A 72089-nucleotide genomic window follows, 5' to 3' on the forward strand; every position below is an offset into this window, starting at 1 on the left:
GAATGGAGGGGGGAATTAATGTGACAGGCGACTGGAAGCTCGGGGTCACGCTCACGGACTGAACAGAGGTTTCCCGCAAAGCGGTCACCCAATCTACGCTTGGTCTCCCCAATGTAGAGGAGACCACATTGTGAGCAGCGAATACAGTATACTAAATTGAAAGAAATACAAGTAAATTGCTGTTTCACCTGGAAGGACTATTTGGGGCCCTGGATAGTGGTAAGGGAGGCGGTCAAAGGGAAGGTGTTGCATCTCCTGTGCTTGCACAGAAAGGTGCCATGGGAAGGGGAGGATGTGCTGGGGGTGACTGCGGAATGGACCAGGGTGTCACGGAGGGTGCGGTCCCTTCCGAATGCTGAGGTTGGGTGGCGGAGGGGACGGTGGGAGGGGAAGATGTGATTGGTAGTGGGATCACACGGGAGGTGGTGGAAATGGCAGAGGATGATCTGTTGAACGTGGAGGCAGGTGGGCTGAAAAGTGAGGACAAGGGGAAGCCTGTCATGGTGATGAGGGGGATGGGAAGGGGTGAGAGCAGAGCTGCAGGAAATAGAATGGACACGGTCGAGGGCCATGTTAACCACGGTGAAGGGGAATCATCAGTTGAGGAAAAAGGAAGACATGTCAGAGGCACTAGTGTAGAAGGTGGCGTTGTCAGAGCAGATGCGACTGAGATGGAGAAACTGGGGAGTGAAATGGAGTCCTTACAGGATGCGGGGTGGGAGGAATTGTAGTACAGGCAGCTGTGGGAGTCAGTGGGCTTATAGTGAATGTTTGTCAATAGCCTGTCCCCAGAAATGACAACAGAGAAGTCGAGGAAGGGAAAGGGTAGAGTCGGAGATGGACCATGTGAAGGTGAGAGAAGGGTGGAAATTGGATGCAAAGAGAATTACATTTTCTAGTTGAGGACGAGAGCAGGAAACGGCACCAATACAGTCATCAATGTACTGGAAAAAGCGGTGAGGGAGGGGATCCGAGTAGGACTGAAACAAAGAATGTTCCACATATCCCACGAAAAGGTAGGCATAGCCAGGACCCATGCAGGTTCTCATAGCAACACCTTTAATTTGGAGAAAGGTGAATGGAGTTAAAGGAGAAGTTGTTCAATGTGAAAACAAGTTCAGCCAGGCGGGGGGTGGTGGTGATGGATGCGGACTGGTTGGGCTCCTGCTCGAGAAAGAACGGAGCGCCCTCTGGTCATCCTGGTGGGGGATGGAAGTGTAGAGGGATTGGACGTTCATGGTGAAAAGAATACGTTGGGGCCAGGAAACTGGAAACTGTTAAAATACTGGAGGCCGTCGGAGGAGTCACGGATGTTGGTGGGAAGAGAGTGGACAAGGGGAGAAAAAAGAGTTGTGATAGGAAGAAATAAGTTCTGTGGGGCAAGAACAGGCTGAAACGATTGGTCTACCGGGCCAGTCCTGTTTATGGATCTTGGGAAGGAGGTAGAAGCGGGCTATGTGGGGTTGGGGAACCATGAGGTTGGTGGCTATGGAGGAAAGATCTCCAGAGGAGATGAGGTCAGTGACAGTCTGGGAAATTATGGCTTGATGTTCAGTAGTGGGGTCATGGTCCAGGGGGAGGTATCAGAGGAGGTATCAGAGAGTTGGAGATCAGCTTCTACAAGGTAGAGGTCGGTTCGCCAAACAACAACACCACCACACTTGTCAGCAGGTTTGATGACAAGGTTGGGGTTGGATCTGAGAGAGCGGAGTGTTGCAAATTCAGAGGGAGGTAGGTTGAAGTGAGTAAGGGGAGGAGAGAAATTGAGACAGCCGATGTCCCGTCAGTAGCTCATAATGAAGAGATCTAGAGAGGATAAGAGGCCAGAGGAAGGGGTCCAGGTGAGGTGAGAATTCTGAAAATGGGAGAAAGGATTAGCTCCTGACTGAAGAAGTGGGCACAGAGGCGAAGGTGGCATGCAGCTACACAAGTGAAGGCGCTGGAGTCGGGATGGAGATTTCACCAGATGTCCATCAAGTCGAAGGACTCGACCAGGTCCCTCAACTTCTCCATCTCCTCGAGGGTGCAGCTAAAATCTCACCCGAGGACAATGCAGCCGCCGATGGAGCCTAAAAGAGTGGACACCTTTTCGAAGAAGCGCACTTGCTGTGGACCGGGCTGAGAGGCGTACACCTTTACTAAGTGGAGCGGTACGTCCTCCAAGCGAACAATGACATGGAGCAAGCGGCCTGGCAAAGGCTCCTTGACCCCCAAGATCTCCGGCTGAAAATGTGGGGCTAGCAAAATAGCTCACTGGGAACAAAGGTGGGACATTGGAAATAACAATCCTCTGCGAGGTGGCCTCGAGAGGATCCACCAGCAGGAAGGTTCGCCCACCGTGAGCCCCTTATTAAGGGCCAGGGACACCGCCCGCTCCGACCCCAGGAAGAACACAGCCTTCCCGTACATCTTGGAGGTGATGACAATGACCGAGGGGCCGACAACCTCAGCTATTGCCCTCACACACTCCTCAATGGTCATGGTGGGGTGAGTGTAGTTCTTTATCCCATGTTTCTTGGTTAGTCATTTAAAAAATGATGGAACAACAGCAGCTGCCGTGGCTTTTGCTGCCTCGCATGCATAGGTCTGGGCTGGCCCCGCCACCAGCGAAAATGGACTCACTATAACAGGGTCCCTTTAAGGGCTACACTCACCCCAAGTCTCAGGCCTCAAGTTCTTAATGGCCTCGTTAGGTGAGCAGAGGGAGCTTTTAAAATGAGGCACACCTCTCCCTGTATTTTAACATCTTGTAATAGTACAAACAGTAACCATGTAGGATACATGACATCACTCTCCCCAAGTTTTTAGTGCAAATCGCTTTTGCACTGACTGTGCTCTGGGCTTAGCTCTATCTGATTGACCCTTAGAGGGTTGTTTCCATCTTGGGTGAGTAGGTGGTGTTTCGTTGGCATTGGAGTTGCTGGTGCATCCATGACCATTCCATTCTCTCTCCCCGCCCCGCCTCCCGCCACCCCCACACATACAGATTGTGTCGTTGGCTCATTACATTCATATACATTCAAGTCAAAAAAAAAATGCATTTACCATATTGCATTCGTTGTTCCATGGTGAGGTACATACTTGGAGTCAGTGCTGGGTTTAGCACCGGTGTGTGAGGACAAACTAGTGCCAGAGCTGCTGGGTGGTGTCCAGGTAGTCTGGTGGTGGCGCGGTCCCCAGTGCTGGCAGTGGGAACCCGGTTGGCTCAAGTTGCCTGCTCTCGGGGCTTTTGCCGTTGCTTCTAGCGTCGGGCAGGTTCACAGATGCCTGTGACCTCCCTGTCCTCTCCTTGCGCCCCGGGTCACTGCTGCTCCCTGAGGAGCAGTCGTCTAGCAGTGCACAGGGAACTGCTGACTCGCTTGCCTGGGCGTTATTTGATTTGGCATCCTGGCTGGTCCCAGTCCCATTTGGGAGAACCGTTGCGGGTGACTCTTCGTTCCCGGGTATAGCCTTGGTAGCGATAGGGTCTGGGGGCTGTGCCTTAGCGCAGTTTGCTCTTTCAGGCTCATGGCGGTTGGTGCCATTGGGTGCCTGAGAGGTGGAGCTGATTGGGGGCCAGGGTATCAATACCGTTGCAGTTGCCCTCCTGAGATCGCTTGCTCTGCAGCTTGTACATATTAGCTGCTTCTGGCCACACTCTGTGGTGCATCACTATGGTCCCAGCGTCGCAGGCTACAGCGTTGGGTAGCTGTGTGCTCCCAATGACTGTATGCAGTTGAAATCCTACGTCGCCCAACGTTTCATTACTTATTGTGAATAACTTGATGTAATCGCGTGACTTTTCCTTGCTTATTGCATGTACACAACTCTGATCATCAATTACCCATTTTACATCTAACTCACAGTTGCTGTTACATTGATTGAGAGTGTGGAACTGTCCCTTTAAGTGTGGTGAGTTGGAGGCCTCCTTTAAGAGAGCCTTGCTATCTTTACCTCAGTCCTCTTCTTCGCTTGGTGCCAGCACTATACCTCGTGGTCTGGCCGCCGCCATCTTTTTCTTCAGCGCCTCACCTCATGGTTTGGGTGCCACCTTTCTTCCATCCATGATGTCGATTGCTGTGATCCTCTCCCCACCGGGTTCCACCACCGAAGCTGGGAAACTGGCCTCTGGGTCCGATTTTCTTCCTCCGGATTCCTGCCACTGGAGCCTGGAAGGTGCATTCGGGTTGTCTCAGCTGGATCATCTCCACGCAGTCGTGCTGAGCTGTCTGTGCCTCGGGTGCTGTGCTGGCCTGCTCTCTGGTGCCGGACCCAACCTCAGGTGGGGATTTGCTTTGCCTCTGAGCGCGGGGGACATCGATCGCTGGAAGGATGAAATCTTCTCAGCTCCAATGGATCTTCTCCATCCACCTTCTTCCGAGTAGCGTCAGTCCATCACCTGCAACAATCTACAGAGGTAACTTGTGCACTGCGCCATCATGGAGTAACTTTACATCCACACTACCAACGACTGGGATAAGTTCATTGGCGTAGGTGCGCAGCTTTGCCTGAACTGGGACCAACTTGGGTCGTTCAGCCTGATTTGTCCCATAGCCTCTCAAAGGCTTCTTGATTCATTACTGACTGACTCGTCCCCATGTCCACCTCCGTGAAGACTGGAACACCATTTATCTCAACTTCCATCCTCAACGGGGAACACTCGGTGGTGCAGGTAAATATGCTATATACCACATCATGGGGCTGAGCTGCCTCTCTGACTATCGCTTCATAATCCATGCTGGAGTCATGGCCACCTGCAGACTCTTCATCAGCACAGTGAGTCATATTTCTTTTACACATTCACTGGAGGTGGCCCTTTGTGCTGCAGCCTTTACATACATAGTCTTTAAAACGGCACTGGTGAGCCCTGTGATTCCCTCTGCAATGCCAGCATGGTGCTACTCGATTAGTCCCCCTTGGCAGACTCTGAGTTAAGGGACTCGGGGGCCTGGTCTCTCTCCCGTGAGAGGATTCACGTTCTACAGTCCAGCCTCTAAAAGGTGACACTCTGTGCACAGTACTTGCCGGTCTTGAGTCCTGAGGATAAGTCATCTGCCTAGAGGTCGAGGTCATGAATGCTTGGCTCACGGAGATGGCCTTCTGCAGTGTGACTGTGGTATCCGCAGATAGTAGCTTATGAAGAAGGCCCTCATGGCCGATTCCGATGACAAAGATATCTCACAGCGCTTCGGTGAGGTGGTCGCCAAAATCACACTGTGCCGCCAGCCTCCTGAGGTCTGCAGCATGTTTCGCGATTTCCTGGCCTTTGGGCCGTCGGTGTGTGGCTGTGAGGATGCTCTCTTTGGGCTTGAGTTGTTCTTGGATCAGCGTTACAAGCTCCTCGTACGTCTTGGTCATTGTCTTCGCTGGTGCCAGCAAGTCCGACAAGGTCATAGATGGTGGGCCCTCAACTGGTCAGCAGGATAGCTCTGCGCTTATCAGCCAGTGTGGCCGATTATCACATGCCAGGTCATTTGCTGTGAAGAAACATAGAAACATAGAAAATAGGTGCAGGAGTAGGCCATTCGGCCCTTCGAGCCTGCACCACCATTCAATAAGATCATGGCTGATCATTCACCTCAGTATCCCTTTCCTGCTGTCTCTCCATACCCCTTGATCCCTTTAGCAGTCAGGGCCAGATCTAACTCCCTCTTGAATATATCTAATGAACTGGCATCAATAACTCTCTGCGGTAGAGAATTCCACTGGTTAACAACTCTCTGAGTGAAGAAGTTTCTCCTCATCTCGGTCCTAACTGGCTTAACCCTTAACCTTAGACTGTGACCCCTGGTTCTGGACTTCCCCAACATCGGGAACATTCTTCCTGCATCTAACCTGTCTAATCCCGTCAGAATTTTATGTTTCTATGAGATCCCCTCTCATTCTTCTCAACTCCAGTTAATACAGGCCCAGTCGATCTAGTCTCTCCTCATATGTCAGTCCTGCCATCCCGGGAATCAGTCTGGTGAACCTTCGCTGCATTCCCTCAATAGCAAGAACGTCCTTCCTCAGATTAGGAGACCAAAACTGAACACAATATTCCAGGTGAGGCCTCAGCAAGGCCCTGTACAACTGCATCAAGACCTCCCTGCTCCTATACTCAAATCCCCTAGCTATGAAGGCCAACATGCCATTTGCCGCCTTCACCGCCTGCTGTACCTGAATGCCAACTTTCAATGACTGATATACCATGACACCAGGTCACGTTGCACCTCCCCTTTTCCTAATGTGCCGCCATTCAGATAGTATTCTGCCTTCATGTTTTTGCCACCAAAGTGGATAACCTCACATTTATCCACATTATACTGCATCTGCCATGCATTTGCCCACTCACCTAACCTGTCTAAGTCACACTGCAGCCTCTTAGCATCCTCCTCACAGCTCACACAGTCACCCAGCTTAGTGTCATCTGCAAACTTGGAGATATTACACTCAATTCCTTCATCTAAATCATTGATGTATATTGTAAATAGCTGGGTTCCCAGCACTGAGCCCTGCAGCACCCCACTAGTCACTGCTTGCCATTCTGAAAAGGACCTGTTTATTCCGATTCTCTGCTTCCTGTCTGCCAACCAGTTCTCTATCCACGTCAATACATTACCCCCAATACCATGTACTTAAATTTTGCACACCAATCTCTTGTGTGGGACCTTGTCAAAATCCTTTTGAAAGTCCAAATACACCACATCCACTGGTTCTCCCTTGTCCACTCTACTAGTTACATCCTCAAAAAATTCTAGAAGATTTGCCAAGCATGATTTCCCTTTCATAAATCCATGCTGACTTGGACCGCTCCTGTCACTGCTTTCCAAATGCGCTGCTATTTCATCTTTAATAATTGATTCCAACATTTTCCCCACTACCGATGTCAGGCTAACCGGTCTATAATTCCCCATTTTCTCTCCCTCCTTTTTTAAAAAGTGGTGTTACATTAGCTACCCTCCAGTCCATAGGAACTGATCCAGAGTCGATAGACCGTTGGAAAATGATCATCAGTGCATCCACTATTTCTAGGGCCACTTCCTTAAGTACTCTGGGTGCAGACTATCAGGCCTTGGTGATTTATCAGCCTTCAATCCCATCAATTTCCCTAACACAATTTCCTGACTAATAAGGTTTTCCTTCAATTCCTCCTTCTTGCTAGACCCTCGGTCCTCTAGTATTTCCGGAAGGTTATATGTGTCTTCCTTCGTGAAGATAGAACCAAAGTATTTGTTCAATTGGTCTGCCATTTCCTTGTTCCCCATTATAAATTCACCTGATTCTGACTGCAAGGGACCTACATTTGTCTTCACTAATCTTTTTCTCTTCACATATCTATAGAAGCTTTTGCAGTCAGTTTTTATGTTCCCTGCAAGCTTCCTCTCTACTTCCCCCCTCATAATTAAACCCTTTGTCCTCCTCTGCTGAATTTTAAATTTCTTCCAGTCCTCAGGTTTGCTGCTTTTTCTGGCCAATTTATATGCCTCTTCCTTGGATTTAACACTATCCCTAATTTCCCTTGTTAACCACAGTTGAGCCACCTTCCCAGTTTTATTTTTACTCCAGACAGGGATGTACAATTGTTGAAGTTCACCCATGTGATCCTTAAAGGTTTACATTGCCTATCCATCGTCAACCCTTTATGTATCGTTCGCCACTCTATTTTAGCTAAATCACGTCTCATACCATCGAAGTTACCTTTCCTTAAGTTCAGGACCCTAGTCTCTGAATTAACTGTGTCACTCTCCATCTTAATAAAGAATTCTACCATATTATGGTCACTCTTCCCCAAGGGGCCTCGCATAACATGATTGCTAATTGGCCCTTTCTCATTACACATCACCCAGTCTAGAATGGCCAGCCCTCTGGTTGGTTCCTCGACATATTGGTCTAGAAAACCATCCCTAATACACTCCAGGAAATCCTCCGCCACCGTATTGCTACCAGTTTGGTTAGCCCAATCTATATGTAGATTAAAGTCGCCCATGATAACTGCTGTACCTTTATTGCACACATCCCTAATTTTTTGTTTGATGCTGTCCCCAACCTCCCTACTACTGTTTGGTGGTCTGTACACAACTCCCACTAGCGTTTTCTGCCCTTTGGTATTCCGCAGCCCTACCTATACAGATTCCACATTATCCAAGCTAATGTCCTTCCTTACTATTGCTTTAATTTCCTCTTTAACCAGCAATGCTACCCCACCTCCTTTTCCTTTCTGTCTATCCTTCCTGAATGTTGAATACCCCTGGATGTTGAGTTCCCAGCCTTGGTCACCCTGGAGCCATATCTCCGTAATCCCAATTACATCATATTCGTTAATAGCTGCCTACGCAGTTAATTCGTCCACCTTATTACGAATACGACCTCACATTGAGGCACAGAGCCTTCAGGGTTGTCTTTTTAACACACTTTGTCCCTTTAGAATTTTTCTGTAATGTGGCCCTTTTTGATTTTTGCCTTGGATTTCTCTGCACTCCACTTTTACCTTTCTTCTTTCTATCTTTTGCTTCTGCCCCCATTTTACTTCCCCTTGTTTCCCTGCATAGGTTCCCATCTCCCTGCCATATTAGTTTAACCTCTCCCCAACAGCACTAGCAAACACTCCCCCAGGACATTGGTTCCAGTCCTGCCCAGGTGCAGACCATCAGGTTTGTACTGGTCCCACCTCCCCCAGAACCGGTTCCAATGTCCCATGGAATTTGAATCCCTCCCTGCTACACCACCCCTCAAGTCACGTATTCATCTTAGCTATCCTGCAATCCCTACTCTGACTACCACGTGGCACTGGTAGCAATCCTGAGATTACTACCTTTGAGGTCCTATTCTTTAATTTAACTCCTAGCTCCCTAAACTCAGCTTGTAGGATCTCATCCCGTTTTTTACCTATATCGTTGGTACCTATATGTACCACGACAGCTGGCTGTTCACCCTCCCCCTCCAGAATGCGCTGCAGGTGCTCCGAGACATCCTTGACCCTTGCACCAGGGAGGCAACATACCATCCTGGAGTCTCGATTACGGCCCCAGAAACGCCTATCTATTTCCCTTACAATAGAATCCGCCATCACTATAGCTCTCCCACTCTTTTTCCTGCCCGCTTGTGCAGCAGAGCCACCCATGGTGCCATGAACTTGGCTGCTGCTGCCTTCCCCTGATGAGTCATCTCCCCCAACAGTATCCAAAACGGTGTATCTGTTTTGGAGGGAGGTGACCGCAGGGGACCCCTGCACTACTTTCCTTCCAGTGCTCTTCCTGATGGTCACCCATTCCTTATCTGCCTGTGTAACCTTTGCCTGCGGTGTGACTAACTCACTAAACGTGCTATTCATGACATCCTCAGCATCGTGGATGCTCCAGAGTGAATCCATGCGCAGCTCCAGTGCCGCAATGCGATCTGTCAGGAGCTGCAGCAGGATGCACTTCCTGCACATGTAGTCATCAGGGACACTGGAAGCTTCCCTGTCTTCCCACAGAGCACAGGAGGAGCATGACATGGGTCTGGGCTCTCCTGCCATGACTTAACCCTTAAATTACTTAATTTGGCAACAATGACAAGGCTTCTTACTGCTAAGAACAAGAAAAAGGATAAAGAGAAAGAAAAAGAAAACTACTCACCACTCAACCAGCCAATCACTTACCCTCTTGGCTGTGACGTCACACTTTAATTAATTTTTACTTCACTCTTACTTTTGAGCCCGCTGCTGTCGCTTCCCTCACAGGTCCGCCCGCTCCTGCTGCTGCTCCCGACTAGCTCGGACTGGGCCTCGAGCCTCGGGCTTTATTGCCGCGCTCCGCTACTGCCGCTTCCCTCACAGGTCCGCCCGCTCCCGCTGCTGCTCCCGACTAGAAATGGTCGAGCCTCTCCACAAAGGCTTCCCAATCATCACCATCGGCAAACTGCTGCAACGTACAAAGGTTGGCCATTTTCGCGTGATGGTCAGTAATCTCGTCGCCAATTGTTATGTCTTCAGATGCTCTAATAATGACTCCACGGGACAATGTGTTGTGCTTCAACTGTAGTGACCTTAGTCCATTTAATGTAACTCCAGCCTTTTATAATTGGGCTTGGCACACCTGTACAGGTAACCTACAAGTCTCCCACTGCAGTGCCCTCTGGTGGCACACCTTGTAATAGTATAAGCAGTAACCATGTCGGAAACATGATAGAGAGAAAGGGGGGAGGGTGGAGAGGAAGAGGGGGGAGAGAGAGGAAGAGGAAGGGAAGAGAGAAGAGGGAGAAAGGGGAAGAGGAAGGAGAGAGGAAGGGAGAAAAGAGGAAGTGGGGAAAGAGGAAGTTGGGGTAGAGAGGGAGGGGGAAGTGTGGAAGGGGGAAAGGAAAAAGGGGGGAGAAGATGAGGGAGAAGGGGGGAGAGGAAGAAAGGAAGGGGGGAGAGAGGAAGGGGTGAGAGAAGAGGGAGTAAGAGAGGAAGAAGGGGAAGAGAGGAAGTGGAAGAGACTAAGAGGGGAAGAGAGAGAAGAGGAAGGGGAGAGGAAGTGGGGGGAAGAGAAAGGGGGAGCAGAAGGGTGGAAGAGGAAGGGGAACTTGGACAGATCGTGTCACTGCTTTCCAAATACGCTGCTATTTAATAATTGATTCCAACATTTTCCCCACTACTGATGTCAGGCTAACCGGTCTATAATTACCCGTTTTCTCTCTCCCTCCTTTTCTAAAAATTGGTGTTACATTATCTACCCTCCAGTCCATAGGAACTGATCCAGATAGACTGTTGGAAAATGATCATCAATGCATTCACTATTTCTAGGGCCACTTCCTTAAGTACTCTGGGATGCAGACTATCAAGCCCTGGGGATTTATCGGCCTTCAATCCCATCAATTTCACGAACACAATTTCCTGACTAATAAGGATTTCCTTCAGTTCCTCCTTCTTACTAGACCCTCGGTCCCCTAGTATTTCCGGAAGGTTATTTGTGTCTTCCTTCGTGAAGACAAAACCAAAGTATTTGTTCAATTGGTCTGCCATTTCTTTGTTCCCCATTACAAATTCACCTGATTCTGACTGCAAGGGACCTACATTTGTCTTCACTAATCTTTTTCTCTTCACATATCTATAGAAGCTTTTGCAGTCAGTTTTTATGTTCCCAACAAGCTTCCTCTCATACTCTATCTTTCCCCTCCTAATTAAACCTTTTGTCCTCCTCTGTTGAATTCTAAATGTCTCCCAGTCCTCAGGTTTGCTGCTTTTTCTGGCCAATTTATATGCCTCTTCCTTGGATTTAACACTATCCTTAATTTCTCTCGTTAGCCATGGTTAAGCCACCTTCCCCGTTTTTTTTAACTCCAGGCAGGGATGTACAATTGTTGAAGTTCATCCATGTGATCTTTAAATGTTTGCCATTGCCTATCCACTGTCAACCCTTTAAGTATCATTCACCAGTCTATTCTAGCCAATTCATGTCTCATACCATCGAAGTTACCTTTCCTTAAGATCAGGACCCTCTGAATTAACTGTGTCACTCTCCATCTTAATAAAGAATTCGACCATATTATGGTCACTCTTCTTCAAAGGAGCCTCGAACAACAAAATTGCTAATTAGCCCTTTCTCATTACACATCACCCAGTCTAGGATGGCCAGCCCTCTAGTTAGTTCCTCGACATATTGGTCTAGAAAACCATCCCTAATATACTCCAGGAAATCCTCCTCCACCATATTGCTACCAGTTTGGTTAGCCCAATCTATATGTAGATTAAAGTCGCCCACGATAACTACTTATTGCACACATCCCTAATTTCTTGTTTGATGCTGTCCCCAACCTCACTACTACTGTTTCGTGGTCTATACACAACTCCCACTAGCGTTTTCTGCCCTTTGGTATTCCGCTGCTCTACCCTTACAGATTCTACATTATCCAAGCTAATGTCCATCCTTACTATTGCGTTAATTTCCTCTTTAACCAGCAATGCTACCTCACCTTTTCCTTTCTGTCTATCCTTCCTGAATGTTGAATACCCCTGGATGTTGAGTTTCCAGCCTTGGTCACCCTGGAGCCATGTCTCCGTAATCTTCGTCCTGTCTTTGAGTCCCTTGAGCTCCAGGAGCAGGAACAGGATGACAGCAGCCTCCTGCCATGTGAGTCAGCAGAACCTCGGCGTCGGCCTCCGAATTCCTGGGGTTTGGAATGGACTCCACACTGGCAAGCTCTACCAAGCGCAGAGGCCGTGGCGCGAAGGCAAGCAAGTTGCCAGAACCCACCAGGAGCGAGTAACCACCTGAGGATCCACCAGGGCTCTCTGCAATTCTGGTGATGGTCCAGCTATCACAGACAAGTGTGCAGATAGGTCGCGATATGCTCCAGACCATGGCTGGGATAACTGACAGCATGGCCACCTTCACCAAGCAGCACGATGACAAGATGGACCGGCTCATCACTGTGCTGGAGCGCACAACCGAGACCGTTGAGGCGATGAGGCAAGAGATGGCTTCTGGACGCACAGTTCAAGCCCCCGAGCCCACAACCTCCAAGGCAGCCAGATCTGGAGGAGCAGGAGATCCTGGCACTTTCGGTCGTGCCTCCTGCCTTCTCACTACGACGCACATGTCTGCAGACATCCCGCTGCCCTCCTGCACAACCTCGTCAACCAGAGGCAGTGAGAGGCACGCCGTGGTGTAGGCGGGGCGAGGAACAGGGGCTTGGGCATGGCTTCATGAGGGGGAAGAGAGGTGGTGGTGCCAGGTAGAGGGGTGGGTGTTGGTGTAAATGTTTGTAAATGCAATAATGTTATGTAACCCTTGTTATTGAGCACTTGTAAATACACTCACATTGTTGATGAGTGTCTGATTTTAATATCATGTGTGGTGCCCTAAGAGAAACACACATCTGTCCCTCAGGTCATCTGCTTTATCAGGAATATCTTCCCATTCACATAGGACTGCACTGTATAATGGGTACGGTCATCAGGCCAATGCAACATGTTTTATGTGCTGTGAGGATTATTCGATGTGTCAGATTAATTACATCTCTCTGAACAGACTTATGTCCGTCATCACAACAAGGCACGCTGGGTACAGGTCTTTTGTGATGAATCAGAACAGATTTTATGAAGTAGTTTCCTTGCAGTACAAAGAAAGATACATTAACGAGGCGATAGTGACAGTCTAGTCTTTGAAACTTCATTGGTAGGCCAATGAGTCATGGCGACGCTTGTCTCTTGCTGTGTTCTATTGACTGTAGTCCTTCCTCAGTTTGGTCTGTAATCACGCTGCCCCTAAAGCTGTAACTTTATACCCTTTTCCTCCCATACAAATGTTGTCAGAGTCTGCAGCGGTCTCAGGCTTACAGTAGATCATTCTAACCCTAACCCTCTCACCCTCTGTGTGATATGTAGTGCTTCCCTGAGAACTTCTTGAAGGACTGTGTCACAGAATTAATCAGCTTGGATGGACAAAATGTGACTTTTCACTTAATCATAATTATTTTACCTTTGCCATTGGGCTTCTCAATGAAGGTCTGTCAGCAAGATCAAAGAAAAAAGTTTCCATCAGCTTAGACACATTTCAGTCGCTTTTATCACATTCAAATTAAACATGACCATCAGCAATAAAGTAAAGCAACAGCCACCTAACATTTTTCCAGCAGTCCCACTCATAATGGTCCATCAATCTGCACTATAGCCGCGATGTGCAGCGCTGCAGCACTCGGAGCCCTTCTCCCTGACACCCGACTCACGGCCAGCTCAGACCGGCTTTTTGCCAGCGGTCCTTCTGGTGGGCGGCAGGTCAATCTGAGGCCACCATCCCTGACCAAAATGGCCAATTTGTAGCATCCAGTATGGGAGGCGGCATGATGTCACGCCGGCAGATCCCTCCATGACCAATCTCGCGCCGGGCGGAACCTGGACAGCAGATGGGGCTCGACAAGATGGATGCAGAGAGGAATCGCCCAGAAAACACACATTTCCAGCGGATCCTCGGCGGCTGCGGCCACAACCTGCACCAAATTTGGCCCCTTAATGTTTGAGACCTGGGTAAAGATGCCAGACAGTGAGTAATATTAGTGACGTAATGAACACAAAAATTAAACCATTTCTCCTTTCCTGCCTCTCTCGACTCAACATGTTTAGTTTTGTTCTGTGACCACACCCATCACTGAAAAGCAGGAAGAGGAAGTAAGAGATAATCTTGGGGGATTTCCAAACCCGACAGTTTGTTTATTTCTCGCAAGGTTTACAACTGCACTGTGAATCCGGTCATGGGAGACGGTAAGCTTGCAACTTTACACTGCTACTCTGATCCCAGTCTTGTATTTAAAAAAAATATATCATTGAATGCTTTCAACTTTCATTTCAGGTTATTCGAAGCAGAACGCCATTCACTCTCCAAATGTCGACGGACGGTAAGCTGTCTTGATCAGGAAGTCTGTTTCCGGACAGACACACCGGTATGTAAAGGATTGTTTTCTAAAAACAAATTTCACCTTGAGATCTAACTCTTTCCTCCCTTCCTGTTCTTTGGCAGTGCCCTGAGATCTCTGAGGAACTACCTCTTAGACTACAACCCTCCCAGAGGCCACATGGACCATATAAACATCTTGCTCTTCGGCATGTGTGAGGCTGGTAAATCAGCCACCATTAATACAATCCTCTCAGCTCTGGATCAAGAAAGAAGAACAATAAATTGTGTCACAACTGGGATTAATCCCGATTCACTCACACTCAAGGTACCTTCTACCTGTCTTTTTTCTTAAAATTCATTCTTGGGATGTGGGCGTCACTGGCAAGGCTGGTATTTATTGCCCATCCCTAGTTGCCCTGAGAAAGTGATGGTGGACCATCTTCTTGAAACACTGGTCGCAGATTTGATACAACGGAGTGGCTTGCTAGGCCACTTCTGAGGGCAGTTAAGAATCAACCAAACCAGTGTGGGACTGGAGTCAGTTATAGGCTCAGACCGGGTAAAGACAGCAGGTTTCCTTCTCCGTATTTAAGGAGGGATATAGTTGCATTGGAGGTTGTTCAGAGAAGGTTCATTAGGTTGATTCCCAAGATGAGGAGGTTGACTTATGAGGATATGGAGTTATGGGGAGCGGGCGGGGAAGTGGAGTGAGTCCATGATCATGATCTTACTGAATGGTGGAGCAGGCTCGAGGGGCTGAATGGCCGACTTCTGCTCCTGTTCTTATGTTCTCTAAATAGTGAGTCAGTTGGGTTTTTGGGACAATCTGACAGATTCATGGTCACTTTAACTTGGGTATATACAGTGTTTTTAATTAACAGCTCGAATTCTACAGTTCAAACTCATTAAGGTTTTGGGATTCGTCTGGTTGGAATACGCCGAAGGATGCAGCTCAGAAAAAGAAATTGTTAACGATGATCTTGGAAGGAAGGGTGCCAGCACAAACCAACGTGAGTTTCCTCAACTATTTTACAATTTTAAAATGTACCATTTTAGAGAGTCTCAATAAACTGAAAAAACCCTTTGGAGTAAAAATGGAGCAAGATTTACTGGAAAAATCTTCCTATACTTCAGCTGTGGTTCAGTACCACCCCTCCGACAGTGCGGCGCTCCCTCAGTACCGTCCCTCCGACAGTGCAGCGCTCCCTCAGTACCGCCCCTCCGACAGTGCGGCACTCCCTCAGTACTGCCCCTCCGACAGTGCGGCGCTCCCTCAGTACTGCCCCTCCGACAGTGCAGCGCTCCCTCAGTACTGCCCCTCTGACAGTGTGGGGCTCCGTCAGTACTGACCCTCTGACAATGCGGCGCTCTCTCAGTACTGCCCCTCCGATAGTGTGCCGCTCTCTCAGTACTGCCCCTCCAAAAGTGCACGCTCCCTCAATACTGCCCTTCTGACAGTGCAACGCTCCCTCAGTACTGTCCCTCTGACAGTGTGGGGCTCCGTCAGTACTGACCCTCTGACAATGCAGTGCTCTCTCAGTACTGCCCGTCCGACACTGCGGCACTCCCTCAATACTGCCCTCCAACAGTGTAGTGCTCACTCAGTACCGCCCCTCCGACAGTGCGCCTCTCTCTCAGTACTGACCCTCCAATTGTGCAGTGCTCCCTTAGTACTGCTCCTCCGACAGTGCGGTGCTCCCTCACTACTGCCACGCCGACAATGCGGCACTCCTCAATACTGCCCCGACAGTGCGGCACTCCCTCAGTACTGCTTCTTCAAAAGTGCTGCGCTCCCACTCTCCTGCCCCATCAACAGTGCGGCACTCCCTCAGTATTGCTCCTTTGAAAGTGCAGTGCTCCTGCAGTACTGCCCCTCTGACAGTGCAGCACTCCCTCACTACTGCCTCGACAGTACGGCACTCCCTCAAGACTGCTCCTTTGAAAGTGTGGCGCTCCCACAGTACTCTCCGACATTGCGGTGCTCCCTCAGTATTGCCCCTCTGACACTGCGGCGCTCCCTCAGTACTGCCCTCTAGCAGTGTAGTGCTCACTCAGTACCGCCCCTCCGACATTGCAACACTCCCTCAGTAATGCTCCTCTGACAATGCAGTGCTCCCTCAGTACTGCCCCTCCGACAGTGCACCTCTCCCTCAGTACTGCCCTCCGACAGGGCGACATCCCTTCTGTACTGCCCCTTCGACAGTGCGCCTCTCCCTCAGTACTGCCCCTCCGACAGTGCAGCACTCCCTCAGTACTGCCTCTCCCACAGTGCGGCGCTCCCTCAGTCCTGCCCCTCTGGCAGTGTGGCGCTCCCTCAATACTCCCCCTCCGACAGTGCGGTGCTCCCTCACTCCTGCCACTCCGACAGTGCGGGACTTTCTCAGTACCGCCACTCCGACATAGCAGAGCTCCCTCAGTATCACCCCTTGGTCATTGCGCCTCTCCCTCAGTACTGCCCCTCCGAAAGCACGGCGCTCCTTCAGTACTGCCCTTCAGATATTGTGGCGCTCCCTCACTATTGCCATGCCGACAGTACGGCGTTCCTTCCGTTTTGCCCCACAGACAGTGCAGTCCTCCTTCAGGGAGCAGCAGCAGCCAAGTTCATGGCACCGTGGGTGGATCTGCTGCAAGGTGGGCAGGAAAAAAAGTGGGAGAGCTATAGTGATAGGGAATTCTATTGTAAGGGGAATAGATGGGCGTTTCTGCGGCCGCAACCGAGACTGCAGGATGGTATGTTGCCTCCCTGGTGCAAGGGTCAAGGATGTCTCGGAGTGGCTGCAGGGTATTCTGAAAAGAGAGGGTGAACAGCCAGTTGTCGTGGTGCATATAGGTACCGACGATATATGTAAGAAACAGGATGAGGTCCTCCGAGACGAATTTAGGGAGCTAGGAGCTAAATTAAAAAGTAGGACCTCAAAAGTAGTAATCTCAGGATTGCTACCAGTGCCACATGCTAGTCAGAGTAGGAATCGCAGGATAGCTCAGATGAAAACGTGGCTTGAGGACTGGTGCAAGAGGGAAGGATTCAAATTCCTGGGACATTGGAACCGGTTCTGCGGGAGGTGGGACCAGTACAAATCGGACGGTCTGCAGCTGGGCAGGACCGGAACCAATGTCCTAGGGGGAGTGTTTGCTCGTGCTGTTGGGGAGGAGTTAAACTAACATGGCAGGAGAATGGGAACCTATGCAGGGAGACAGAGGGAAATAAAATGCAGGCAGAAGCAAAAGATAGAAAGGAGAATAGTAAAAGTGGAGGGCAGAGAAACCCAAGGCAAAAAACAAAAAGGGCCACATTACAGAAAAATTCTAAAGGGGCAAAGTGTGTTAAAAAGACAAGTCTGAAGGTTCTGTGCCTCAATGCGAGGAGCATTCGGAATAAGGTGGACGAAATAACTGCGCAGACAGCAGTTAACGGATATGGTGTAATTGGCATCACGGAGACATGGCTCCAGGGTGACCAAGGCTGGGAACTCAACATCCAGGGGTATTCAACATTTCGGAAGGATAGACAGAGAGGAAAAGGAGGCGGGGTGGCATTGCTGGTTACAGAGGAAATTAATGCAATAGTAAGGAGGTTCATTAGCCTGGATGATGTGGAATCGGTATGGGTGGAGCTGCGGAATTCCAAAGGGCAGAAAACGTTAGTGGGAGTTGTGTACAGACCACCAAACAGTAGTAGTGAGGTTGGGGACAGCATCAAACAAGAAATAAGGGATGTGTGCAATAAAGGTACAGCAGTTATCATGGGCGACTTATTCTACATATAGATTAGGCTAACCAAACTGGTAGCAATGTGGTGGAGGAGGAGTTCCTGGAGTCTATTAGGGATGGTTTTCTAGACCAATATGTCGAGGAACCAACTAGAGAGCTGACCATCCTAGACTGGGTGATGTGTAATGAGAAGGGGCTAATTAACAATCGTGTTGTGCGAGGCCCTTTGGGGAAGAGTGACCATAATGTGGTAGAATTCTTTATTAAGATGGAGAGTGACAAAGTTAATTCGGAAACTAGGGTCCTGAACTTAAGGAAAGGTAACTTCGACGTTGTGAGGCGTGATTTGGCTAGAATACACTGGCAAAGGATACTTAAAGAGTTGATGATGGATAAGCAATGGCAAACATTTAAAGATCACATGGATGAACTTCAGCAATTGTACATCCCTGTCTGGAGTAAGAATAGAACGGGGAAGGTGGCTCAACCGTGGCTAACTAGGGAAAGCATTCTCTCAGTAACGCCCCTCCGACAGTGCGGCACTCCCTCAGTGTAGCCCCTCAAACAGTGCAGCGCTCCCTCAGTACTGACCCTCCGACAGTGCAGCGCTCCCTCAGTACTGCCCCTCAGACAATGCGGTGCTTCCTTAGTACTGCCCCTCCGACAGTGCAACGTTCGCTCAGTACTGGCCCTCCGATACAGCAGTGCTTCCTCAGTACTGAGCCTCCGACGGTGCGGTGCTCTCTCAGTACTGCCCCTCTGACAATGCGGCGCTCTCTCAGTACTGCTCCTCCGACAGTTCAGTGCCTCCTCAGTACTGCCCCTCCGACAGTGTGGTGTTTCCTCAGTACTGCCCCCTCCGACAGTGCAACGCTTGCTCAGTACTGGCCCTCTGATACAGCAGCGCTTCCTCAGTACTGAGCCTCCGACAGTGCGGCACTTTCTCAGTATCGCCCCTCCGACGCTGCAGTGCTCCCTCAGTACTGTCCTTCCGAAAGTGCGGCACTCCTGACAGTGCGGCGTTCACCCAGTACTACCCTCTGATACTGTGTCACTCTCTCAATACTGCCGCTCCGACAGTGCAGCGCTCCCTCAGTACTGCCCCTCCAACAGTACGGTGCTCTCTCACTACAGCCGCTCCGACAGTGTGGTGCTCCCTCAATACTCCACCTCCTACAGTGCGGCGCTCGCACAGTCCTGCCCCTCTGACAGTGCAGCACTCCTCAATACTGCTCCGACAGTGCGACACTCCCTCAGTACTGCTGCTTCGAAAGTGCGGCACTCCTGCAGTACAGCCCCTCCGACAGTGCAGCGCTCCCTCAGTTCTGGCCCTTCGATAGTGCAGTGCTCCTTCAGTACTGCCCCTCCAACAGTGCGGTGCTTCCTCAGTACTGCCCCTCCGACAGTGCAACCCACGCTCAGTACTGGCCCTCTGATACAGCAGTGCTTCCTCAGTACTGAGCCTCTGACGATGCGGCGTTCTCTCAGTACTGCCCCTCCGACACTGCAGCGCTCCCTCAGTACTGCCGCTCCGACAGTGCAGACCTCCTTCAGGACTGCCCCTCCGACAGTGCGGCGCTCCCCCAATACTGCCACTCCGATATTGCGGGGCTCCCTCAATACTGCCCCTCCGACATTGCGGCGCTCCCTCAGCACTGCCCCTCCGACAGTGCAGCGCTCCCTCAGTACTGCCCCTCTGACAGTGTGGCATTTCGTCAGTATTGACCCTCCGACAGTGCGGCATTCCCTCAATGCAGCCCCTCAAACAGTGCCGCACTCCCTCAGTACTGACCCTCCGACAGTGCAGTGCTCCCTCAGTACTGCCGCTCCGACAGTGCGGCGTCCCTTCTATACTGCTCCTCCGACAGTGCAGCGCTCCCTCAGCACAGCCCTTCCGACAGTGCGCCTCTCCCTCAGTACTACCCCTCCGACATTGCAGTGCTGCCTCAGTACTGCCCCTCCGACAGTGTGGCGCCCACTCACCACTGCGCCTCTGACAGTGCGACACTCCCTCTGTATTGCCCCTCCAACAGTGCAGCTCTCTCTAAATACTGCCCCTCCGACTGCAGCCCTCCCTCAGTACTGCCCCTCCGACACTGCGGTGCTCCCTCAGTTACTGCCCCTCCGATATTACAGCAATCCCTCAGTACTGGCCCTCCGATAGAGCAGTGCTCCCTCAGGACTGCCCCTCCGACATTGCGGCAATACCTCTGTACTGCCTCGACAGTGCGACACTCCCTCAGTACTGCCCTCCCGACATTGCGGTGCTCACTCAGTACTACCCCTCCGACAGTGCGGCACTCCCTCAGTACTGCCCCTCCAACAGTGCGACGCTCCTTCAGTACTGCGCTCCCTCAGTACTGCCCCTCCAACAGTGCAGCCCTCCTTCGGTCCTGCCCCTCCGATAGTGCAGCACTCCCAACAGTGCGGCACTCCCTCACTACTGCCCCTCCAACATTTCGGCGCCCCATCAGTACTCCCCCTCCGTTAGTGCTGCGCTCCCTCAGTACTGCCGCTCCGACAGTGTGGCGCTCCCTCAGTACTGCCCCTCCGGCAGTGCAGCCCTCCCTCGGTATTGCCCCTCCAACAGTGCAGCCCTCCCTCAGTACTGCCCCTCCGACATTGCAACACTCACTGGGTACTGCCCCGACAGTGCGGCACTCCCTCAGTACTGCTCCTCCGACACTGCAGCCCTCCTTCAGTACTGCCCTCCAACATTGCAGCACTCCCTCAGTACTGCCTCGACAGTGCGGCACTCCCTCAATACTGCTCCTTCGAAAGTGTGGCACTCCTACAGTATTGCCCCTCCGACAGTGCGGCGCTCCTTCAGTACTGCCCCTCCGACAGTGCGGCACTCCCTCAGTACTGCCCCTCCGACAGTGCGGCACTCCCTCACTACTGCCCCTCTGACAGTGCTGCACTCTCTCAGTAACACCCCTCCGACATTGCACGCCCCCTTAGTACTGACCCTCCGACAGTGCAGCACTCGCTCAATGTTTCCCCTCCGACAGTGCAGCGCTCCCTCAGTACTGCCCCTCCGACAGTGCGGCGCTCCCTCTGTACTGCCCCTCTGACAGTGCGCCGCTCCCTCAATACAGCCACATCGACAGTGCGGCGCTCCCTCAGTACCTGCCCCTCCGACAGTACGGCGCTCCCTCAGTACTGCCCCTCCGACAGTACGGCGCTCCCTCAGTACTGCCCTTCTGACAGTATGGCACTCCCTCTGTACTGCCCCTCCGACAGTGCGGCGCTCCCTCAATACAGCCACACCGACAGTGCGGTGCTCCCTCAGTACTGCCCCTCCGACAGTGCGGCACTCCCTCACTACTGCCCCTCTGACAGTGCTGCACTCTCTCAGTAACACCCCTCCGACATTGCACGCCCCCTTAGTACTGACCCTCCGACAGTGCAGCACTCGCTCAATGTTTCCTCTCCAACAGTGCAGCGCTCCCTCAGTACTGCCCCTCCGACAGTGCAGCGCTCCCTCAGTACTGCCCCTCCGACAGTACGGCGCTCCCTCAGTACTGCCCTTCTGACAGTATGGCACTCCCTCTGTACTGCCCCTCCTACAGTGCGGCGCTCCCTCAATACTGCCCCTCCGACAGTGCGGCATTTCGTCAGTATTGACCCTCCGACAGTGCGGCACTACCTCAGTAACGCCTCTCCGACAGTGCAGCACTCCCTTAGTGCAGCCCCTCAAACAGTGCAATGCTCCCTCAGTACTGCCCCTCTGACAGTGTGCCTCTCCCTCAGTACTGCCCCTCCGACAGTGCAGCGCTCCCTCAGTACTGCCCCTCCGACAGTACGGCGCTCCCTCAGTACTGCCCTTCTGACAGTATGGCACTCCCTCTGTACTGCCCCTCCTACAGTGCGGCGCTTCCTCAATACTGCCCCTCCGACAGTGCGGCATTTCGTCAGTATTGACGCTCCGACAGTGCGGCACTACCTCAGTAACGCCTCTCCGACAGTGCAGCACTCCCTTAGTGCAGCCCCTCAAACAGTGCAGTGCTCCCTCAGTACTGCCCCTCTGACAGTGTGCCTCTCCCTCAGTACTGCCCCTCCGACAGGGCAGCACTCCCTCAATACCGCCTCTCCCACAGTGCGGCACTCCCCAAGTACAGCCCCTCCAACATTCCGCCTCTCTCTCAGTACTGCCCCTCCAACAGTGCGCCTCTCCCTCAGGACTGACCCTCTGACAGTGCAGTGCTCCCTCAGTACTGCCACTCTAACAGTGAGGTGATCCTTCAGTACCGCCCCTCCGACAGTGCGGCGCTCCCCCAGTATTGCCCTCTGATACTGCGTCACTCCTTCAATACTGCCACTCCGACAGTGCAGCCCTCCCTCAGTACTGCCCCTCGGACATTGCGGAGCTCCCACAGAACCACCCCTTTGACAGTGCAGTGTGTCCTCAGTTTTGACCCTCCGACAGTGCGGCTCTCTCGGTACTGTCCTCTGACTGTGCAGCCTCCCCTCAGTATTGCCCCTCCGACATTGCAGGGTTACCTCAGTACTGCCCCTCAGACATTGCAGCGCTTCTTCAGTACTGCCCCTGCGACAGTGCAGTGCTCCCTCAGTACTGTCCCTCCAATAGTGCAGCGCTCCCGCAGTTCTGCCCCTCCGACAGTGCGGCACTCCCTCAGTATTGTCCCTCCGACAGTGCAGCTCTCATTCAGTACTGCCCCTCCGAAACTGCGGCGCTCCCTCAGTACTGCCCCTTCAATTGTGCAGCGCTCCCTCAGTATTGCCCCTCCGACAGTGCAGTCCTCATTCAGTACTGCCCCTCCGAAACTGTGGCGCTCACTCAGTGCTGCTCCTCCAACAGTGCGGCGCTCCCCAAGTACTGCCCCTCCAAAGGTGCAGCATTCCCTCAATACAGCCTCTCCAACATAGCAGCGCTCTCTCAGTACTGCCCCTCGGACAGTGCGGCGCTTCCTCAGTACTGCTCCTCCAACAGAACGGCAATCTTTCAATACCGCCCCTCCGACAATGCGCCGTTCCCTCAGTACTGCCCCTCTGATACGGCAGCTCTTCCACAGTACTGCCCCTCCAAAAGTGCGGTGCTCCCTCAGTACTGCCCCTCCAATAGTGCACCTCTCCCTCTGTGCTGCCCCTCCAACAGTGCAGCGCTCCCTCAGTACTGCCCCTCCAACAGTGCAACGCTCCGTCAGTTCTGCCCCTACGACAGTGCAGCCCTCCTTCAGTACTGGCCCTCCGAAACTGCGGCGGTCCCTCAGTACTGCCCCTCCGACATTGCAGCACTCCCTCGGTACTGGCCCTCAGACAGTGCGCCGCTCCCTCAGTACTGGCCCTCCGACATTGCAGCGCTACCTCAGTACTGCCCCTCCGACAGTGCGGCGCTCGCTCAGTACTGCCCCTCCAACAGTGCGATGCTCCCTCAGTACTGCCCCTCCGACAGTGCAGCCCTCCCTCAGTACTGCCCCTCTGACAGTGCAGCCCTCCCTCAGTACTGCCCCTCCAACATTGCGGCGCTCCCTCTGTACTCCCCTCCGACAGTCTGGCGCTCCCTCAGTACTGTACTGGAGTCTCAGCCTGGATATTGCTTATGTTTGGGCTCATGTCTCTGGAGTGAGACTATGAACTCACAACCTTCTGACTCAGAGTTGAGAGTGCTACCCGTTAGGAGCGAGTTGTTATGATCTGGTCTGCGCTGCTGAAAGGGCGGTGGAAGGTGATTCAATAATAACTATCAAAAGGGAATTAGGTCGCTGCCTAAAAAAGGAAACTTTGTACATCTGTTGGGAGAGAGTAGGGGAGTGGGACTAATTGGAAAGCTCTCAGGGAGCTGGCACGGGCATGATAAGTTGAATGGTCTTTTTTTTTATTCGTTCACGGGATGTGGGCGTCGCTGGCAAGGCCGGCATTTATTGCCCTTCCCTAATTGCCCCTTGAGAAGGTGGTGGTGAGCCGCCTTCTTGAATCGCTTCAGTCCGTGTGGTGATGGTACTCCCACAGTGCTGTTAGGGAGGGACCTCCTTCTGTGCTGCATGTTTCCAGAAGGAAACAGCCCACACCTGTTTCTATGTTCCTATTCGCAGGAAACAAAATAGTGCAAATACGTATAATGGAGGCCGCTACTAAACAAACTAATACAGGGAAATAAATGCAACCAAATATTGCTAGCTTCCTCCTCCAAAACCCCCACCAGTTTTGATTTAATTCTGGGAACATTGATCTTGCTTTAAGAATCCAACTTTTTCTGGCCTGACCAGTGGATTAAAGATCCCACAGAACTCTTTGAAGAAAAGCAGGGTCATGGGCAAAGATTCCACCGTAATCTAACATCAGCAAAACAACTCAGATTATTTGGTCGATCATCATTTGTGTGATCTTGCTGTGTGAAAATTGTGTCTGCGTGCAAAACATCAACGCTTACTCCAGATATTTAGATGAACCAGATTGTGACATCAATCAACGTGCAACACTGAATTGACGCACAATCTGGTATTTTGGACGTCACAGCTCTTTTTGACACTCTCCACGGCACAACGTGCATGCAGTAGTATACTGGATCCCCTACTAACGGTTCTTAAAGGGACACACGCAACTTTCAGGTCAGTTCAGATTTTTGCTTTTGTGTTGGTTGTTTTCCACTTTATTGGAGTAGTGTCTTAGCGTTAGACATTTGAAAAGTTGTCAAAGTATGAAGGGAGTGCTGCTGGACGTTTGCAAAGCTTTGGCTCTTCAAGGAACTCAACTTGCTCCCAGTCCTGGGGGCTCTAGTTGCACTCCCCCTTGGGCTGCAGCATGACATAGAGATGGCGCACAATCTGGTACTTTGGACATCACAGCTCCTTTTGACACTCTTTCCACGGCACAACGGCATGCAGCAGTATGATGGGGACAAGCAGCTCGCAGAGCGTAGAGGAGGAAGCGGAAGGAAGGAGCCCCTTCAGACAGCCCCTTTCTGGCCAAGATGGAATCATTGCCTGCCGTACCAGTGACCACATCCCCAAATCCCCTTTCAACATTTGTCCCATACCTTACCTTTCCTCTGTTACTGACATCACAGTGTCCTCTTGGTCACAATGCAAAAATAAATGCCAGCACAAAGCAAACTTTCCAATCCAATTTCTCAATATATACTTCCAATATAATATCAAGAAATCAACTAATCACCCTTGTGCATTCCCTTAGTGAGTGCCTTTGCCTATCCTAGTGCTCTAACGCAGTGCTCATCATCATCATAGGCAGTCCCTCGAAGCTTCTATGCCAAAAAGGGATGAGTTCACAGGTGTTTCAATGAAAGACCTAATATTCCAGGTCCCGAACTACATCGTGAAGGGTGGAAGATGCCTGGGCATGGATTTTTTAACGTGGGGTGACCATTGCACACCAGCCACCACACGGGCTTGACAGAGCTAGGTCTTGGTCCAGTGGCAAGGATTACCCAAGACTAACTGGAGACCAGATCTGTTGCACAGACCGAGCGCGCACACATATCGCAGTGTGGGCTGGTCCGTGTTGCCCCTGGGCCCTCGCCTCTTCTGGGCCCCAGATTCACGCCTCTCCTGGGCCCCGGTCACTTCCCTCTACGGACTCTTGCCGCTCCTTCACCCCTCCTGCTGTGTCTGCCCGCACTGCACAGAAAGATAGAGCCATTCGGCCCTTCGAGCCTGCACCACCATTCAATATGATCATGGCTGATCATTTACCTCAGTACCCCTTTCCCGCTTTCTCGCCATACCCCTTGATCCCTTTAGCCGTAAGGGCTATATCTAACTCCCTCTTGAATACACCCAATGAACTGGCATCAACGACTCTCTGCGGTAGGGAATTCCACAGGTTAACAACTCTCTGAGTGAAGAAGTTTCTCCTCATCTCCGTGCTAAATGGCCTACCCCTTATTCTAAGACTGTGTCCCCTGGTTCTGGACTTCCCCAACATCGGGAACATTCTTCCCGCATCTAACCTGTCCCGTCCCGTCAGAATCTTATACGTTTCTATGAGATCCCCTCTCATCCTTCAAAACTCCAGTATATAAAGGCCCAGTTGATCCAGTCTCTCCTCATATGTCAGTCCAGCCATCCCTGGAATCAAGAACATCCTTCCTCAGATTAGGAGACCAAAACTGAACACAATATTCCAGGTGAGGCCTCACCAAGGCCCTGTACAATTGCAATAAGACCTCCTTGCTCCTATACTCAAATCCCCTAGCTATGAAGGCCAACATGCCATTTGCCTTCTTCGCCGCCTGCTGCACCTGCATGCCAACTTTCAATGACTGATGAACCATGACATCCAGGTCTCATTGCACCTCCCCTTTTCCTAATCTGCCACCATTCAGATAATACTCTGTCCTCGTGTTTCTGCCACCAAAGTGGATAACCTCACATTTATCCACATTATACTGCATCTGCCATGCATTTGCCCACTCACCCAACCTGTCCAATCACCCTGCAGCCTCTTAGCATCCTCCTCACAGCTCACACCATCACTCAGTTTAGTGTCATCTGCAAACTTCGAGATATTACACTCAATTCCTTCATCCAAATCATTAATGTATAATGTAAAGAACTGGGGTCCCAGCACTGAGCCCTGTGGCACTCCACTAGTCACTGCCTCCCATTCCGAAAAGGACCCGTTTATCCCGACTCTCTGCTTCCTGTCTGCCAACCAATTCTCTATCCACACCAGTACATTACCCCCAATACCATGTGCTTTGATTTTCCACACCAATCTCTTGTGTGGGACCTTGTCAAAAGCCTTTTGAAAGTCCAAATACACCACATGCACTGGTTCTCCCTTGTCCACTCTATTAGTTACATCCTCAAAAAATTCCAGAAGATTTGTCAAGCATGATTTCCCTTTCACAAATCCATGCTGACTTGGACCAATCCTGTCACTGCTCTCCAAATGTGCTGCTATTTCATCCTTAATAATTGACTCCAATATTTTCCCCACTACTGATGTCAGATTAACCGGTCTATAATTACCCATTTTCTCTCTCCCTTCTTTTTTAAAAAGTGGTGTTACATTTGCTACCCTCCAGTCCATAGGAACTGATCCAGAGTCGATAGACTGTTGGAAAATGATCACCAATGCATCTACTATTTCTCGGGCCACTTCCTTTAGTACTCTGGGATGCAGACAATCAGGCCCCGGGGATTTATTGGCCTTCAATCCCATCAATTTCCTCAACACAATTTTCCGCCTAATAAGCATATCCGTCAGTTTCCCCTTCTCACTCGACCCCTGGTCCCCTCGTACATCCGGAAGGTCATTTGTGTCTTCCTTCGTGAAGACAGAACCAAAGTATTTGTTCAATTGGTCTGCCATTTCTTTGTTCCCCATTATAAATTCACCTGAGTCTGACTGCAAGGGACCTACGTTCGTCTTCACTAATCTTTTGTCTCTTCACATATCTATAGAAGCTTTTGCAGTCAGTTTTTATGTTCCCGGCAAGCTTCCTCTCGTACTCTATTTTCCCCCTCCTAATTAAACCCTTTGTCCTCCTCTGCTGAATTCCAAATTTCTCCCAGTCCTCAAGTTTGCTGCTTTTTCTGGCCAATTTATCTGTCTCTTCCTTGGATCTAACACTATCCTTAATTTCCCTTGTTAGCCACGGTTGAGCCATCTTCCCTGTTTTATTTTTACTCCAGACAGGGATGTACAAATGTTGAAGTTCATCCATGTGATCTAGAAATGTTTGCCATTGCCTATCCACCGTCAACCCTTTAAGTAACATTTGCCAGTCTATACTAGCCAATTCGCGCCTCGTGCCGTTGAAGTTGCCTTTCCTTAAGTTTAGGACCCTAGTTTCTGAATTAACTGTGTCACTCTCCATCTTAATAAAGAATTCTACCATATTATGGTCACTCTTCCCCAAGAGGCATCGCAAAACAAGATTTGCTAATTATTCCCTTCTCGTTACACATCACCCAGTCTAGGATGGCCACCTCTTTACTTGGTTCCTCGACATATTGGTCAAGAAAACCATCTCTAATACACTCCAGGAAATCCTCCTCCACCGCATTGTTGCCAGTTTGATTAGCCCAATCTATATGTAAATTAAAGTCGTCCATGATAACTGCTGTACCTTTATTGAACACATCCCTTGTTTCTTGTTTGATGCTGTCCCCAACCTCACTACTACTGTTTGGTGGCCTGTACACAACTCCCACCAACGTTTTCTGCCCTTTGGTATTCCGCAGCTCCACCCATACCGATTCCACATCATCCAAGCCAATGTCTTTCCTTACTATTGCATTAATTTCCTCTTTAACCAGCAACGCCACCCTGCCTCCTTTTCCTCTCTGTCTATCCCTCCTAAATGTTGAATACCCCTGGATGTTGAGTTCCCAGCCTTGGTCACCCTGGAGCCATATCTCCGTGATGCCAATTACATCATATTCATTAACTGCTATCTGCGCAGTTAATTCGTCCACCTTATTCCGAACACTCCTCGCTTTGAGGCACAGAGCCTTCAGGCTTGTCTTTTTAACACATCTTGCCCCTTTAGAATTTTTCTGTAATGTGGCCCTTTTTGTTTTTTGCCTTGGGATTCTCTGTCCTCCACTTTTACTATTCTCCTTTCTATCTTTTGCCTCTGTCTCCCTCTTGTTTCCCTCTGCCTCCCTGCATAGGTTCCCATCCCCTTGCCATATTAGTTTAACTCCTTCCCCACAGCACGAGCAAACATGCCCCCTAGGACATTGGTTCCAGTCCTGCCCAGGTGCAGACCGTCCGGTTTGTACTGATCCCACCTCCCACAGAACCGATTCCAATGCCCCAGGAATATGAATCCCTCCCTGCTGCACCACTGCTCAAGCCACGTATTCATCTGAGCTATTCTGCGATTCCTACTCTGACTAGCACGTGGCACTGGTAGCAATCCCGAGATTACTACTTTTGAGGTCCTACTTTTTAATTTAGCTCCTAGCTCCTTAAATTCGTCTCGTAGGACCTCATCCCGTTTTTTACCTATATCGTTGGTACCAATGTGCACCACGACAACTGGCAATTCTCCCTCCCTTTTCAGAATGTCCTGCACCCGCTCCGAGACATCCTTGACCCTTTGACCAGGGAGGCAACATACCATCCTGGAGTCTCGGTTGCAGCCGCAGAAACGCCTATCTATTCCCCTTACAATTGAATCACCTATCACTATCGCTCTCCCACTCTTTTTCCTGCTCTCCTGTGCAGCAGAGCCAGCCACGGTGCCATGAACTTGGCTGCTGCTGCCCTCCCCGATGAGTCATCCCCCTCAACAGTACCCAAAGCGGTGTATCTGTTTTGCAGGGGGATGACCGCAGGGGACCCCTGCACTACCTTCCTTGCACTGCTCTTCCTGTTGGTCTTCCATTCCCTATCTGGCGGTGGACCCTTTACCTGTGGTAAGACCAACTCGCTACACGTGCTATTCACATCATTCCTCAGCATCGCGGATGCTCCAGAGTCAATCCACCTTCAGCTCCAATTCCGCAATGCAATCCGTCAGGAGCTGGAGGCCGATACACTTCCCGCAGACATAGTCGTCAGGGACGCTGGAAGTGTCCCTGAGTTCCCACACAGTACAGGAGGAGCATATCACGTGTCCGAGCTCTCCTGCCATGACTTAACCCTGAGATACACTTAATTTGGCAACAACAATGTTAACAGGTTACTTACTGATATAAAAAGAAAAAGAAAAACTACTTACCAATCACCAGCCAATCACTTACCCTCTTGGCTGTGACGTCACCTTTTGATTTCTTTCTACTTCTTTTTTGTTTTCTCTCCCTGCTGAAGCTGCACAAGCTGGGCCTTTTGTAAGCCTCACCCCGCATCTCGAACTCCTGCCTCCAATCTGCCGCCGCCTCTCGCTGCAATCAGCGACCTGGCTTTGTATCTGTCACCCTCCTGCAGCAGCACCTGCTGCTCCCTGCAGTGGTATGCCGCTGCATGCTGCTCCCTCCAATGGGCCCGGCCTGCTGATGGTCTCGTAGGCCGGGACCGCACCGATTTCCAGGCCGGGCCACCGTACGCTGATCCCTCCAAAGTATGATAAGAGTGCAGTCTGTATTGCTGTAGTGTCTGGGCTTCTCGTTGTAACCAATTCTTCACTGACGTGAGTTTTTGTTGTAAGCTTTGCTCTTGCAAGATACGGTTCTGGTCTTGTGGACTGAGCTGTGCAAGCTGGGCAATCTGAGCTTGTATGCATAGATTTTTTTCATATTGAATGATAAAATATTCTTGGGTATGTTGTAGTTTTCTTAGTTTATTCTCAGTGCCTTGAGTCATAAGTCTTAGTTCCTCAAATGTTTGGTTTATTTGCAGGTGTTTCTGCAACATGGAATCCAGGAAACCTACTGGTGAACTTTGATTTGTAGCTTCTCTAACGCAGTGCTACCACAATGGCTGCAGCATGGCTGGTGGAAGGCTGTTGACTTTCAGTGGGGGATACTACAAATAGCATTGCAAGATGACCTTGAGGACCTGGTGGCTGGGAGTGTGAAATCGAGTGACGGTGTTTCTTTGTCCTCTTCACTCTCCTTTTCCTCTTCTTGGTCAACTACTGGCTGGGCAGGCTAAATTTCTTGGCTGTCTGAAATGAGAAAGGCACAAGGGAAGGGTTGTGGTGAGGGGAAGGGTTTAAAACAAGAGGTGCATGCTTACATCAAATGCAGCTTGTAAATCAGAATATATTGTGAGATGAGGCGGAAGTGGGATGTGAGAAGGAGGATAATGTTTGAGGATACCAGCATCTTGTATTCTTTCAGCATCGCCACTGGCCAAGGGCTCAGCTATGCCCCTGCCAACAATGACCAGCACCGTCTCCTCCACTCGTCTGAGGTTATGAAGCTTCTTTGGTCTTTGGAGCCAGGTGGTGGGGGCAACATTGCTGGCAATGTTTTCTTGGTGATCTGGTCCCACATCCTCCTTTCTGGGGGGCCTCCTGGCCCCTGTGGATAGAAGGCCTCTTGCAGTGTTTACTCCCTGCACAAAGCTCGAGGGTTACATCCGAGACCCTGGGTGCCCTTTCCCTGGCCAGTTGAGCCATTTGTGCTGAAGCACATTTATCATTTATCATTTTTCATCTGCAGCAGGCAGCTCACCTTTATGAGGTGCAGATGGCCTTTAAGAGCAGCAGGTTAGTTTTAAGTAAAGCTAGTCTCGCTCGAACACCAAGAACATTGGCTCCTGCTAAGCACAGCCAGTCAGCAGCACGTTGTCCAATTTCTAGGCCTTCATCTCTAGATTATAGGATAAAATGACTGGAACTAAAATGATCTTGTGAGCTTCCATATTAAAGGCGAGTTATAACGGATTTCAGTAAAATTGTTTAATTCCAAGTTCGAATTTGAAATATAAATCTGTATCAGTGGAAAATTATGTGTAAAGAAATGCTGCGTAAACAATTGGGAAACACAGAACCCATAATGCCACTAAACTATCTTCCATATCGCTATTTTTTGAAATTTGAACTACTTGTCATAATTAGCCTCTGCACTCAGGGAGAGAGTAACCTGGAAGTGTAGTGAAAGGTCCATGAAGAACCTCATCGAGCAGACCATCGGGATGCTGAAGCAACGATTTCATTGCCTTGACTGCTCGGGAGGAGCCTCCAGTACTCACTGGACCTGCTGGTGGCCTGCTGAATGCTCCACACCTTGGCCATCATAAAGGCCCAGTCCTTGCCACCACAGGTTTCGGGACCACCTCAGGAGGAGCAGGAGGAAGAGGAAGGCAGCACATCCCCATTCGAGACAGGCTGTCCGTGAGCACCTCATCAGGTTTCGGTTCCAGTGAATGAAAGCCCAGATCTCCGTTGCTCACCACTTCTCCATCTTACCATCCCTCTGTCACAGAACATCCTAGCGCCTTCCTGGGCACAAAGCTGAAATGAGAGCCACCATGCATTGCAAGCATAATTTATAAATTTATTAAATTCAAATCAAAAGAACACAATCAACTAATCGCCCTTGAGCATTCCCTTAGTGTCTGTCCATCGTGTGCCTTTTGCTGCTCTAGTGCTCCTACGACCTGATCCGCCAGTGACTGCAGCATGGCTGGTGGAAGGCTGCTGACTGTCAGTGGGGGAGACTGCAATTTGCCTTCCAGAATGATTCATAGAATCAAAAAAAATACAGCACAGGAGGCCATTCGGCCCATCGTGTCTGTGCTGGCCGACAAAGAGCTGTCCAGCCTAATCCCACTTTCTAGTTCTTGGGCCGCAGCCCTGTAGGTTACGGCACCTCAAGTGCACATCCAAGTACTTTTTAAATACTATTCTGATGAAGGGTCAGAGACCTGAAACATTAACTCTGTTTCTCGCCACAGATGCTCCTTGCCCTGCTGAGATTTCCAGCATTTTCTGTTTTTATTGCAGATTCCAGCATACACAGTATTTTGCTTTTTTAAAAAAATACTATGATGGTTTCTGCCTCTACCACCCTTTCTGGCAGAGGGTTCCAGACCCCCACCACCCTCTAGGTGAAGAATCTGGTTGAGTGTGGTCAGTGCTTCGATGCTGGGGATGTTGGCCTAGTCGAGGACACTGACGTTGGTGCATCTGTCCTCCCAGGGGATTTGCAGGATCTTGCGGAGGCAGCGCTGGTGGTATTTCTTCAGCACTTTGAGTTGTCTACTGTACATGGTCCACGTCTCTGAGCCATACAGGAGGGTGGATATCACTACAGCCCTATAGACCATAAGCTTGGTGCCAGATTTGAGGGCTTGATCTTCCTCAGGTGGCCAAAGGCTGCGCTGGCGCACTGGAGATGATGTTGAACCTCGTTGTCGATGTCTGCCCTTGCTGATAATAGGCTCCCGAAGTGTGAAAGTCCAGGGCCGCACATCACTTTTCAAGTGGAAGCAAGTCTTCCTCAATTTTGAGGGACTGCCTATGATGATGAGGTGAAGATATGTCCCTTCAAATCCCCTTTAAGCCTCCTACCAATTACTTTGAATCTATGCCCCTTGGTTATTGACCCCTCTGCTAAGGGAAATAGGTCCCTCCTCTCCACTCTATCTATGACCTCGAGCAGCTCTGGCCCTAGAAGGCCGGGCTGTAGACTGCACGATGTTGGCATGGGTGGCAGCAGTCTGGGCTGGCTGGAGAACAGGTAGCTGCAAGGGTACTGTCAGAGTAGCAGTGGTAGGAGCAGGAATGCTAACATCCTGAGAGAGGGCAGCAGGTTCCTGTTCCACTGATCTACTGCCACTCCCCCGGGGCGGCGCCTCAGCATTATTAGCCATCTATTGGAGCAGATTGCTGGACTGCTGTGACACCCTGCAAGCCCTTTTTCACACTCGTAAACCCAGCCAAGATGGCAGCAGTCTGAGCTTGCGTGGCAGCAAGCTGAGACTGCAGGAAAGCAGTCTGAGCTTGCGTGGCAGCACTGAGACGTTGGGTCGCTTCCACCTGTGCTGCAATGGAAACAGATCGCCCATTGCACCCAGCATCATGGTTGGGTCCACATGGTCTCTAATTTACATCCTGGAAATCATGGGCTCCAAGCTCCACGCAAAACCCCGTGCAATATTGGAGCCAGACTCCTCCATGCTCCTTGACACTGACAAGGGGCTCTCTGGCAGGCTTGCTATTACACCTAGCATTTGTGTGTGCATGACCATCACCCTTCTTCTGAAGGTTGCCCCGTCGAGGGCATCACCTGAGTCCTGTGCAGCAGAACTCGTGCCCGAACTCTTCTTCCAGGGGGATGGCACCCGAGCTAACCTTTTCCCCCTGGCCTGGCTGCAGCCCACTTGTGCCCAGTGACTCACCGCATGCAGATCCCGCCTTTATACTGCCCTCTAAAATGTGCACAGTGCCAGTTTCTGAGCTGGTGCCCGCGAGTGTCAAATGCAGTGAAGGTGTGTCTTCCTCTCCTTCACTGTCCTCCTCCATAATTTCGGGGACTGGTTATGCTGGTGGGACGTCTTGTGCATCTGAAAGGAAAAGGGCATAAGGGGAAAGTTGCGGTGAGGGGAGGGGGGAAAAGCAAGATATCTATGCAGACACCATCAGCAGCTTGTTAGTGAGAAGAAATTGTGTGATGAGGGGGAAGTGGACTGTGAGAAGAAGGATTAAATATGAGCATACCCTTAGCATCAATGCTTTCAACTTCCCCACTCGTCACGGACTCGGTCACTGCCCCTCCAATGATCTCGAGCACTGCTTTCTCCAGCTCAGTCAGGTTCTACAGACAGGCCCCCCCTCCATCCATCTGCTGTTGCTCTCTCTGGTTATGTGCCACCTTTGCCTGCACTGTGTTTGGGTGATGCGCCAGCCATAGTTGAATAGCTGGCAGTGTGTGCAAGGTGTGAGATGTGAGCATGAGTCTTGCAGCAGTGGTAACTGTGAGGGTGAAGTGAAGATTGTGAGGTATGAGTGGTGATAGCGAGAGATTGTTGGGAGGTGAGTGATGGGGGTGTGGTGCATTAAGCAGTGTGTGAGGATAGTGGTGCAGATGGTAGGAGATGGAATTTGAAGATGCATTCAATCACCTTGACCAGTCGTGTGAGGTAATTAAACTTTTTGCGGCACTGGATCCAGGACCTGCAGACAACACTCATCGCACTGATGGCTTCAGCGGTCTCCTCCTACAGCCCTCTTGTGTCCACAGGCCTCCTGCCCCGCTGCAGGTGGAGGATCTCAGGACATCTTTCAACCTCCAACACCAGGCCTGCAGTGCCACATCAGAAAATCTCCTTCCCATTTCTCTTGGCTGTTGGGCCGTGGCTTTCTCCACAATGACTATGAGGTGTTTCTGCAACAAAGCACTTCCCCTTTATTAGTGCAGAGAGCCTAGGCCAAACTTCATTGGCCACTAGGCTGCACCCAATATTGCCCTCCCTGTTCAGCGCTAAGCCAATCAGCAGTGCGTTTAGCACTGAGATCAGTGCTACAAACTATATCATTTTATAATATTGCCACCAGAATTGTACGCAGTACTCCAAGTGTGGTCTAACCAAGGTCCTATACAAGTTTAGCATAACTTCTCTACTTTTTAATTCTATCCTTCTAGAAATAAACCTTAGTGCTTGGTTTGCTTTTTTATGGCCTTATTAACCTGCATCGCTACTTTTAGTAATGTGTGTATTTGTACGCCCAGATCCCTTTGCTCTTCTACCCCATTTAGATTCTTATTTTCCAAGTACTATGTGACCTCCTTATTTTTCTCACCAAAATGTAATACTTCACCCTTATCTATGCTGAAACTAATTTGCCAATTCTATGCGCATTCTGCAAGTTTATTAATGTCTTCCTGTAATTTGTTGCAGTCCTCCTCAGTGTTGATTATGCCGGAGTTTGGCGTCATCCGCAAATTTAGAAATTGTGTTTTTGATTCCAAAGTCTAAATTATCAATATAAATTGTGAAACATACAGAAAAGTCCAAGAGTAACACACAGTGACAGAGTAACTGAGAAACAGAAAAATGTCCAAGCGTAACACGTGAAATGAGTAAAGGACATAGAATAATAATCATGGGAGATTTTAACTACTGCAAATAAACTGGCAGGAGGCAGCAAAAGGGGTAGAGGGAATGGAGTCTTTACAATGTGTGCAGGACTCCTTTCTTACCCACTATGTAAAAAGCCCAACAAGAGAGGGAGTCCTGCTGAACCTAGTAATGGGAAATGAACCAGAACAGCTTAAAAGAAGTAAGCATAGGAGAACATCTAGGCAATAGCAATCACAACACAATAAGGTTGAAGATAAAGATTGAGAAGGCCACATAAGTAAGACAAAGACCAAAGTAATAAATTGGAAAAAGCTGATTTACTGACAAAGAAATAGAGCAGCAGTGGGAATAATTTAAAACGATGATCAATAGCGTCCAGGAGAAATATATCCCACTAAAAAGCAAGAACAACTACCCAGTAATGACACACCATGAACGAATAAAGAAATAAGGGCAACATTAAAACTAAAAAAAAAAGCATACACTAAGTAGACTACGAAGGAGAGGATGACAATAGGGAATTAAAAGGTTAGGAAAGAAGTCAAAAAAACAATTCAGAAGACAAAAAGAAATTACCAAATTAAATTATCAAGGAATATAAAAAGAAATAGTAAATTATTCTACAGGCTCATACATAACAAAGAAAAATCAGGATAGGAATAGAGCCATAGAGCCACTGCTGGATACACACGATAAATTTACAGGTATTGACAGTGATAGTGAATACAGGATGAACCTTCCTTATCCGGAACTATCCCTCGTCCAGAACCATTCCTGGCCACCAGGTGGCGCATGCGCAGAACTCCGACATGAACAAATTGAAGTCCTTCCTCGCTGCTGACTCGCGCAATCGCTGGCCTGACTCTGAGATCCACCGCTTCCCTCTTGCCCCTCCGCCACCCCCCCCCCCACCCCCACCCCAAGATCTCTCTGCCGCACTCCCAGCCCCAAGTCAGCCAACCCAGATGTCCCCTTGCTCAGTACCTGTACCATCCAATTTAACATGACCACACCTCGTCCGGAAAAATCCTTTATCCTGAACAGGCCAAGTCCCGAGGGTTCTGGATAAGGTAATTACTTTACCTCAGTATTTACCAGGGAGATTAACATGGTGAACATGACATTGAGAGATAGCAGAGGCACTATTACATATATATATATATATATATATTGGAAAAGGGACGAGTGCCAGAGGACTGGCGAACAGCTAATGTGATTCCTATATATAAAAAGAGAGATAGAACAAGTCCAGGGAACTATAGACCAATTAGCTTAACGTCAGTGGTAGGAAGAATCATTAATCGAGGAACAGATAAATAGGGAGGGAAATCCAAGAGTAACACACAGGAACAGAGTAACAGAGAAACTGTTGCCGTTTTTTTCCCATTGTTATGGTCGCAACTAAGGGTTGTTAGTCCTGCAACAATAGTTTCCGTGAGTCATAGCCAAGCAGTTTTAACGTACATTGACTAATAACAATATTGTTCTTATACAACTGTTCTACAGTATTACATTAAATGGGCCAGCAATTAATACAAGCTGTTTCCTCCACAAAGTTCCTGCTGATCAGACTTGCAGCTTTGTGGGCTACCATTAAGACAAAAGGTTTTCTGATTGTCCATGAAAGCTCTAACTTTTGGAGGGAACAGGTTTTACCCTGATACTATTTGGCTAATTTGGGCTGCGAGTACTATCTCACCAAACTGACACTACATTGAGCTGTTTGTGCAATATCCTAATCTGCTTGGCAACAGTCTTACAGGTTTGTCATTGTTCTCTCCTCTTATCTGTAAGTGTCTGAATTTTTACATGTTATCATAATACCAGCCCACTTATGGCAGTGCATGGTAGGTAAGTGGGTCTCCTAGAAACTTGTCCTTTAGCTAGGTATGGGCCATTTCTTGACCTGGGTGTTAATCATTTCAGTATTCTGTCTTTGAGTTTCCAAACTCTCTTTTGTTCACACACACAGACAAGATTCAGGCACACCCTACCACTGCACCCCACCTTTCTCCACATTCACGCTCTGGCTAAAGTGCTGGAGCAAAGAAAATCTGGACACCGCGCCATTTGGGCCACTTAAAAATATTCGAACAATAACACACAGGGACAGAGTAACTGAGACGTCGAAAATAGTCCAAGAATAACACACAGGAACAACATAACCAAGCGATAAATACTCAGAGCAAGTTAATGAAACAGAGAAAAATACAGAAAGGGGGAGAGGAACAGACACAGCTGGAGAGTGGGAGACCCTTACTGACACCAAAACCCGAGACCGAGGTCGGGGCCCCTCTGGATCTCAGTAGGATTGGTGAATGAGATAGATGGATCTTGTCTGATAGGACTGGAAACCCCTCCAGTCAGCATTCACCATAATGCTGAGTAAATGTAAACATTGTGTCGCTGGTAGCTTTTAGTATAACCCATTCACTTTTCTCTAATTTAGTTGAAGGAATTCAATCCTGATTTGGACGATGGTCAGTATCCAGTCATTCCAGAAAACAAAATTCATGGAGTCGCATTCATTTTTAACATCAACATCCTGGACAACACTCCGATGCATTTGATTGAGCACTTTCAGGAACTACAAACCATTGTGGCACAGAAAAGTACATCTCTTTCTCTTTCTGCCTACGTAATCTTTGTCGCCATTCAGTTTTATGTTTAACATTGATATTTTTATGAAATGTCTCTTTTCAGATGTTTACAGGATTGTGATTGGGACCAACATTGACCATTTAGGAGTACCAGAGAAATATTATCATCTCATTTATAATTACAAGCAACTACAGAAGAAGGTAACAGGAATGTGTTAATTTGTAGATTAATATAATTATTTTAAAAATTTGTTTGGAATGCAGGCATCACTGGCAAGGCTGGCATTTATTGCCCATCCCTAATCGCCCCTTGAGAAGGTGGTGGTGAGCCGCCGCCTTGAACCACTGCAGTCCGTGTGGTGAAGATGTTCCCACAGAGCTGTTAGGTAGGGAGTTCCAGGATTGTGTCCCAGTGATAATGAAGGAATACCAGTAATAATGGATGTTTTGATTCTCACTGGAGAATTAGTTTTTAAATGTGACAGTTTTTGTCTGATGGATGATGGTGTTGACTGCTTTCAGTGACAGTACATGTAGGATTAAAAACAAGGTTCACTCACTGAAAATGGACCAGCTTGTTTTTGATACAGTAAGTACCAAAGTATAGACTTTGGACTGGGCCTTCTGCCCACGCCATCCTCCAAAGTTAACGAGATGCGCATCTCTGGGGAGCGACAGGGTAAGAGTGAAGGGTCACTGAAATGCATTAATTACAGGAGGCTGAATTTATCTGTGAGATCTATCACAGTGAGGTAACGCAGGCAGCCAACACAACATGCATGGCCTTCTCAAGGGTGTGACCCGTGGCTCAGTGGACAGCACGGTCACCTGAGTCAGAGAGTTGTGAGCTGAAGGCCCACTCCTGGGACCTGAGCTTAAAATCCAGGCAGACACTCCAGTGGCGTACTGAGGGAGTGCTGCTAACGTTCCCGGTAATGTTTTTGGGTGCGCGGCTCCTTTAAAGGGGCTGCACAGCCCATTCACAGTTTTGCGCATGCGCGAACTTTAACATAGCAAAAGCAAGTCCCGGGCTGCGTGGGACTGGCCGAGAGCTGAGCAGCTTATAGGAAACGTTGGGTGCTGCACTGTCGGGATGTCACCTTTCGAATGAGACGTATAGTTGAGGCCCTGTCTTCCTTCTCCGGTGGGTGTAGAAGATCCCATGGCATTGTTTTGGCCAATATTAATCCCTCACTGAACACCGAAAAGCAGATTATTGGGTGATTTATGTATTTGCTGTTTGTGGGAGCTTGCTGTGCACGAACTGACTGACACATATTTGTATAGACTGGTCTTTATACAACGCCTTTCACCACCTCAGGACGTCCCAAAGCGCTTCACAGTAAATGAAGTGTAGTCACTGTTGTAATATAGGAAACGGGGCGGCCAATTAGTACACAGCAAGTTCTCACAATCAGCAATTAGATTAAAAATATTAAAACTGAATGTTGATTCAGAATTGTGATTCAAAAATGTAATCACCTTGACCAGTTTATCATTACTTTTTCCCTTAGTTTCAAAAGCTGTCAGCTGAAACTGGGATGGAAGAGCGCACCATGTTTGCCGTTGCGAATGAGTGGAAAGGCGACACGATAGATCAGACCAGATGTGTGCTCATTTTGTATGCACTGGAAAATATGGTCAGAAACATAGACAAATACATCAAAGTGACACAGTAATGGGCAAACCTAACCTCATTCATGACTATAGCACAGAAACATTGTGTTGGCTGGAAGGAATGGCCTCCTTCCATGCTGTGTATTTCTATGACTGTATGAAACAGGTCATTCGGCCCACTAGCTTATGCCAGCATTTAAGCACCACACGAGCCTTCTCCCACTCCTCTTCATCTCATCCTATCACCATATACTTCTATTCCTTTCTCCCTCATGTGTTTATCCAGCTTCCCCTTAAATGCATCGATACTATTCACCTCAACCTCTCCCTGTGGGAGCGAGTTCCACATTCTCACCACTCTCTGGGTAAAGAAGTTTCTCCTGAATTCCCCATTGGATTTATTAGTGACTATCTTATATTTACAGCCTCTAATTCGGTCTCCCCACAAATGAAATATTTTCTTCACATCTACTCTATCAAACCCCTTCATTATCTTGAAGCTCTCTATCAGGACACCCCTCAGCCTTCTCTTTTCTAGAGCAAAGAACCCCAGCCTGTTCCATCTTTCCTGATAGGTATAACCTCTCAGTTCTGGTATCATCCTTGTGAATCTTATTTACACTACCTCCAGTGCTACTTTTTCTAATATGGAGATCAGAATTGTTCACAGTACTCCAAGTCTGTAACCGTAACAGTGTAATCAATCCTATTTCTGTATCATGTAGCTGGCTTAGTCCACTTTAAAGATCCCAACATAAGAATCCTTTATCTTCTAATTTAGGGTTTGAAAGTAGACAATCAGTTTTGGAGTGGTTGGTATGTGAGGGTCTGATGTATTTACACTTCCATTCTATGCACGTTTATGGCAGATGTAGTCATAGAATCCTACAGCACAGAGGGAGGTCATTCCGCCCATCAAGCCCATGCCGGCTCTTTGAAAGGACGATCCAATTAGTCCCACTCCTTCCTGCTCTTTTTCCTCCTTTTCCTTTTCAAGTATTTATCCAATTTCCTTTTGAAAGTTACGATTGAATCTGCTTCCACCGCCCTTTCAGGCAGCGCGTTCCAACTTGCTGTGTAAAAATACATTCTCCTCCTCTCCATTCACCCCTTGGTTTTTGGCAATTACCTTCAATCTGTGCTCTCCTGCCAGTGGTAACAGTTTCTCTTTATTTACTCTATCTAAATATCACATCATTTTGACCACCTCTACTAAATCTCCCCTTAACCTTCTCTGCTCTAAGGAGAACAACTCCAGCTTCTCCAGTCTCACCACGTAACTAAAGTCCCTCATCCCTGGTACCAAATCTCCTCTGCATGCTCTGTGGTGACAGAGTCTGGTAAATATTTTTGAGCGGTCTATAAGTGTTTTCTGCTCATTAACCGGTTGTTTTGGTTTGGTTTGTCTGTAGACCAGTGGGAACTGGGTGGGATGTTTGTGGAGATACATAGGGCCCAAGTTTCCACATGATAAAAAACGGGCGCCCCTCCGAGCTGGGCGCCTGTTTTTCGTGCCTAAAACGGCACCGGAAAAAAAACGAGCGCTTCTGGAGCGCTTTGCAGCTCCATGTCTGCTTGGCGCGGCGCCCACGGGGGCGGAGCCTACACTCGCGCCGATTTTGTAAATGGGAGGGGGCGGGTACTATTTAAATTAGTTTTTTTCCTGCCGACAACGCTGCACGTGCGCGTTGGAGCGTTCGCACATGCTCAGTGTGAAAAAAACATTGGCACTCGGCCATTTTTGTAGTTCTTTGTAGTTCTTTGTAGCTGTTTAGTTTTTTAACATTTTTTAATAAAAGTACATTGCCATCAGCACAGAGGCTTCTTGTAGCAGTGAGAAGGGTGCAGGAAGCCTCAGAAAGTTGAGGCAGCCGTTTCCCGACGACCTCCCCCTTTTGCCGTCGGGAAATGGCTTCTCAATTTCTGAGGCTTCCTGCAGCCTTCTCTCTTTCCCGCCAGCCGTCTGGAACGGCTCCATTCCCTTCCGCCCCCCCACCCCCCCCCCCCCGCGTTCGGTCGGCTCCCGCCCTTCCCCCCCCCCCCCCTCGCGTTCGTCGGCTCCCTTCCCTTCCCCCCCCCACCCCCCTGCGTTCGGTCGGCTCCCTTCCCTTCCCGGCCCCCCCCCCCCCCCCGCATTCGTCGGCTCCCTTCCCTTCCGCCCCCCCCCCCCCGCGTTCATTGGCTCCCTTCCGCCCCCCTCCCCCCCCCCCCCCGCGTTCGGTCGGCTCCCTTCACTTCCCACTCCCCCCCCGCGTTCGTCGGCTCCCTTCCCTTCCCCCCCCACATTCGTCGGCTCCCTTCCCTTCCCTTTCCCCCCCCCCCCCCCCGGTTCGGTCGGCTCCCTCCTCCCCCTGCCCCCGGCCCGCGTTCGGTCGGCTCCCTCCCTCCCCTGCGTTCGGTCGGCTCCCTCGTTTTGTGAGGCTTGCTGCACCATTCTCCCTGGCTGAAGCACTTTCACACAGGTAGGAAGATGGTTTATTTAATCTTTTCTTTGCTTATAAATGTTTATTCAGGTTGGATTTATTTGTATAATATTTGTATAAGTATAAATAAGGATTTATTGTCGAATTTAATGAGTTCCCTTCCCCCCCCCCCTCGTTCTGGACGCCTGATTTGTAACCTGCATCTGATTTTTTAATGTGTAGACAAGGTTTTTTCAGTTCTACAAAAATCTTCACTTGCTCCATTCTACTTTAGTTTGGAGTACATTTTCACTGTGGAAACTTTCAAATCAGGCGTCAGTGGCCGGACACGCTCCCTTTTGAAGAAAAAATTCTGTTCCAAAGTAGAACTGTTCTACCTGACTAGAACTGCAGAAAAAAAAATGTGGAGAATTGCGAATTCTAAGATAGTCCGTTCTCCACCAGTTGTTCCTAAAAATCAGGCGCAAATCATGTGGAAACTTGGGCCCATAAAAACATAGAAACATAGAAAATAGGTGCAGGAGTAGGCCATTCGGCCCTTGTAGCCTGCACCGCCATTCAATGAGTTCATGGTTGAACATGAAACTTCAGTACCCCATTCCTGCTTTCTCGCCATACCCCTTGATCCCTCTAGTAGTAAGGACTTCATCTGACTCCCTTTTGAATATACTTAGTGAATTGGGCTCAACAACTTCCTGTGGTAGAGAATTCCACAGGTTCACCACTCTCTGGGTGAAGAAGTCTCTCCTCATCTCGGTCCTAAATGGCTTACCCCTTATCCTTAGACTGTGACCCCTGGTTCTGGAGTTCCCTAACATTGGGAACATTCTTCCTGCATCTAATCTGCCTAACCCCGTCAGAATTTTAAACATTTCTATGAGGTCCCCTCTCATTCTTCTGAACTCCAATGAATACAAGCCCAGTTGATCCAGTCTTTCTTGATAGGTCAGTCCCGCCATCCCGGGAATCAGTCTGGTGAACCTTCGCTGCACTCCCTCAATAGCAAGAATGTCCTTCCTCAGGTTAGGAGACCAAAACTGTATACAATACTCCAGGTGTGGCCTCACCAAGGCCCTGTACAACTGTAGCAACACCTCCCTGCCCCTGTACTCAAATCTCCTCGCTATGAAGGCCAACATGCCATTTGCTTTCTTAACCGTCTGCTATACCTGCATGCCAACCTTCAATGACTGATGTACCATGACACCCAGGTCTCGTTGCACCTCCCCTTTTCCTAATCTGTCACCATTCAGATAATAGTCTGTCTCTCTGTTTTTACCACCAAAGTGGATAACCTCACATTTATCCACATTATACTTCATCTGCCATTCATTTGCCCACTCACCTAACCTATCCAAGTCGCTCTGCAGCCTCATAGCATCCTCCTCGCAGCTCACACTGCCACCCAACTTAGTGTCATCCGCAAATTTGGAGATACTACATTTAACCCCCTCGTCTAAGTCATTAATGTACAATGTAAACAGCTGGGGCCCCAGCACAGAACCTTGCGGTACCCCACTAGTCACTGCCTGCCATTCTGAAAAGTCCCCATTTACTCCTACTCTTTGCTTCCTGTCTGACAACCAGTTCTCAATCCATGTCAGCACACTACCCCCAATCCCATGTGCTTTAACTTTGCACATTAATCTCTTGTGTGAGACCTTGTCGAAAGCCTTCTGAAAGTCCAAATATACCACATCAACTGGTTCTCCCTTGTCCACTCTACTGGAAACATCCTCAAAAAATTCCAGAAGATTTGTCAAGCATGATGTCCCTTTCACAAATCCATGTGACTCGGCCTGTCTAGTTAGATACTTCTGCAGCTGTCCAATTACCTCAGCCACTCTCTCGCTCTCGTCTATCTTTGATGTCTTTGTCCCCAGTAAAACGTTGACTCTCTCCCACCTTGGCCATTACCCTGGTACAGCCCCCATCTTTACCCCCTTGAGTACAAGGGTCACAAACGTGAGTGTACCTGGCTGGTGCACAAACGGTTTCACCATCCATCACCAGATCTGGCTGAATGACAACAAACACTATTGGGCTTTGCTCTTCTCTGTCAAAACCACCCACTGGAGAGCAAAGCTGTCCTCCTGGCTTCTCTACTGCAGCACCAACTGTCTCCAGTTACTTTTCCCTTTCACCACCAGCAGAACCTTTTGTTCAAAAATCTCTTTTTCAAACGACAGTCTCCCTATGTCTGTATTTTCACTTTCTGTTATCGGTGTGATGTTCCCATCTCCATTAAAACTAATGAAGGCTGCAGTTTCAGACCAGCCCGAGGATCTCTTTGGGATTGTGTGACCCCAGAAAATTAGGCTACAGGCTGGGTGTTGAAGGAATGAACAACATGCGTCTCAGTGATGAGCCCCACTGTGTGCTGTCGTATCAGTAAAATGGTTCCGAAAATGGTAGCACGGCCAAATTAAACTTGCCTCCTCTTGAGCAACTGTCTCTCCCTGTGACGTGATAGGTATTCCTTCAGTGGCTCCTGCATGAACGTCTTTTATTCCTGGTTCATCAGACATATTCTCTGGATTTTTCAGCTTCTTTCTTCATCTGGAGCCTAGTAAAAATCATATATCAGCTTGCATACGTTTAAATACGTTCTAAAAAGTTTTGGAATGCCATTTCTTAATACTTTCCAAAATGAGTGTTTAAACAAAATAAAGGAACATGTATTTTATAATAAAATGATGAAATGTATCAATCAAATGGCCTTTGCTGTCATGTAATGCTTTTGTTAAACTTTAGTTGAAGGACACAGTTAAGCCCAAAAGCACGTGAGGTGTATCTAATCGCCAAAGATGCATTAGTACCGTTCAGTCAGCTACATTGATGCAATATTTTCCTTTAGCTTCTAGCAGTTTAGGCTCAGTTACTTTCCAAACGTAGAGGACAAATTTCAAAAGTTTTGTTGAGGTGAATTTTCTATTGAATGATGTTTGAACAAAAAAATGAAAGGCTGTATGTTTGTGTCAGTGTGCGACTCTGTGAAAAAAATGTGAATGTGCTGATTATTCACCACAGCGGGAGCTGGTTCTGTGCTCCAGAACTTCAGAAAGTGCATTGAGCTGAGAGAGGGAGGGAGAACGGCTGGAGTTTCCTCTCAATTACCGCCAGCTTTGAAGGCTGAATCATGAATGTTGGAACAAAGGGAGCGGGAGATGCCCAGCAGGTGAAGGCTGAATCAATACTGTTGGAAGATACGAACAATGAGGGACAGGTGGAGACCATGAGGTCCATCCCGCCCGTCCCACACTATTTCGATACCTTATGCATTGCAACATAGACACTGCCCACCCCACCCGAAAACCTGGCAATCTCCTGAGAGAAGCAAAAAAACCTCAACAGAGGGAGGGGCAGATGCCCAACAGGTGAGAGTGCGAGGGCAAGGAGAGAGGCGAAGCTGGCAGAGGATGTCCAGGTAAAGACATGGAGGAATGTGTAGAGGAGGATATCAATGTTAAAGTTGGTGGCCAGGGAGATGTACAGGCCAGTGAGGCTGGGAGTGACTGGCAGGGGGGAAGAGGTTGCAGACGGCGGGGTCTTGGGCAAGTTGGAGATGATGGAGGATGAACATTTAGAAGCAGGCAAGGATTGAGTCTGTGGGGGCGGATTGAGGAGTTGCTTAAGTTTGGCGATGGGGTGAGGCGAGCATCTTTGCTAAAGTGGAAGTGAGAAATGTTGGGTGATGAATTGGATGTTGGATTTGAAGCCCAGCTCTGGGTCAAGCAGCTCAGTTGGGCCAAGGAGAGGAGCCTGTTGCAAGTGACTGGAGTCTCTCCATGTCATGGACTGAAGATTGAGCAGGGAGAAAGCACCTGCTGGAGGCCAGGACAGGACAGGACAGGAGTCTCATCCTGGTCACCGTTTGATGGCTGGAAACAGGACAATCTGGGGCTGCACACAGCAGGATGTGAGCGGGTATTCACAATGTCTCAAGCATACAATGCCCGGAGGCCCAGGCCCTTAGACTCTTCCCCCAATCCGCGCATCCCCTGACTCTCTCTCTCTCCCCCGCCCACCGCCCACCCCGGCCCCCTGAGTCTCCCCGGCCCACCCAGGCCCTCTGACTCTATCCCCTCCTGCCCAGGCCCCCTGACTCTGTCCCCGCCCAACCAGCCCCCGACTCTCTCTCTCCTCCACAACCCCTGCGCGGCCTGCAGACTCTCCCTCACCCCGGCCCTCTAACTCTCCCTCGCCCCGGCCCACCGACTCTCCGCCCTCCCCCACCCGCCCCCTGACTCTCCCCCGCGCGGCCTCCTGACTCTCCCCCGCACGGCCTCCAGATACTCCCCCACTCCGGCACCCGACACACTCCAACCCAGGCCCCCGGACTCTCCCCCGCGTGGCCCCTGGACTCTCCCCCGCCCAGCCCTCTGACTCCCCCCCCGCCCCCCTCCCAGCCCCCTGACTCTCCCCTGCCCATGACCCCTGACTCTCCCCTGCCCAGGCCCCCTGACTCTACCCCCTCCCCCATCTACCCCCTGACTCTCCCCCAACCCACCCAGGCCCCATGACTCTCCCCCTCCCCGGACCCCAGACTCCCCCCCCACCCAGGCCCCCTGACTCTCCCCTTCTCCAGCCCCCCAATTCTCCCCCACCCCGGCCCCCTGTCTCTTCCCCCACCCCGGCCCCCTGACTCTCTCTTGCCCCAACCTCCCGACTCTACCCCGCCCCCCAACTCTTCTCCCGCGTGGCCCCCCGACTCTCCCCCGCGTGGTCCCCAGACACTCCCCAACCCTGGCCCCGACTCACCGCCCGCCCAGGCCCCCTGACTCTCCCCCACCCTGGCCCCCTGACTCTCCCTCGCCCCGCCCCCTGACTCTCCCTCGCCCCGCCCCCTGACTCTCTCTCGCCCCGCCCCCTGACTCTCCCCCACCCAGGCCCCCTGACTTTTCCCCGCCCCGGGCCCCTGACTCTCCCCCACCCCAGGTCAGCCCAGCCCCCTGACTCTCCCCTGCACGGCCCCCTGACTCTTCCCCAACCCGCCCTGGCCCCCCGACTCTTCTCCGCGCAGCCACCTGACTCTCCCCCACCCCGACCCCCTGACTCTCCCCCACTCCGGCCCCATGACTCTGCCCCACCCCGGCTACCTGACTGTCCCCCACTCCGGCCCCCTGACTCTCCCCCGCCCGGGCCCCCTGACTCTCCCCCGGCCCCCTGACTCTCCCCCGCACGGCATCCTGACTCTGTCCCACCCCGGCCCCGACTCTCACCCAAATCGCCCAGGCCCCCTGACTCTCCCCCACGCAGCCTCCTAACTCTCCCCCCTCCCCCAACCACCTCCTGACTCTCCCCCCGCCCGGCCCCCTGACTCTCCCGCAAACCGCCCCACCCCCTGACTCTCCATCGCCCCTGGCCCCCTGACTGTCCCCCACCCTGGCCCCCTGACTCTCCCCCACCCCGGCCCCTTGACTCTCCCCCACCCCGGCCACCTGACTCTCCCCCACCCCGGCCCCCTGACTCTCCCCTGCACGGCATCCTGACTCTATCCCACCCCGGCCCCGACTCTCACCCAAATCGCCCAGGCCCCCTGACTATCCCCCGCGCGGCCCCCTGGACGCTCCCCCGCGCGGCCCCCTGGACGCTCCCCCGCGCGGCCCCCTGGACGCTCCCCCGCGCGGCCCCCTGCACGCTCCCCCGCGCGGCCCCCTGCACGCTCACCCGCGCGGCCCCCTGCACGCTCCCCCGCGCGGCCCCCTGCACGCTCCCCCGCGCGACCTCCTGACACTCCCCCCTCCCCCCTCTCCCACCCGCCCCCTGACTCTCCCCCCTCCCCCAACCGCCTCCTGACTCTCCCCCCGCCCGGCCCCCTGACTCTCCCGCAAACCGCTCCACCCCCTGACTCTCCATCGCCCCTGGCCCCCTGACTCTCCCCCACCCCGGCCCCCTGACTGTCGCCCACCCCAGCCCCCTGACTCTCCCCCCGCCCCCTGACTCTCCCCCTCACGGCATCCTGACTCTGTCCCACCCCGGCCCCGACTCTCACCCAAATCGCCCAGGCCCCCTGACTCTCCCCCGCGCGGCCTCCTGACTCTCCCCCCTCCCCCACCCGCCCCCTGACTCTCCCCCCTCCCTCAACCGCCTCCTGACTCTCCCCCCGCCCGGCCCCCTGACTCTCCCGCAAACCGCTCCACCCCCTGACTCTCCATCGCCCCTGGCCCCCTGACTCTCCCCCACCCCGGCCCCCTGACTGTCGCCCACCCCGGCCCCCTGACTCTCCCCCCGCCCCCTGACTCTCCCCCGCACGGCATCCTGACTCTGTCCCACCCCGGCCCCGACTCTCACCCAAATCGCCCAGGCCCCCTGACTCTCCCCCGCGCGGCCTCCTGACTCTCCCCCCTCCCCCACCCGCCCCCTGACTCTCCCCCCTCCTTCAACCGCCTCCTGACTCTCCCCCCGCCCGGCCCCCTGACTCTCCCGCAAACCGCTCCACCCCCTGACTCTCCCCCACCCCGGCCCCCTGACTCTGCCCCCGCCCCCTGACTCTCCCCCGCACGGCATCCTGACTCTGTCCCACCCCGGCCCCGACTCTCACCCAAATCGCCCAGGCCCCCTGACTCTCACCCGCCCGGCCCCCTGACTCTCCCGCAAACCGCCCCACCCCCTGACTCTCCATCGCCTCTGGCCCCCTGACTGTCCCCCACCCCGGCCCCCTGACTCTCCCCCACCCCGGCCACCTGACTGTCCCCCACGCCGGCCCCGGCCCCCTGACTCTCCCCCACCCCGGCCCCCTGACTCTCCCCCACCCCGGCCACCTGACTGTCCCCCACCCCGGCCCCGGCCCCCTGACTCTCCCCCACCCGGGCCCCCTGACTCTCCCCCGCGCGGCTCCCTGGACTCTCCTTCGCGCGGCCTCCAGACTCTCCCCCATACGACCCCCTGACTCTCCCCCACCCGCCCCCTGACTCTCCCCCACCCTGGTCCCCAGATTCTCCCCCGGCCCCATGACTCTCCCCGCGCAGCCCCCTGGACTCTCCCCTGTGCGGCTGCCTGACTCTCCCCCACACGGCCCCCTGATACTCCCCCACACAGCCCCCTGATACTCCCCCACACAGCCCCCTGACTCTCCCCCACCCGCCCGGTCCCAGCTGCTGTCTCACCTGCCCCGCTCCCTCCTGTAGGGGAGACCGAGCATCCTCCACCCGGCTCCTGAACTCTCACTTCCCCACTTCCTCCGTCACACAACAAGGGAGGGGAGGGGAAGAACATACGAACAATGACGGACAGGTAAAGACCATCTGGTCCATCAAGTCTGTCCCACAATATTGTGATACCTTGTATATCACAACATATACACTCCACCCCACCCAAATCCAGGTGATATCCTGGGAGAGGCAAAAAAAAATGTAAAAACCCAGGCCAATTTGGGGGGCAAAATCTGGGCAATTCGTCTCCGACCCATCTAGGTAATCGAAACTAGTCCAGGAGATCACTCTGGCCATTAAATTTCCTGTAGTACTGACCTTCTGTAAGAAGTGATCTCCGCTGCAGACAGAAACAAACCCAGCTTTCACTTGGGAAATCGGAAAGAGGAAATAGCAGAGGCCTTGACCATCATTTTCCAGTCCTCTTTGGATCGGGGCATGGTGCCGGAGGACTGCTAACGTAGAGCCCTTGTTTAAGAAGGGAGAAAGGGATAGGCCGAGTAATTACAGGCCTGTCAGCCTAATCTCAGTGGTGGGAAAATTATTGGGAAAAAATCCTGAAAGACAGGATAAATCTGCATTTTGAAAGGCAAGGATTAATTAGGGACAGTCAGCATGGATTTGTTAAGGGACGGTCGTGTCTGACTAACCTGATTGAATTTTTTGAGGAGGTAACCAAGAGGGTCGATGAAGGTATTGCGCATGATGTCGTATATCTGGCTTTAGCAAAGCTTTTGATAAGATCCCATATGGTAGACTGGTCATGAAGGTTAAAGCCCATGGGATACAGGGCAAAGTGTCAAGTTGGATCCAAAATTGGCTTAGAGGTAGGAAGCAAAGGGTAATCGTTGATGGGTGTTTTTGTGACTGGAAGGATGTTTCCAGTGGAGTTACGCAGGGCTCAGTACTGGGTCCCTTGCTTCTTGTGGTATATATCAATGATTTAGATTTGAATATAGGGAGTATGATTAAGAAGTTTTGCAGCCGACACTAAAATTGGCTGTGTGGTTAATAATGAAGAGGAAAGTCATGGGCTGCAGGAGGATATCAATCTACTGGTCAGGTGGGAAGAGCAGTGGCAAATGGAATTTAATACAGAGAAGTATGAGGTGATGCACTTTGGGAGGGCTAATAAGGAAAGGGTATACATATTAAGCGGTAGGCCACTTAATAGTGTAGATTAACAAAGGGACCTTGGAGTGCTTGTCCACAGATCCCTGAAAGTAGCAGGCCAGGTGGATAAGATGGTTAAGAAGGCATATGGAATGCTTGTCTTTATTGGCCAAGGCATAGAATATAAGAGCAAGGAGGTTATGTTTAAATTGTACAATACTTTGGTTAGGCCACAGCTGGAGTATTGCGTGCAGTTCTGGTCACCGTATTATAGGAAGGACGTGATTGCACTAGAGAAGGTGCAGAGATTTACTAGGATGCTGCCTGGAATGGAGAATCTTAGTTATGAGCATAGATTGGATAGGCTGGGTTTGTTCTCATTGGAACAGAGGAGGTTGAGAGGAGACCTCATTAAGATGTACAAAATATTGAGGGGCCTGGACATAGTGGATAGTAAGGGTCTATTTCTATTGGTGGGGGGTGTCTATTACGAGGGGGCATAGTTTTAAGGTGATTGGTGGAAGGTTTAGCGGGGATTTGAGGGGGGGCTTCTTTACGCAGAGGGTTGTGGGGATCTGGAACTAGCTGCCTGGAAGAGTGGTGGATGCAGAAACCCTCACCACTTTTAAGAGATGGTTGGATGGGCACTTAAACCTGCAGGGTTACAGACCTAGAGCTGGTAATTGGGATTAGACTGGATGACTTTTTGTTAGACGGAGCATATATAATGATAAGTACTGCAGGGAATAGAATACGGCCAGGGTGATCTCCTGGACTAGTTTCGATCACCTGGATGGGTTGGAGAGGAATTTTCCCTGATTTTTTTTTTCTCCCTAAATTGGCCTGGGTTTTTATCTGGTTTTTGCCTCTCCCAGGAGATCACATGGCTCCGGTTGGGGTGGAGTGTAGAATGTTTCAGTATAAGGGGTGTCGCAGTTGTGTGGGGCGGACTGGTTGGGCTGGGTGCTCTTTGCCTTTCCGTCATTGTTTGTAGGTTTATAGGTTTATATGTAACCTTTAGGGCTGCTGACCAAGGGCCGTGTGGCTCTTTGTCGGCCGGCGTGGACATGATGGGTCGGAGTGGCCTCCTTCTGTGCTGTAAATTTCTGTGTTTCTATGTTGAAGGAGTTCAGTGAGTCTGCATCCACCACATGAAATGGCAGCTCGTTCCAGGAGTCTACTATTCTTTGGGTAAAGAACCACCTCCTGACGTCTAACCTAGATCTAGCCTTATACAACTTAAGGGCCCGAAATTGATGCACTCACCGCCCACTGCCACCGACATTCCTCTGCTCAATCCGCCCAGTGCCATTTTCGACATGGCCTGGAGCAGGCGGGAGGGGAGAGCCGCCAAGAAGCGCCCGCCGACGTCAACGGACGGCCGATGCGCGTAAGTAGACTCCCGCCCGCCTAGATGCCATATTCATGTGGGTGGGAGTCGGCTGGAGGACGGCGGTGAACCGCAGAGTGCAGGCAGCTCTGTCCTCAACGGTAAGTGTGAAGATGGAGGAAAACAGGTTCGTGATATTTATTTATTTATTTACAGGGACTTACCTGTATGGGGTCCCCTGAAGGTCGTCAGATGTTTTTGTTTGATGGTTTCTATTTTTAGGTGTTTGACCCTCCGCGGGCCTGACTATTCTCGGCGGCACTTGGGCGGCAAGCGCCTCTGCCGCCAAGAATGAGAGCTCCCACTGGCTCCTGCCCAGAATGGCGGTATACGTCGCTGCTTTGCTGCCCACCGACCTTCGAGGGACTTTGCTGATGAAAACCCTGCCCAAAGAACCATTAGGGTCCTCGGCGGCCATCAGTGGTCCTTTTGGCGGCACTTGGGCGGGTGAGAGTCTTCACCAAATTCGAACCCCAAATTTGTGGCCCCTGGTCCTGCCTAACCCATTTAATTGAAATAAACTGTCAGCTGGAACACTATGTATTCCCTTCATTATCTTATAAACCTCAATCATATCCCCCTAAATCTACACTGCTCTAAAGTATAGAGTCCCAACTCTTTTAACCTATCTTGATAACTAAGATGCTTTAGATTTGGAATGAGTCTAGTGGCCTCTTCTGCACCCTTTCCAGAGCTTCAATATCATCCACCACGTGAGGAGACCACAACTGGACACAGTATTCCAAGTGCGGCCTGACTAAGGTCTTGTACAAGGACAAAACAGTACATCTCGTCTTATACTCAACTGTCCTATGGATACACCCCAACACCCTATTTGCTCTAGCTATCACTGCACAGCATTGCTCGTGTACCTTTAAGGATGTATGCACTAGAATGCCCAAATCTCTTTCTATCTCCACCATCTTTAATGCCTTTCCCTGGAGGGTGTATGAATGTTGAGCATTTGCCCTGCCCACATGCATAACACTGCACTTATCTAAGTGGTACATCATTTTCCAGTCTTGAGCCCAATCTCCCAACACATTAAGATCGGCCTGAATCAGATGAGCCTCTTCTTCGGTTCTAGCACTCGCACAGATTTTGGTATCATTTGCCAATTGTGCCACCATCCCCCGAATCCAGATCATTAATAAAAATAGTAAAAAGCAACGATCCCAACACTGATCCCTGCAGGACACCACTGATGACCGGTCTCCAAACAGATCCAAATCCATCTATAACTACGCTTGGCCTGCGTCCTGCCAGCCAGTTCTGAATCCAGCTCAATATATTTCCACTAATACCAGAGGCTCCTATCTTACAGAGAAGCCTCTTATGCGGTACCTTGTCAAAAGCTTTTTGGAAATCCCTCTTCCCACAAAACTTCTGACCACCTAACTTCCTTTTCCGGCTCCCACGTTAGCTGATATTGTTAACGGTTCTCTCTCCTCGGGTACTGTTCCCTCTCCTCAGGTACTGTTCCTACTCTCCTTCAAATCTGTCATCATCACCCCTCTCCTCAAAAATAACCCTTCACCCCTCGGTCCTTGCAAACTCCCACCCCATCTCTAACCTCCCTTTCATCTCCAAAGTCCTTGAACGTGTTGTCGCCATACAAATCCGTGACCATCTTTCCTGGATCTCAATGTTTGAATTCTTCAAATCAGGTTTCCATGTCTGCCACAGTACCGAAACGGCTGTCATCAAAGTTACAAATGACATCTTATGTGACTGTGACAAAGGTAAACTATCCATCCTCGTCCTTCTGGATCTGTCTGCAGCCTTTGATACAGTTCACCACTCCATCCCCCTCCAAAGCTTCTCCACCATCGTCCAGCTGGGTGGGACTGCGCTCGCCTGGTTCCATTCTTATCTATCTAATCGTAGCCAGAGAATCACCTGCAATGGCTTCTCTTCCCGCCCCCGCATTGTTGCCTCTGGTGTCCCCCCAAGGATCTGTCCTTGGCCCCCTCCAATTTCTCATCTGTATACTGCCCCTTGGCGATATCATCCGGAAACACAGCATCAGTTTCCACATATATGCTGATGACACCCAGCTCTACCTCACCCCCAATTCTTTCGACTCCTCCACGGTCTCTAAATTGTTAGATTGCTTGTGCAACATCAAGTTCTGGATGAGCAGAAATTTCCTCCAATTAAATATTGGGAAGACAGAAGCCATTGTTTTTAGTTCCTGCCACGAATTCCATTCCCTAGTCACCGACTCCATCTGTCTGAGGCTGAACCAGACTGTTCGCAACCTTGGTGTCATATTTGACCCTGAAATGAGCTTCCGACCACATATCCGCAGCATAACTAAGATCGTCTATTTTCATCTCCCTAACATCACCCGTCTCAGCTCATCCAGTGCTGAAGTCCTCATCCATGCCTTTGTTACCTCTAGACCTGATTATTCCTGGCTGGCCTCCCACCTTCCACCCTACATAGACTAGAGGTGATCCAAAACTCGGCTGCCCGAGTCCTAACTCACACCAAGTCCTGTTCACCCATCCCCCTGTGCTCCTGGTTAAGCAACAACTTGATTAACAAAATCTCATCCTTCCTTTCAAATCCCTCCATGGCCTCACCCCTCCCTATCTCTGTAATCTCCTCCAGCTCTATAACCCCCCGAGATGTTTGCGCTCCTCCAATTCTGGCCTCTTGAGCATCCTCGATTATAATCGCTCCACCATCGGTGGTCGTGCCTTCAGCTGCCTGGGCCCGAAGATCTGGAATTCCCTTCCTAAGCCTCTCTACCTCGCTCTTCTCCTTTAAGACGTTCCTTAAAAACTACCCCTCTTACCAAGCTTTTAGTCATCAGCCCTAATTTCTCCTTCTGTGGCTTAGTGTCAAACTGTTGTTTTTGACCCCATCAACATATCCTTCCATTCCCTTCTCCCTCATGTTTATCCAGCCGCCCTTTAAATGCATCAATGCTCTTCGCCTCAACCACTCCCTGTGGTAGCGAGTTGCACATTCTAAACGCTCTCTTGGTGAATACGTTTCTCCTGAATTCTCTATTGGTTTATTAGTAACAATCTTATATTTATGGTCCCTAGTTCTGATCTCGCCCGTAACTGGTAACCATCTACCCTATCAAACCCTTTCAAAAACTTAAAGACCTATATCAGGTCACCCCTCAGCCATCCCTTTTCTAGGTAGAAGAGCCCCAGCCTGTTCAGCCTTTCCTGATAGGTATAACCTCTCAGTTCTGGTATCATTCTCGTAAGTCTTTGCTGCACCTTCTCCAGTGCTTCCATATCCTTTTTATAATATGCAGACCAAAACTGTTCACAGTACTCCGTGTGGTCTAACCAAGGTTCTACACAAGGTTAACATATTGTCTCTGCTTTTTAATTCTATCCCTCGAAATTAACCCCTTTGTTTGCTATTTTTGGCCTTATTAACTAGTGTCGCTACTTTTAGTGATGAGATGGTCCCACCAAGCCTGATTTTTATTCTCCTAAATGATCATTTCTCTAGGTCACATTTCGCTAGCTTCGGGGGGGGGGCAGCTTAGAGGCGTATGGGATGCATCAGGTTCATCTTGCACAAAAATTCTGTGCTATATTACACAGGCCACCACTTCCATTTTAATGAATCTGTACTTCTAACCCGCTGCAAATCATTAAGCACAATTGTTTAAAATGGCAATGTACTTCCACATCTCATAAGAACAGAAGAAATAGGAGCAGGAGTCGGCCATTCGGCCCCTCGAGCCTGCTCCGCCATTTAATAAGCTCATGGCTGATCTGATCATGGACTCAGCTCCACTTCCCTGCCCGCTCCCCATAACCCTTCACTCCCTTATCGCTCAAAGATCTGTCTATCTCCAGCTTAAATATATTCAATGACTCAGCCTCCACAGCTCTCTGGCCTGCACCGCCATTCAATGAGTTCATGGCTGAACATGCAACTTCAGTACCCCATTCCTGCTTTCTCGCCATACCCCTTGATCCCCCTAGTAGTAAGGACTTCATCTAACTCCTTTTTGAATATATTAGTGAATTGGCCTCAACAACGTTCTGTGGTAGAGAATTCCACAGGTTCACCACTCTCTGGGTGAAGAAGTCTCTCCTCATCTCGGTCCTAAATGGCTTACCCCTTATCCTTAGACTGTGTCCCCTGGTTCTGGACTTCCCCAACATTGGGAACATTCTTCCTGCATCTAACCTGTCTAAACCCGTCAGAATTTTAAACGTTTCTATGAGGTCCCGTCTCATTCTTCTGAACTCCAGTGAATACAAGCCCAGTTGATCCAGTCTTTCTTGATAGGTCAGTCCCGCCATCCCGGGAATCAGTCTGGTGAACCTTCGCTGCACTCCCTCAATAGCAAGAATGTCCTTCCTCAAGTTAGGAGACCAAAACTGTACACAATACTCCAGGTGTGGCCTCACCAAGGCCCTGTACAACTGTAGCAACACCTCCCTGCCCCTGTACTCAAATCCCCTCGCTATGAAGGCCAATATGCCATTTGCTTTCTTAACCGCCTGCTGTACCTGCATGCCAACCTTCAATGACTGATGTACCATGACACCCAGGTCTCGTTGCACCTCCCCTTTTCCTAATCTGTCACCATTCAGATAATAGTCTGTCTCTCTGTTTTTACCACCAAAGTGAATAACCTCAAATTTATCCACATTATACTTCATCTGCCATGCATTTGCCCATTCACCTAACCTATCCAAGTCACTCTGCAGCCTCATAGCATCCTCCTCGCAGCTCACACTGCCACCCAACTTAGTGTCATCCGCAAATTTGGAGATACTACATTTAATCCCCTCGTCTAAATCATTAATGTACAGTGTAAACAGCTGGGGCCCCAGCACAGAACCTTGCGGTACCCCACTAGTCACTGCCTGCCATTCTGAAAAGTACCCATTTACTCCTACTCTTTGCTTCCTGTCTGACAACCAGTTCTCAATCCATGTCAGCACACTACCCCCAATCCCATGTGCTTTAACTTTGCACATTAATCTCTTGTGTAGGACCTTGTCGAAAGCCTTCTGAAAGTCCAAATATACCACATCAACTGGTTCTCCCTTGTCCACTCTACTGGAAACATCCTCAAAAAATTCCAGAAGATTTGTCAAGCATGATTTCCCTTTCACAAATCCATGCTGACTTGGACCTATCATGTCACCTCTTTCCAAATGCACTGCTATGACATCCTTAATAATTGATTCCATCATTTTACCCACTACTGAGGTCAGGCTGACCGGCCTATAATACCCTGTTTTCTCTCTCCCTCCTTTTTTTAAAAGTGGGGTTACATTGGCTATCCTTCCCTCGATAGGAACTGATCCAGAGTCAATGGAATGTTGGAAAATGACTGTCAATGCATCCGCTATTTCCAAGGCCACCTCCTTAAGTACTCTGGGATGCAGTCCATCAAGTCCTGGGGATTTATCGGCCTTCAATCCCATCAATTTCCCCAACACAATTTCCCGACTAATAAGGATTTCCCTCAGTTCCTCCTCCTTACTAGACCCTCTGACCCCTTTTATATCCGGAAGGTTGTTTGTGTCCTCCTTAGTGAATACTGAAACAAAGTACTTGTTCAATTGGTCTGCCATTTCTTTGTTCCCCGTTATGACTTCCTCTGATCCTGACTGCAGGGGACCTACGTTTGTCTTTACTAACCTTTTTCTCTTTACATATCTATAGAAATTTTTGCAATCCGTCTTAATGTTCCCTGCAAGCTTCTTCTCGTACTCCATTTTCCCTGCCCTAATCAAACCCTTTGTCCTCCTCTGCTGAGTTCTAAATTTCTCCCAGTCCCCGGGTTCGCTGCTATTTCTGGCCAATTTGTATGCCACTTCCTTGGCTTTAATACTATCCCTGATTTCCCTTGATAGCCACGGTTGAGCCACCTTCCCTTTTTTATTTTTACGCCAGACAGGAATGTACAATTGTTGTAGTTCATCCATGCGGTCTCTAAATGTCTGCCATTGCCCATCCACAGTCAACCCCTTAAGTATCATTCGCCAATCTATCCTAGCCAATTCACGCCTCATACCTTCAAAGTTACCCTTCTTTAAGTTCTGGACCATGGTCTCTGAATTAACTGTTTCATTCTCCATCCTAATGCAGAATTCCACCATATTATGGTCACTCTTCCCCAAGGAGCCTCGCACAACGAGATTGCTAATTAATCCTCTCTCATTACACAATCATGACTCTCTGAGAGAAGAAATTCCTCCTCATCTCTGTTTTAAATGAGCGACCCCTTATTCTTAAAATATGACCCTAGTTCTAGATTCCTCCATGAGGGGAAACATTCTTTCTGCATCTACCCTGTCAAGCCCCCTCAGAATCTTATACATTTCAATAAGATCACCTCTGCTTCTTCTAAGCTCTAATGAGTATAGGTCCAACCTGCTCAACCTTGCTTCATAAGACAACCCCTTCATCTCAGGAATCAAGCTCGTGAACCTTCTCTGAATTGCCTCCCATGCAAGTAGATCCCTCCCTAAATAAGGAGGCCAAAACTATACGCAGTACGCCAGGTGTAGTCTCACCAATACCCTGTACAGTTGTAGCAGGACTTCCCCACTTTATACTCCATCCCCCTTGCAATAAAGGCCAACATTCCATTTGCCTTCCTAATCACTTGCTGTACCTGCATACTAACTTTTGTGTTTCATGTACAAGGACCCCCAGATCCCTCGGTACCGCAGCATTTTGTAATCTCGCCCCATTAAAAAATAATTTGCTTTTTTATTTTTCCTACCAAAGTGGATAACCTCACATTTCCCACATTATACTCCATCTGCCAAATTTTTGCCCACTCACTTAGCCTAGCCAAATCCCTTTGCAGATTCTTTTAGAGTCCTCCTTTCGACTTGCTTTCCCACCTATCTTTGTATCATCAGCAAATTTGGCAACATTACACTCACTCCCTTCATCCAAGTCATTAATATAGATTATAAATAGTTGAGGCCGCAGCACTGATCCCTGTGGCACCCCACGCTTTAGTTTGCCAACCTGAAAATGACCCATTTATCCTGACTCTGTGTTTTGTTCGTTAGTCAATCCTCTATCCATGCTAATATATTACCCCCAACCCCGTGAGCTCTTGTGCAGTAACCTTTTATATGGCACCTTAGCGAATGCCTTCTGGAAATCCGAATATATGGCATCTACTGGTTCCCCGTTATCTACCCTGCTCGTTATATGCTCAAAGAACTCCAGCTAATTTGTCAAACATGATTTCCCTTTCATAAAACCATGCTGACTCTGCTTGATTGTATTATGCTTTTCCAAATGTCCTGCTACTACTTCCTTAATAAAGGACTCCAGCATTTTCTCAATGACAGATGTAGGCTAACTGGTCCATAGCTTTCTGTCTCCCTCCTTTGTTAAATAGGAGGGGTTACATTTGTGGTTTTCCAATCCTCTGGGACCTCTCCAGAATCCAGGGAATTTTGGTAGATTACAACCAATGCATGCACTATCTCTGCAGCCACTTCTTTTAAGGCCCTAGGATGCAAGCCATCAGGTCTCGTATCATCAGATGCATTCCCCTCATATGTGGGGAACATGTCCCTGCCCCTCACATGTCCCTTCACATTATTCTCTCTCCCTCCCAGGGAAAAGCTGTTCCATGACCAGTGTCACAAAATTACAATCGGGAGAGGAGCAGTCATGCTGGGAACCCTGAGCACCTGTAAAGAGGAAGCAGAACAGATTGTGGGCAGACAACAACTACTTGTATTTACATAGCATCTTCAACGCAGTACAGCTGTTCCAAGGCGCTTCCCAAGAGTATTAATTGGATAAAAACTGACACCAAGCCACATAAGCAGATATTGGGACAAGTGAGGAAAAGGGATCAAAGAGGTAGGTTTTAAGGAGTGTTTTAAAAGTGGAGAGAGAGATAGAGAGGTTTGCAAGGATATTCCAGAGCCCAGGGCCCAGGCAGCTGAAGGCACGGCCACCAATGGTGGAGCGATGGAAATCGAGAATGTACAAGAGGCCAGAATTGGAGGAGTGCAGAGATCTTGACGATTATAGCGTTGGAGGAGATTACACAGATAGGGAGGGACAAGACCATGGAGGGATTTGAAGAGAAGGATTAAAATTTTAAATTGGAGGTGTTTCCAGACCAGGAGCCAATGTAGGTCAGTAAGCACAGGGGAACCGGTGGGAGAGGATGAGCTTGGAGGTGAAGATGGGAAATGCTCACCATAGGGAGCTTTATCTGCTTTCACACAGTGCTGCAATATTCTTACACTCGGCCGTCACTCCTTCAAGCGGTGAATGTTGCTGTGTACACAGCAAAAAGAGCTCTTCTGTGTTTCACATTATTGAGGAGATCTGACAGGAAGAGGCCGGTCATAACGTGGACCACACACATACTGGGGAATCTGCTGCCCGATCCACAGCCTGAAATGCTGCTTCTCGCTCTCCAATTCTGTACAAGCATGCATTAGACTGTTATCAATTAGGACAAGTGCTCCAGTCCTAAAAGGCTCGGACTAAAGACGTTAACTTTCAAATCTATTGATTACAAGCAAGCAAATATGTTTCTTATACTTACAAATAGGATACCCATCGTGGACCAGGAGCATTGCCAATCCAAGCTATTCCTCATCAGAAGTATTACACAGAAGATGACTTGCATTCTATTTCATACCCTTTCTATGACACATGTACTTCGGTCAACTCTCGCAGTATGTATTATCCCATTGCCTGTGGACAGATAGTCACCTGTATTGTCCAGTTCTGCAGCACAGACGTTCAGTCTTGGCTCTTAATAGCTGCAGCATCCGTCTTTTGGATGAGGCGCTAAACCGAGGCCCCTTCTGCCCGCTCAGGTAGACATGAATGATTCCATGGCAGTATTTCAAAGGAATATTTTATCTCTCAGATAGCATCACTAAAAAGCAGATTTATCTGGTCATTGTTACATTGCTCTTTGTGGGACCTTGCTGTGAACAATTTGGCTGCTACATTCCAACAATGACTATGCTACATTTCATTGGCTGTGAAGCACTTTGGGACGTCCTGAGATTGTGAAATGTGCAATATAAGTGCAAGTATTTATTTTTAAGGTTTTCTGCCTCTTGGTTTTACTTAGTGTCCATGGAAACCCCCTCCCACTGAACGATTTTAATTTACACTCATCCAAGAATCTATTGCTTAAACCCAGTTCTACACCCACCGAGATGTCTACGTTCCTCTAATTCTGCCCTCTTGAGCATCCCTGATTATAATCGCTCCACCATCGGTGGCCGGCCTTCAGCTGGCTAGGTCCTAACTCTGGAATTCGATCCCTAGATCTCTCGGTCTCTCTTCTTCTCTTTCCTCCTTCATACCTACCTCTTTGATTAACTTTTGGCCATCTGCCGTAACATCTCCTTACATGGCTCGGTGTCAATTTTTTTTAATAACCCTCCTGTGAAGCGCTTTGGGAGATTTTATTATGCTGAGAAGCATCTGCCCGTCCTTACTTGTTTTGCTATTCAATTCCGAATGGTATCGAGCAGATTCCTCTCAATGGAGTCGTGCTTCCCGTAAACATTCCAATCATTTATTACTCCCCATAGTCAGAGTTTGGCCAGAATTTTCTGAACCTGCGCGGGTCGGATGCGGGTGGGAGGGTCGTGATCCTGTTGCTGCTTCCATCCACTGCAGAAATGACTTTGTGATAATGGGGCCTATTAAGCCCGCCCTGCGTGTTACCCGGCCCAATTAAATGGTGCGGGTCTGATGATGTCATCCATGACATGTTTTCTGTTGATATATTTAAAAGGACCTTGACCACATTGCATTTCAAGGTTCATTTAGGAGGTTTTCATTGCTCCAAACAGCTGGACAGAGGGCTACACAGAGGCAGAGGGCTGCACCCAGGTTCTCCGATGACTCCCTCCATATGTTTGTGGAGGGAGTCAGAGCACACAATGGCCAAGTCTACCCCTGTACAGTTGCAGGAGGAGCAGACTTTGGCGGGGCCATCACAGGCTCCAAAACACAGAGGTCGACCGCCAAAAGGGTCTGCAGTCGCAGCAGGGAGGTGAGCAGCTGCCTCTACATCTGCTGAAGCCACAGGGGTTGCACCTTGTAGAAGGACGCGTAAGAGAAAGATTCACAAGGGTTGTGTTATGTATATAACTCAAAAGACTTGTAACTGTAAACTCACTCAGGTGTAAACCTGGTTCAACTGTATTCGTGCCCAAAGTGCACAGATGACATAGTACTCACACTTATATACCAGGGCCCGTGCACACGCGCGTACAGCCCAATGACCTCCAAGAGTGGCGCCCCCTGGTGTCTAGTGACCCTAAGCATCAATACATAACAACATCCCCCTTCAAGATCTTAGTATCAGTCTCTTTACAAATTAAAGACTGTCTGGGGCTTTCTGCTCACGAGTTAATCGTCTCAGTTCAACTCCAGTTCTGGGCGATCATTCTGAGTCAGTTATGACTGGAGGCTGAGTAACCGATCTGATGGGAGTGGTGATGACCATGTCAGAGACTGAAAGTCCAGATTCAGTAGTGACAGCAGAGTATTCTTGTTATGTTCAGAATAACTCCACAAGACTGTATTGTAAGCTCAAACTGTTGTGACCTTGGTCTCTTTATTCAGACTCCAGAGTGAGGAAGCAGCATGGTGGATTACCTTTTATACCTAATTGCCCAGAGTGCACAGGTGACTCTTAAGTCTCCCACAGGTGTGCCCCCTGGTGGCAAGTCTTACATATTGGTGAGGTTTACATACATACATAACATCACTCCCCCCCCCGCCCCCCTCCCAAAGTCTTATGTACAAGTTGAGGCGATCTGGCGCTCTGCGTTCCCGGTTCGATCGCCTGGGTTGAAGTCCTGGCATGGGTGAGTTGGTCGGATCGTTGGTCTGATGGGTATGGTGGGTATGGTGGGTTCATCCTCGTGGTAGACAGCGAGGTCGATTGTGTTAGTGGGTCACTGCGGGCCAGGTCCTTTCACAGTGATTCCTGGTTATCTGTAGTTCGCAGTTTGGTCTGGTCCAAATGCTTTCTGCGTTTACCCAATACATGGTTTCACAACAAACACTCATCACAAACACTCCATTCCCCTCTTTGGCTAATACAGTGCTAGCAGCCCATCTGGGGCCCTGAACACGGTCTACATCATTTATTCTGATGTCACGGGGGGGAGCCGTACGATCATGGTACATTCTCTGGAAGGCTCGGTTCTGAGCGATTCAGTCCGGTGACTGCGTAGCACCCGGGATAGCCGGGTCTGTAGGGAGTCTACCGTGACACGTGTGGTGCTTGGCTTTATGATTTGGGCTGCCCGCTCCGGACTATTGTCGCTGACCCGAAGGTCTGGCAAGCCAAGGATGGTCGATATGGCTTTGAGACTTTCAGTAGTGGCGGGAGGCCGCGTGATCCCCATGGATCCTGGGCCATGGTATGGAGGCCCCGATCCACCGACTGTGTGTAGCCTCCCTGCCTTTCTTTGCAACGATGCAGAGTTTCCCCACAGGGGGCAATCTGATGGGATGAGCAATTCGTCTTTGCGATGGATAAGCTGCAACATCCCATCCAGCGGTTCGCCGTTGGCAGGCAGTAACATGGGATCCTGGCTGGTCCTGGTCCAGGTCCTGAACTGCGGAGCCATTATGGTTGACCCCTCGCTTTCTAGCACTTCCATAACAATGAGCCGGTCTGCGGGCTGCGCCGTTTCCACCCTGGTAGTGGGCAACGATAGCCAACTGAGGGCAGTAGCGCCATTCTCAGTGCCTGGCCCGTGGCGGATCATGTTACAATGCATAGACAGTGTTAGACATATTTAAAACAAAGCATTGATAATGGTGCCTCTATTCTCCCAAAACTGAGAGATAGGCAGCTTGTCTGACTCGAGCAAATACTGGGACACTCTTTGGTATGTCTCTTTTGTCCCGTGAACACAGGCTACTGCTTTTGTTACCTTATTGGATACATGTACAACCGGTTGGGGTTCGCCCGATATTTTGGCTTGCTGCACAACACGCCCGACCCCGTCTGATAACACATCACTTGCTACAAATACTTTGTCAGATACATATACGACTGGTTGGTGTTCGCCCGCTACTTTGGCTTGTTGTAAGGTACCCCTGACCCAATATGATAATACATCATTGGCTGCGAAAGAGCGCTCACATGGGTTACACAGTGCAAACAATTTATTGGAGCGTAGTGGGTTCCTGGCCTTCTCAGCGGCCGCCCCTTTACCTTTGCCCCAAGCCCGGTCGTCTTCCTTGCTGGGCAACACATGCCTCTGTTTCGTTGCGTCGACATCCTGTGGTCTGGACGCTCTCTCGTCCCGTGGTCTGGACGCACTTTCATCCTGTGGTCTGGACGCACACTCATCCGTGTCCATGATGCCGACTGCCGCGATCTTCTTCTCCAGGGATTTTGCCTCTGGCGTCGGAAAGACGCATTCGGATCGTTTCGGCCGGATTCCCACTCTGCTTAGTCGACCTGGGGCCTCTTCCATCGTCGTGAAGAGGTCGTCGGCTTTGGGTGGTGGGTACCGCGCCTGTACCACTGCTCGGTTGATCTTTACCTCCTCGTGGTCGTGATGAGTGGCCTGTGCCTCGGGGATATGCAAATGGTCTGCACTTCGATGCCTGGTCCAGCTGAAGGTGGGGGCTTGCTCAGCCTTTGAGCAAGGGAGACTTCGTTCGCCCGAGAAATACACAGAGGTCTTCCCAGTTCCATCGAATCTTCCCCATCCACCTTCTACCAAGCAGCGTTGGCCCATCACCTGAAACAATCCACAGTGGTAAATTGTGCACCGCTCCCTCATGGGATACTCTTATATCCGTACGACCAATAACTGGTATCAGTTCCTTGGTGTAGGTGCATAGCTTTGCCTGAATCGGGATCAACTTGGGTCATTGTGCTCTGTCGCCCCACAGCCTCTCGAATGCCTTCTGGCTCATTATTGATTGATCGCCCCCGTGTCCAGTTCCATGGAGACTGGAGTGGCGTTGAGTTTAACTTTTAACATTATCGGAGAGCTTTTGGTGGTGAAGGTGTGTACCCCATATACTTCCTCTTCATCCTCAGGTTGGGTTGCCTCTCCTGCTCGTTCAGCGTGATCCTCACTGGATCGGTCGTTCTCCCCTGGCTCTGCCACGTGATGAGTCACAGGTTGTTTGTACATTCGCTGGAGGTGTCCCATTGTTCCACAGCCCTTGCACACATAGTGCTTGAATGGACATTGATGGGCTCTATGACTGCCCTCGCAGCGCCAACATGGTGTTAATGGATACGCATTCACGCCCCACGGCGGTCTCTGAGTCACCCTAGGCCGAGGTCTGGCCTCTGCGGTCGTGTGGGCCCTGCCATGTACAGTTCTGCCTGCTGAAAGCATTATTTTATGCACAGTACTTGCCGGTGAGCTTCGATTCTGTGCAGATATCTGTTTCGTGTTGTCGCTCATGGATATGAAAGCCTGGGCTATTGTGATGGCCTTGCTCAGATCTAGGGATTCGACAGACAGCAGTTTGCAAAGAATGACCTCGTGGCCGATTCCAAGCATGAAAAAGTCCCGCAACATTTCCCCCAAAGATCCTGCAAATTCGCACTGTCTTGCAAGGCGTCTTAGATCGGCGACAAAGCTCACCACATTCTAGCGCTTGGAGCGATGGTGCATGTAAAAGTGATACCTGGCCATTAAGATGCTCTCCTTCGGCTTGAGGTGTTCCCGAACCAGGGTGCACAGTTCTGTGTAAGTCTCGTCCGTTGGTTTGTCCGGTGCCAGCAGATTTTTGAGGATGCCATATATCGAAGACCCATGTACGGTGCGGAGAATTGCACTGCACTTGACCGCCGTCTCAGCCTTGTCCAGTTCGTTGGCCACAAAGTACTAGTCAAGACGCTCAACGAAGGCTTCCCAATCATCACCCTCAACAATTCTCTCAAGAATACCAATGGCAGCCATTACCATGTGAAAGCTCGTAATCCATTACTCGGCGCCAATTTGTTATGTTCGGAATAACTCTACAAGACTATTTTGTAAGCTGAAACTGTTGTGACCTTGGTCTCTTTGTTCAGACTCCAGAGTGAGGAAGCAGCATGATGGATTACCTTTTATACGTGCTTGCCCAGAGTGCACAGGTGACCCTTGGGTCTCCCACAGGTGTGCCTCCTGGTGGCAAGTCTTACATATTGGTGAGATTTACATACATACCTAACAATTCTGATGAAGGAACATTGGCTGGCTGGTCACTGACTGCATCTTCCGCAAATGGTTCCAGTTCAGCCATGTGCCGCAGTTTTATCTGATCATCATGTTTCCTGCATGTTTGCCCATTCTTGAGCATGACAATAAACACTCTATTACCCTCCTTGGCCGTAACAGTACCGGCGATCCACTTTGGACCTTTACCATAATTCAGCACATAAACTGGATCGTTGACCGAAATGTCACGTGACACAGCAGCGCGATCATGATACCATTGCTGATTTTGACATCTGTTTTCAACACGATCATTCAAATCAGGATGGACAAGAGAAAGCCTGGTCTTGAGACTTCTCTTCATCAGTAGTTCAGCAGGGGAGACCCAGGTAAGATTGTAACTAAGCAGTGTATAGGTCAAGTGAGACTGCAGTGAACCCTGAGTTACACGTTTCATGCTTTGCTTGATCGTTTGAACCGCACGCTCTGCTTGACCATTAGAAGCAGACCTTACGTGTCTAATACCATTAAGTTTTATGAACTCCTGAAACTCCAGACTTGTGAAGCACGATCCGTTGTTGCTCACAACAACGTCAGGCAAGCCATGAGTAGCAAACATGACACAAAGGCTCTCAATAGTAGCTGTTGACGTACTGGATGGCACAATAATGCATTCTATCCACTTTGAATATGCATCCACCATAACAAAAAACATCTTTCCTAGGAAAGGGCCCGCAAAATCGATGTGTATCTCAATCATGGTTTAGATGGCCACGACCAAAGACTCAGTGGAGATTCCGCTGGTACTTTACTTAGCTGCATGCAAGTATTGCACTGATGCACACATGATTCCAGATCAGAGTCAATTTTAGGCCACCAAACATGAGCCCTAGCAATGGCTTTCATCATGACAATGCCCGGATGAGTGCTATGTAGTTCACATACAAATTTTTCTCTGCCTTTCTTAGGCATAACAACACGATTGTCCCACAGTAGGCAATCTGACTGAATGGACAGTTCATCTTTGCCACGGTGGAAGGTTTGGTCTCATCACACATTTCCATAGGTTTGCAGACCAATCACCACTGAGGACACAACATTTCACAACCGATAAAATAGGGTCATGGCTGGTCCAGATCCTAACTTGTTGAGCAGTGACAGGGGTTCCTTCACTCTCAAAAGCATCCATTAATAGCAGTAGATCTGCAGGTTGAGGTGTCTCCATATCTGCTGTGGGCAAAGACAAGACGCCTCAGTGCATTGGCACAATTCTCAGTGCCCGGTCTGTGACGAATGACATAATCATAGGCAGACAACGTCAACGCCCAGCTCTGAATGCGGGACGATGCATTGGTATTAATATCTTTGTTTTCCAAAAATAATAAAATAAGTGGCTTGTGATCCATTTCAAGTTCAAAACGAAGACCAAACAGGCACTGATACATCTTTTTGACCCCATACATACAGGCCAAAGCTTCTTTTTCTGTAAGCTCTTTCCGCTTTTGACAAACTTCTCGAAGCATATGCAACAGGTTGTAGCTTACCCGACTCATTTGCTTGTTGGAGTACATAGCCAACCCCATGTGATAAAGCATCACAGGCCAATACAAGACACTTACACAGATCATAGTGAACAAGCAGCTTGTTTGAACAGAGCAGATTCTTAGCTTTCTCAAAAGCTCAATCTTGAGATACACCCCAGACCCAGTTGTTACCTTTGCTGAGCAGCATGTGCAGTGGCTCAAGTAAGGTGCTCAATCTGGGTAAAAAGTTACCGAAGTAGTTGAGTAGCCCAAGGAATGAATGCAGCTCCGTCACATTCTGAGGTCTGAGTGCATTTTTGATGGTCTTGGTTTTCGAATTTGCAGTTGGTGAGAGGCGGGAGCAGCGTCAGAGTGGCCTATAAAAGGCCCAGCGGGTGTTCCACAGGCAGCGGCAGTTGGTGAGAGGCGGGAGCAGCGTCAGAGTGGCCTATAAAGGCCCAGCGGGTGTTCCACAGGCAGCGGCAGTTGGTGAGAGGCGGGAGCAGCGCCGGAGCGGCCTATAAAGGCGAGCTTGTGCAGCTACAGCGGGGAGAGAAGGCAAAAAAAAATTGCCAATGCCCGGTTCAACCAAAGAAGGAAACTTCTTCAGCACTTGAGCACACAAAGTGTCATCCACCGAAGACAATGGTTTGATATCATTCCAGTTCCATTTGATTTTCTCAAGCCAATTCCTGCCGAACAGCGTTGGACCATTGCCTGGGACGATCTATAATGGTAAATCGGGAACCACACCATCATACGACACCTTGACTGCTGCACTGCCAATCACCGGTATGAGTTCCTTAGTGTAAGTACACAACTTGGCACTGACTAGACTCAGCTTAAGCTTCACCGCCTCAGTATCCCACAGCTTGTCGAATGTTCTTTGGCTCATTATCGACTGACTCGCATCCTTGTCCAGCTCCATTGATACAGGCACGCCATTTAGCTTTACATTAACCATTATCAGTTGGCTCTTCGTCAGGAATGAATACAGACCATACACTTCCTCCTCGGATATCTCGGGTTGCATATCCGGGCCAGCACTAGACTGGTCATCACCAGCAATGTGATGAGCAGCAGCATGCTTGCTCAGTTGTGGACACATTCGTTGAAGATGCCCCACTTTCTAACAGCCGTTACAGATGTATTGTTTAAACTGACACTGATGAGGCCGATGATTGCCCCCACAATGCCAACAGGATGAAATCGGATTCGTACCAGTTGGCGGACTTTGAGTAGCTACAGGTTTCACATAAGCAGTCGAGTAGGCCCTGCCATAAGCAACTCTGCCAGACGACGACACAATCTTGTTTACAGTACTTGCCATGGAGCTCTGACTCTTCGATGATATCTGCCTTAAATTATCATTAGTCGCCATGCATGCCTGGGCAGTCGCGATGGCCTTGCTCAAATCCAGCGTTTCTGCAGCCAACAATTTTCGAAGGATCACATCATGGTTGATGCCGATCACGAAGAAATCTTGCAGCATGTCTTCCAACGCGTTTCCGAACTTACACGGCTCAGCCAGATGTCTTAGGTCGGCGACGAATCCCGACACATCCTGGCCCTCAGCACGAACATGTGTGTAGAAGCAATAGCGTGAGATGATGATCCCCTCTTTTGGCTTGAGATGTTCACGCACCAGAGCGCACAACTCTTCGTAGTCTTTGTCCGTTGGATGTGCAGGCGAGAGAAGATTCTTTGAGGCCATAAATTGTTGGACCACAAACGGTGAGGATAACTGCCCTGTGCCTAACTGTGTCACCGGCTTCCTCCATTTTGTTGGCCACAAAGTACTGATCCAGGCGGTTGATAAAATCCGCCCAATCCTCGCCATCCACGAATCTCTCCAAAATTCCAATGGTGCCCATTGTGCATGCAAAGGTTCTTACGTTACCTCGTTGCCAAATGATATGCATATAATAACTCGAAAGACTTGTTACTGTAAACTCACTCAGGTGTAAACCTGGTTCAACTTTATTCGCGCCCAAAGTGCGCACGTGACATGGTACTCACTTATATATCAGGGCCCGCGCATACGCGCATACAGCCCGATGGCCTCCAACAGTGGCGCCCCCTGGTGTCTAGTGACCCCAAGAATCAATACATAACAGGTAGGCAGTTGGGTGTTTTAGTCAATGTCAATGGTAAGTTTCCGTTACTGTATTGTCAACCATTAAAATCTTTATTATCACCACTTTGCCATCTTTGAGACATTTGTCTGCACCTTTGGAAGTGACTTAGTGAGTTGTAGTGACTGATGAAACACAATGGAAACTCCAGCAATAGTGGTCAGTGTAAAAGGAATGGCTTGGTTATCGTAGGGATTCTTTATGGTGTTGCTGTGGGGTGGTGCCAACCTGGTGCAGCATGTGGCAGCCATATGGGTGTACAGCATAAAGTTAAGTAAACCTAGCCAAGGTGAAGCTATCCCTAGCCTCCTGGGCAGCAATGTGGTCGGGTGCTGATACCCTCTGTCCTGTGCAGCATCAGGTGATTAAGGAGAAGGTTGGTGGTATTGTTGGTGCTGCTGGTGTTGGGGCTCATCGTAGACTGATTCTGAGGACCAAGGTGAGACAGTATAAATGCCACCCATGTTGCTGGAATAGCTGGCAGGTCAAGTAGATTTGACAGAAGCAATCTTACAGGTACCATGATAAACTGCGCAAGGCTGTGGATAGGGGGAATCACGACGGCTTACGCGCGTACGAATCACGACTGCTAGCGAGGAACGGAGAGACTGTATCGCGTTCACAAAGAGCTGTGCAGACCAATCGAAAGGAACAACAAGGCCTGTATTGTAAGAATTCGGCGACATCAGTTGTGATCAAGAGCAAGGGACATTGACTGTGACAATTGGCAAAACAGTGCATTTAAATTGTAGCACCAGAATGACGGATATCTCTAGGTTCCTGGAATCAAGATCAGGGAAAGGGTGGATGGGGAATTTACAGCGGGAATAACTGTTATGTGGATGGATGCGCACACAGTATGTTTCAATCAGAGAGTAGGATGTGTGCCAGCGGACAGTGTGCAAGTACAGTGCGTGAAAAGTTACTCCGGAATACCCTGACAAGGGGAGAAGGGATGGGGAAAGTGCCCAATCTTTGAGTGCACCGATTATTATGATTGGTGTTGGAAGATGTTTCCCCGTGATAATCCAAACTACCACCGCCCCACCAACCACTCAAGTAACAATAGAAACCTCAACAAACACACCAACCACCCGGGCCCCTCTTACATGTCCCGTACACACACAGGGACCAAAGAGTGGGATTGTGATACGCTCAGAAGGGGTCCAACTATATGATAATGTGAACCCTGAGATCCTTCCAGTAATCGTGAACCTCACTGACTTGGGTTTGTCAGTCCCAGGCCTGTACTGTTGACCTACACTGCTGGTTGCCTGTCTCCTAATTCAGTGCTTGGTTCCGCAGAAGAATATGTCACATGGTGTTGCTGGAAATGAAACTGAACACCTTTCACTTTTAGTGTCTGGAAATCGTACACTGAGTAAAATATATCTGGTGTAATTATGAATGATTCAGTACAAGTTCTGTTTTACACCAGTGGAATATTACGGTCGAGGAAAAATACATGAAGATATTGTGCAAGAACTAGATATTTCCAGATGTGCAGGAGGGCCAGGGATTCTGTGTATTCTGTTTGTCTACAAAGTGTCTCGTGTAAATGAAGACCTCCAAGATGCTCTACAGTGGATCGCAAGTAATTACTCTTGACCTGTGTTACTCTTTGTCTCTTTCTCTAGATTTTTCTCTGGTATTTTTCCCCATTTTCATGAGCTCTGGTTTTTCCGGCTCTTCCCTCCCTATCTGACTGTGCATGTGTGTGGTCCCGGGATAGATTAATTTAAAAGTACAAATGAACTTGCATTTCACAACTTTGGGCAGTTGCAAAGCATTTTACACTAAAAATGAAGTACTTTTGAAGTGTAGTCACTGTTGTAATGTAGGAAATGTGGTGGGGAATTTGCGCACAGCAAGCTCCCACAATGTGGTATGATTTCAGGGATTAATATCGGCCAGAACATCAGGGTGATCTCCATTGCTCTTCTTCAAAATAGTGGCCATGGGATCTTTTATGTCCATCTGAGGGAACAGACGGTGCCTCAGTTTAACGTCTCATCCAAAAGATGGCACCTCCGACAGTGCAGCGCTCCCTCAGTACTGCCCCTCCAACAGTGCGGCGTTCCCTCAGTACTGCCCCTCCGACAGTGCGGCGCTCCCTCAGTATTGCTCCTCCGACAGTGCGGCGCTCCCTCAGTACTGTCCCTCCGACAGTGTGGCGCTCCCTCAGTACTGTCCCTCCGACAGTGTGGCGCTCCCTCGGTACTGCTCCTCCGACAGTGCGGCACTCCCTTGGTACTGGCCCTCCAAAAGTGCGGCGCTCCCTCAGTACTGTCCCTCCGACAGTGTGGCGCTCCCTCAGTACTGCCCCTCCGACAGTGCAGCGCTCCCTCAGTACTGCCACTCCGACAGTGCGGCGTTCTCTCAGTACTGCCCCTCCAACAGTACGGCGCTCCCTTGGTACTGCTCCTCCGACAGTGCGGCACTCCCTTGGTACTGGCACTGGAGTGTCGGCCTAGATTATGTACTGATCTCTGGAGTGGGATTATGAATTCCCAACCCACTGACTCTGAGACGAGAGAGCTACT

The 72089-nt window shown here is 49.8% G+C and overlaps 1 protein-coding gene across 1 annotated transcript; it reads left to right on the plus strand.

Annotated features, from left to right (window-relative positions):
- The first annotated feature begins 14095 nt into the window (after positions 1-14095).
- Positions 14096-41739, plus strand: LOC139240383 (interferon-induced protein 44-like). The gene is made up of 7 exons (XM_070868873.1): positions 14096-14182; positions 14271-14316; positions 14439-14640; positions 15197-15325; positions 37885-38047; positions 38139-38236; positions 39550-41739. The coding sequence occupies exons 1-7, from the start codon at positions 14173-14175 to the stop codon at positions 39712-39714; spliced, it is 813 nt and encodes a 270-aa protein (XP_070724974.1). The 5' UTR covers positions 14096-14172; the 3' UTR covers positions 39715-41739.
- The last annotated feature ends 30350 nt before the right edge of the window (positions 41740-72089 follow it).

This window comes from Pristiophorus japonicus, chromosome 31 (assembly GCF_044704955.1).
Source record: "Pristiophorus japonicus isolate sPriJap1 chromosome 31, sPriJap1.hap1, whole genome shotgun sequence".
In the NCBI taxonomy this organism is placed as follows: domain Eukaryota; kingdom Metazoa; phylum Chordata; class Chondrichthyes; family Pristiophoridae; genus Pristiophorus; species Pristiophorus japonicus.

What these genes read in the sequence shown, in the direction of transcription:
- LOC139240383 (XM_070868873.1), top strand. An exon ending in TCTCCAAATGTCGACGGACG is followed by an intron (nt 14,317 to 14,438) that starts GTAAGCTGTCTT and finishes GTTCTTTGGCAG; the next exon opens with TGCCCTGAGATCTCTGAGGA. An exon ending in AACCATTGTGGCACAGAAAA is followed by an intron (nt 38,048 to 38,138) that starts GTACATCTCTTT and finishes GTCTCTTTTCAG; the next exon opens with ATGTTTACAGGATTGTGATT.